General features: G+C 37.9%; 3 protein-coding genes across 5 annotated transcripts; 1 reads left to right on the forward strand and 2 right to left on the reverse strand.

Annotated features, from left to right (window-relative positions):
- Nucleotides 1-6,093: 6,093 nt before the first annotated feature.
- Nucleotides 6,094-26,411, forward strand: LOC117402825 (beta-soluble NSF attachment protein). The gene is made up of 11 exons (XM_034004329.3): nucleotides 6,094-6,319; nucleotides 15,368-15,447; nucleotides 15,997-16,113; nucleotides 18,641-18,687; nucleotides 18,816-18,893; nucleotides 19,388-19,443; nucleotides 19,867-19,951; nucleotides 20,191-20,295; nucleotides 20,497-20,565; nucleotides 21,733-21,783; nucleotides 24,406-26,411. The coding sequence occupies exons 1-11, from the start codon at nucleotides 6,222-6,224 to the stop codon at nucleotides 24,505-24,507; spliced, it is 888 nt and encodes a 295-aa protein (XP_033860220.1). The 5' UTR covers nucleotides 6,094-6,221; the 3' UTR covers nucleotides 24,508-26,411.
- A 1,508-nt stretch (nucleotides 26,412-27,919) lies between these two features.
- On the reverse strand, nucleotides 27,920-37,335 carry LOC117402824 (GDNF-inducible zinc finger protein 1-like). 3 transcript variants are annotated; one of them, XM_034004328.3, is made up of 6 exons: nucleotides 36,942-37,335; nucleotides 34,596-35,923; nucleotides 34,309-34,403; nucleotides 33,667-33,834; nucleotides 32,604-32,761; nucleotides 27,920-29,104 (listed from the first exon to the last, which is right to left on the reverse strand). In XM_034004328.3, the coding sequence occupies exons 2-6, from the start codon at nucleotides 35,912-35,914 to the stop codon at nucleotides 28,502-28,504; spliced, it is 2,343 nt and encodes a 780-aa protein (XP_033860219.3). In that variant the 5' UTR covers nucleotides 35,915-35,923; nucleotides 36,942-37,335; the 3' UTR covers nucleotides 27,920-28,501. The 3 variants fall into 3 exon arrangements, with proteins under 3 accessions (XP_033860219.3, XP_033860218.3, XP_058880256.1); XM_034004327.3 differs by having other exon boundaries at nucleotides 34,596-35,926; XM_059024273.1 differs by lacking the exon at nucleotides 36,942-37,335 and adding an exon at nucleotides 36,282-36,906 and having other exon boundaries at nucleotides 34,596-35,926.
- Nucleotides 37,336-47,139: 9,804 nt separating this feature from the next.
- Nucleotides 47,140-58,647, reverse strand: LOC117402640 (GDNF-inducible zinc finger protein 1-like). Its single transcript, XM_034003987.3, has 7 exons — nucleotides 58,483-58,647; nucleotides 53,902-55,201; nucleotides 51,082-52,056; nucleotides 50,629-50,723; nucleotides 50,126-50,293; nucleotides 48,421-48,578; nucleotides 47,140-48,246 (listed from the first exon to the last, which is right to left on the reverse strand). The coding sequence occupies exons 2-7, from the start codon at nucleotides 55,191-55,193 to the stop codon at nucleotides 48,034-48,036; spliced, it is 2,901 nt and encodes a 966-aa protein (XP_033859878.3). The 5' UTR covers nucleotides 55,194-55,201; nucleotides 58,483-58,647; the 3' UTR covers nucleotides 47,140-48,033.
- Nucleotides 58,648-72,089: the final 13,442 nt, after the last annotated feature.

The following is a 72,089-nucleotide window of genomic DNA, read 5'->3' on the forward strand; positions in this document are numbered from 1 at the left end:
GTGGTTCACAGTAATGCAATGAACTAATCTTCAGTTCTTACTTATAGGCTCTGTGCAGCTTGTTGGGATGCTGCTGTTTGGGTGTGGTTATCTGCAGGGACTGACATTCCTGTTCTTTATCACAGCCCATTGCCCTATATGGTCAGAATCTTGCTGGCTTCTCTCTAGCTTTCACTTTCCCTAAATGTAAATGTATAGGTTAGCACAGAGTGCTGCACCAAAACGGGTTATATAACTACTGTGGAAAAGTAACTGAAGGGAAGTATGTTAGTTTACAGCACACTAAAGCATGATTCTCCTATACAGGATTTGTATAAAACAAGTGGTTAAAATAGACTGCAGTACCAGTGTGCTGACCACTAGAGGTCATCGGTCTGCAGAATTCAAAGCATCACCTGGGTTTAGCCCTTTTACAAGGTATTCAGGTGACGGTAATAAAAGGCGGGGTATAAAAGGTGTCCGATGATGCAGCTCTTGTTGAAATCTACAGAGCGCTGATCAGACCTTTACTAGATTATGGATGTATGGTATAGAGGAAGCAGCTAGTAAGGAGCTGGGAAAATTGGATATGGTACAAGATAGGGTTCTGAGAATATGCAGTGGAGTGTTATGTTCATCGCCAGTTGCAGCATTGCAAGTAGTTGCTGGGGAAATGCCTCTGTTTTTAAGAAGGAAGATGATGAGAATAAGGTTTTGGGCTAAGATAATGAATGGAGGAGATGGAAATCATGTTCAAAGGATTTTTGAGCCCTGTTAGGAGTATGAGATATTGATGAATGAGCATGACAAAAGTTTAGGGGTGAGAATTAAGAAACATATTGAGGAGCCGGTAACATTGAAAGACTGTATAGGAAGGGTGAGGCTAAAAAAATATAAACTCTGTCATCAGTCCATGGTGTTTTAAAAATCCAGTGATTGATTTGTATTTATTAAACGTTAAAGAAAAGGAGGAAAGAGGGGTTTTCTGTGAACTGGCAGGGAAATGGGTAAACAGTGTATGGGAAAATTACTGTAAGATTTTTTGAGATGGGTCTAAAAATACAGATAATGGTAGGGTTGGAGCAGCTTATTACAGTCCAGAATTTGAGGTAGGAAGATGTGTACGTATTACAGATAACATGTTTTATTATGACGGCTGAACTAATAGGGATTATTTTGGCATTACAATGGATTATAGAGGTTAAGGTAGAGAGGGCAGTCATTTTTTCAGATTTGTTATCAGGGCTACAGGCAATTAAAAATGAAGGAAAATGGGACAGAAGGGATTTATCTAGTGTGAGAATGTGTGTGTTTAGGATTGCATGTGGTTTTTGTGTGGATTCCAGCGCATATAGGAATAGAGGGGAATGAGAAAAAATTATAGTGGATGAATGGCATAATATGTGGAATAGGGAAAATAAAAGGGTGTAAATTATATAAATCACAAAGTAAAGTCAATTTGCGGGAAGGGTGGTATGGAGGGAATAGACATGAGGAAGTTAACCTAATAAGGCTGTTTCTAGGACATTCAACTTTAAATAAACATTTCTATAGAATTGGAGCGCATGTGACTGGGTTATGTATGAGATGTGGGGTTATGGAAACTGTCGAACACCTGATGGTTGAATGTGCTAGATATAGGGAAGTGATTAGAGGTAGGGGAAAAATTGAGGTCTTTGAATATTCAGAATCATAGGAGATGGTAATAGAATAGATAGGGGTATGGTCAGGTATATAAGGAAATTCATTAAGAATTCATTAGGAAAACGGAGATTTAACCAGTCAAAAAAAAAAAAAAAGAAATCAGGAATCAAAGCATTGGGCTCACAATAACTATAATGAAAACAAACAGTAGGTGGCGACAGTAAGCTTCGGCAGAAGCTTGGTGGACATCAACAAAAAGAAAAAGCTCTTGTTGAAAGAGAGAGGATCCAACAGAGATTACAGACTACAAAGGAGGAATTGTAAAAGAGAGGAAGAAACCTTGAAGGTAAATGGTGTAGCTGTACAGAGTTAGTTAGGGATACAAATAAAAGTGTAGTAAGGTCAAAATGAAGACAGGATTTATTTTGTTTTCGTAAATAGTCTAAATAAAACAATTGAAACGTATTGAACGACTGTACAGAGTGTTTTGAGGAAACTGCATCAGCACACACAGCACAATACCACACTAGTATGCAAATTTAAATGTGTTTTCAACTGATACACACACATTATACAAAGTCGTATTCTAATACAAAAACACACATGTAGGTTATACAAAGTATCAGGGTTAAAATATAGAAAAGTAAGCTTGTTCCAATAGGTTCCCTTACTGCCATTTACCACCCTTGGTCACAACACTACCCTTTCACATACCTCTACATTTTTTACTCTACTCAATTGTACCACAGTTGCAATAAAATGTAGAATAATCTGATTAACAATTAATTTCCCCCTTGTTTAATTTATATAACATTTATGTCACAACAGTCTGGGACTGACAAAATGCTGGTTTAGGACAGACTACCAATGCACTGAATCAAAATCTCTTCACAAAAACACATGTATTTGCTTTATATTCGGCAAATGTATTCTAAATAATCCAAAATAGTCTGCACTGTAAATGTTTATCACGTTACCATTTCCTTCTTATCTCAGCATACTTGTGTGCCATTTAATGTTTACAACATAAAAAAACATTAACCTCAAGATAAAACTTGTGGATGGAATATTGGGTAAATGTTGTTACATTTTGTAAAATTAAGAGATTAAAGTTGTATAATTTAGTTATAAAATCTTTATAATTAGTACTTTTATAGGTACAATTACAAACTAAAAAGATGGGTTTTTTTTGCTTTTGAGTTATGGCACATGTGACAGGCCTCAGATTAGTTTCATAGGATTATAACAATAAAATAGTTTTAGAATCTTCATAGACTTTACCTTCTGATGACTTTGTTCTTACTTTATCACACAATGATGAAGATATTAGTATGATTTGAGATGTTTTTTTTCAAAGTGGGCTAAAGGGTACATGACCACCTCAGATCTGAGACACTGTACATTTTAATGTGAACTAACCCTACATTTTTAAAATTCAACCCTCATTAACCATAAATGTGTAAAATTGCATCTGAAATAAGATATGTGTTATTTATTTTTATTGATAGTTTAAGTAATTTATACCTTATTAGCAGTAAATGGTATTGTACCTATTAAGCCCAGTTAGCTGATAATCAATATCATAAAGCAGTTTTGTCACGTTTATTCAGGGTCAAGCAGTGTAACCAACCAATATTATCTGCAACGTTATTTTCATTTCAGATTTAGGATGATGTCATCTACATCAAGAAGTTTAGTGTTGATAGAAAGTCACTTAGACAGAGAGTCAACAAAAAGGTCAATGTTGAGGCACATGAGGGGCATGAGAATCATCTGACTGCAGTAGTAAAGAAGGAAATATCAAGCTATCTCCAGGTAGCATAACTTGCAAACTATAGCAAGACAATGAGTTTAACAAATAGTAATTCAGTCATAAAGTAGCTCAGCTGTGACAACATTATAGCCCATATGTCAGATTAGTCATAAACACTGCTGTTACATACCAGAGTGTAAGTTAAGAACTTGATACAATTTCTAATGTGTATGTCTGTTTATTTAAGTAAATAGAACTTTGTTTAAATTTTTTTCTATCTTGTAGGTGATGTTGGGGATTTACAAAAGATGATCTTTTAGATCTTGTTGAAGAATATGTAAGGACCAACAACATTCAAAGCCCATTTGCTAACCAGAGACCTGGAAGATAATGGTATGCAAGGTTCATGAGAGATCACCCTAAGCTCGCAGTCAGAAAATCTGAACAATTTTCACGTGCAAGAGTCCAGGCAACATGAGATCCCACCATCTTAGAACACTGATTTAATGTAGTCATTGCAAAGGCACTAAACAAAAGTAAGATACATGATAAACCAGAATATATATATATATATATATATATATATATATATATATATATATATATATATATACATACTGTATATAATGTGGATGAGACTGGGTCCATCACAGACCCTGCATCTGACCTCCCAGAGGGATATAGCACTGGGATATATCCTGTTAATCCAAACAAAGTGGACAGAGCAATATCAGAAGACTATACACATTTTACTGATGCACCAACTTATCCAACTGTTCAGCTGAACTAGGTCCAACTCAGTCACCTGCTCCTGCTCCTGCTCATTCACCACCACAATCTTTGTCACATCATCACAACCAGCAGTGGTCAATTTTTGTCTGTTGCACACATGAGATTGATGCTTTGTTATAGTCCAGTCAATGTTCTTGCAATACAACTTTATGTTTCAAGTTACCAGATGATTCTCAATGTAAATAGTACTTTTAATGATTTCTTATTATTCAATGCATATCATGTAGCCTATATGAAAATTGTGTATGTATATGAAATTCATTTGTATTCTATTTAAAAACTAGATTTGGTGGGCTTAAAGGGTATATTTACCCTACATACAGAAAAGTAGTTTAAAAGTCATTTTAATTATTACTTTAAAAAACTGTGATAAAAATAAGTAGTATAAAAACAACATTTTAAAAAAATAAGTGGTACAAATCTGTTTTTGACTGAGTCCTCCAAGGTATCTTTGCTAAACCGTGGTAAATACCAGTTTAATACCAACCAAGATAGCTATTGTAAGAAATAGAGATCATACAGTACATGTAGGCTAATGTATATCAGCATGACTTTAAAAATGGTAAATTCCTGTAGTGCACAACCATGTAAGACATATCGAGCAATCATATCTACCTAGGCATACGTTTTTAATTTCTGTATTTGTCCTATCTACAGAGGATTTGGCAGGGTCCTTTTTTTAACTTAATACAAATCTTATCCGTTAGTAATACAATATATTACTGCAAGGAATACAATTGTCACATTTACGAAGAATATGGTATTTATGTTAATGTATTGTGTGCAAACAACATGAGAGATTGTTTTTAATTCCCAACACAATTCCTTTCTAAAAAAAACATTTGTCTGGCTATTTGTGGTTAATTTTCTTCACCCTATCCTAATTTAAAAAACACAACCCTGGGAGCGAAGACATCGCCAAGCGTCCCTTCTAGACATCGCAGCCAAGGTAAGCAACTACCTTAGTAAACGATTGGAACCGCTCCTCCAATCCGTGGCTGCCACATTGTTTCCCTTCCGGGTTGATGAGTTAGTGCACCGGAACTCCGCCCCCTTTCTAGATGACCGACTTCCTTTTAACCCTGGGAATGAATTGTCAGGCCATCTGGTCCAGGGTACTCTGTTTCCTGTACTTGGTGCCCTCACAGGTTGGGAGGGATATTTATCACCAAGAATCATTCTATTTCTGTCACAGAACTACATACCACACTTCCCGGGACAATTGAGGTTATTACAGTTTTCAGCTTTCATTTTTTGTCCCGGGCCAGTTGGAAAATAGTAAAATTATTAATCGTCCTGGTTTTGCTATTGTATTTTTTTTTTTTTTTAAAGTACAAAACTGTATCGGCAAGTTAATAGCAAAGTAATGTATTAGGTTGTGTGTTAGCACCATTCAAAAAGAAAATATTACTATGACTAGTAATAATAACAGCAATGAGGTATTTTAATGCATTGGTCATTCACTGCATAAACAAACAAAGAAAAAACTTTTATTTTTTTAAACAAATATGGCCATGTACTGACATTTGTTGTTTATAATATATTGTATTCATTCTTAACCATGGTTATATTTACTAAAATGAGACTTTACAGCAATAATGCAGAGGTATTAAGGTCATACAGCACAACATTATAGCATTTTTGTTTTAGGCAACAGTTTCCATTGCTATTCAACCACATGTGGATGGATTATTAAATGTGTTATGGTGAAGGAATGCAGTGAGATCCTCAATGTACTTCACATACATCACTTACTCTGTCAAGTCAATCCACTAATTCTGAGAATCATAAAGTGGCGGAAACAGCTGTGCACAGGCGGGTTATACGCAGACGTACCCAGTTTTCTGGGAGATGTAGTTTAATTTTCAATACGTCATACTGAATGAAATTCCTCCCAACCAAAGTTGCCGTCAACTACATTTCCCGAAACGCCTTGCAGTGCACTGCCGTGAGTAGGTTGAAGAGACAGTAAATAACCTCTCTGCTTGCAAGCTCTACCAGATAGACGCATATTTTAATTGTGTACATTTGTATCTCTAAGAAAATATACAAAATGGACAACTCTGGAAAAGAGAAGGAAGCCATCCAACTTATGGCAGAAGCAGAGAAGAAAGTTAAATCCTCACATTCATTTTTGGGAGGTTTGTTTGGGTAAGAAGGAGCTTAGGGCCGATATTTATTTCATTGATTATTAAGCTGGGGGAGGGTGCATTTGTATAAACCTTTTATTTTGAATGGCTTTCAGAAGATCTGTCCACTTTGCTTAATGTATAAAAAAATGAAAAGTACTGGTGTTTGTTGTTTGCAAAATCACTGTTACAGATTGGTGTCTTAAAAAAAAAAAAGTCGTGTAGCGTAGCTCGTACAATAAATACCTGTCTGGCCTTTCACGGTTCTATACAGAAAGGCATATTCAGTTTTCTGACGTATTCTCAATAGTATTTTATAAATGAAATACATTGCAAATCTTCTTGCCATTTTCATTTTTAGAAAATATACCATCGAAATGTTTAAATGTAAATTATTGAATACATAATATGAATTGATGTTACCACATTATTTTGATTATCAACAGTGATTTGAACCGTCGTAATATTTAAATGAAGAAATAGTAACTTAAAAGTCCAATAAATTATACACTTCCCCTAATAGGAAACATGCAAAATTAAGTCCAGTAAGATTTTTTTTCCAGAAACAGTATTTTGTGGAACTCGTGGACATTCTTGGTGGAAATGTATCATGTGAATTCAGAGTACAAAATAAAACATTACAATTATATTTTAAAAAAGCGAACTGGATGGATGTCAGTAAATTTAAAGTACAGGCCTAAGTACGAATGACTACTTTTTAAATGCTACTTATGTTTTTAACGTCACTCAAGAAAATAATCTGAAATATTTGTATTTATTCTCTTCTGGTTTATGCTAGGATATTGATTTTTTTTTTTTTTTTTTTTTTTGGCAAATAAAAATAATCCGCCCTTTTCATTATTTTACTTATGGCAGACGTTACTAGCAGTATGGATTTGACTGGCACTAATGTAATGGGCAGCTGATTTCACTGCTGCCAGTATCTGCACAAAACAAATACACCTTTCACTGAAAATAAAAGTACAATAAAATATTCACATTGTTCAGCCCTGATGTTAAACTACTGTTTGCAGTATTTTTGGGATTTCATACTGTTGGCAGTAAGATTTGTACTGGTGGTAAGCAAACCATTTATTGTCAGTAGATGTTCGCCTGGCTCGTCCTATAAGTAAGCTATGTTATAGTGTATTATTAGCAGCGTCCACACCCGAGCGACCATTTGCACAACCGGGTTGCTCCCGAAATAGCGCAAATCGGTTGTGAGCAATTGCTGTGTCCACATCTGAGCAATTACTTGTGCAACAAGGTTCCCGCGTTTTCAAGTTTCATTTTTTTTATGATAACTGAGGTTACAGGTTTGTTTTACATTTGTATTCCATCTACAAGTTGGAGTAGTTTTTTTGATTTATTTATTTATTTATTTATTGACAACTGAGGTAGACAAGGGACAAAAGTGTCAAGTTTAGAATTGTATTTATTTAATTTATTTTTTGACAACTGAAGTGACACTTTTTTTGGTCAGGTCGTAATGTGTCCAGTAATTAGAGGAAGAGTTGGCTGTTATTTTTTTTCAACTGTTATTTTAAATGCAATATTCCCTAAAGAAAAAACAAAGCCACGTAAAAGCTGGACGAAACAGTTTAATTTTACCGTCGACATTTTTAAAATTAGAGCTTCTTTGACAGGATATACAAGCCACGTAGTCAGCATTATAAGAACCAATCAGAGTTTGCAAATTGCCACGTGATTGCCTATGTCTACAGAAGTCGCTCTACTTCAAGCAACTGGATGCATCTGGTTGCAGGGGCGTCCACATATAAGCGACTTGGTTGCATGCAACTGGTTGTAGGGACGTCCACATATAAGCGACTGGTTGCATGCAACTAAGTTGCACAACTGATCGTTCAGGTGTGGACCCAGCTACATCCTTTTTTTTTTTGTCCCTTTTATTTCTGGTTCTTAGGTTTGAGATAATGAGTCAGCTGCTACTGTAAACAAGTAAGGTATACAGTGATCACATAACTAAACAAATAATGCTTTATTTTGCAGTAATGTACAATAGTCTGTCCAGCTGAAATGTTGCCAGTGGAATAGAGCCTTGTAGTGCTCTTGTGATGACACTATGCCTGTAAAGGTCCTTTCACAATGAGCGTGTCGCGTCAAAGTCCGTCATAAATTCTTTTTTTTAGAATACAATACATCCTATGGAGGCATTCACACTGGACGTGTCGTGTAAAAACGACGGCGTCAAAAATACACCTTGTCCTATTTTTCTGTGCGCGTTTGGGCGTAAATTTGTCTCTAGCCAACCACGCTCTAGCTGTCGCCCCCTTGTTGGCATGACAACAAACATCAACAGTAGCCCCTGCTGTATTTCATTAACACAAACAGAGACTTGCCTAATGAAAATTAGTGATTTAAAATGGTAGATATTGCCGAAATGAAAAATTCTTAGATAATGGAAACAAAAAGAGCTACAGTAAAGAAAACAAGAAAACTCTTTCAAGGATCAGCAACACAAAATGAGACCCGACATGTTAAAAAAAAAAAACCAAAAAAAAAAACACCTCCATCTGAATTAAATGAATACATGTATAAATATAATGTATATAATCTTTGTTTATGTATATTTTACATTATTTAATTTTAGGACAGATCCGTAAATGTCCAGTCATCAAAGTGCTTACTACTGTATTTATTTGTGGAGAATGGCATGAGTATAGAGCCCTGTGTTTCAAACACACTATCTTTAAACTGAATAGTTGTAAAAAGTTTAGTTTAAGATTAAGAACTTCAACCGTAGCCTACATATTTCAAATATGCAACACATTAATGGTTCTGTTCTGGATAGTGCTTTAGCGAACCACAAGTAAAGTACTATACTGTTGCTTGTTTTACTTATTTTGCATGTCTTGTGACTCAGTTAAAAAATGATGGAAGAGTTTGCGGGACCAGGAGAAAAACAAAATGGGCGGGCAGTAAGAAATCTAAAACCATGGAAATACATGCTGCAAATGCAGTTTTTGGAGCAGCCTTTGGAAATGAAAAGGTAGAGAAACATAAACAGTCAGCAGTAGGGTAATTATTATTATTATTAACACTAATAATTTTGTTCTTATTTGTGCTGTGCTCTTATTTGTTTTAACTATGGCTGTTTAGGTTTTTATTTTAAGGGACAGTGTGCCATCATACACATGGACGAGTAGTAATGAATAAGTTTATTAATTAATAATACATCTCGACTTCTTGTGCATCACAGGTTTGCAGTTTTTTGCGTTCTAATTATTTGAACGCCTTTGATGTGAAATCAACTTGACGGCGTCAAAATACTCTAGATGCTGACGCTTTGACACGACGCACTCAGTGTGAAAAGACCTTAACTCGATAGAACAGTAGTAACCGGTTGTATAAACTTAAAGTAAACAGTTAAGGGAATGCCAGAATACATATCTCAAGCCGGATTTCTCTTTGTGCTATGATTCCTGATGCAGAGGAGGGCTGTGACAGATTAAAAAACGGAAACATTTTGACTGAGATTAAAAACGTAATCATGTCATTTCTGTAATCAGAGAGTGGAGTCTGCTGACAGACAGGATTGCTGGTAGTGTTGTAATAAGTAGACTCGATCTCTCAACAGATTGCTATGCCTTATAATATATATACACACAGTGCCTTGCAAAAGTATTCAGACCCCTGACCAATTCTCTCATATTACTGAATTACAAATGGTACATTGAAATTTTGTTCTGTTTGATATTTTATTTTAAAACACTGAAACTCAAAATCAATTATTGTAAGGTGACATTGGTTTTATGTTGGGAAATATTTTTAAGAAAAATAAAAAACTGAAATATCTTGCTTGCATAAGTATTCAACCCCTGTGCTGTGGAAGCTCCCAGTTTACACCGATGAAAGAAATTGCCCTAACGAGGACACATTTATCTTACCATTGGCCTCCACCTGTGAACCATTAAAGTTGCTGTCACATTTTCTGGATAAAAACCCCACTGTTGAAGGATCATTGGTCAGGCTGTGAATCTGAAGGAAAATGAAAACCAAAGAGCTTTCTACAGAAGTTAGAGATAAAGTAATACAAATGCATAGATTAGGGAAAGGGTACAAAATAATATCCAAGTGTTTGGATATCCCAGTGAGCACAGTTGGATCAATAATCAGGAAGCTGCATCACACCACCCAGGCACTGCCAAGAAAAGGCCGTCCCTCAAAACTCAGCGCTCAAACAAGGAGACTTGTGAGAGAAGCCACAGAGAGGCCAACAATCACTTTGAAGGAGCTACAGAGTTCAGTGGCTGGGAGTGGAGTAATGGTGAACCAGTCAACCATATCAAGAGCTCTGCATAACACTGGCAATTATGGGAGGGTGGCAAGAAAGAAGCCGTTACTCAAAAAGTACCATCTGAAAGCACATCTGGTTTGCCAGAAAGCATGAGAGTGACCCAGCTGTGATGTGGGAAAAGGTTTTGTGGTCAGATGAGACGAAGATAGAGCTTTTTGGCCAAAACTCAAAGCGCTATGTGTGGCGCAAACCTAACACTGCCCATGCCTCAAGACACACCATCCCTACAGTGAGGTATGGTGGTGGCAGCATCATGCTGTGGGGATGCTTCTCATCAGCAGGGACTGGGCATCTTGTTAAAATTGAAGGAAGAATGGATGGAGCAAAATACAGGGAAATACTGCAAGAGAACCTGCTTCAGTCCTCTAAAAAACTGAAGCTTGGGAGGAAATTCACCTTTCAGCAGGACAATGATCCCAAGCACAAGGCCAAAGTAACATTGGAGTGGCTCAAGAACAAAAAGGTGAATGTCCTACAGTGGCCCAGTCAAAGTCCTGATCTCAATCCCATTGAGAATCTGTGGCACTATTTGAAAATTGCGGTCCACAAGCGTCGTCCAACCAACCTGAACAACCTGGAGCAAATCTGCCAAGAAGGATGGGCCAAAATCACTCCGACACTGTGTGCAAAGCTGGTACATACTTACCCCAAAAGACTTAAAGCTGTTATTGCAGCGAAAGGTGGCTCTACCAAATATTAATGTGTGGGGGTTGAATACTTATGCAAGCTAGATATTTCAGTTTATTTTTCTTAAAAATATTTCCCAACATAAAACCAATGTCACCTTACAATAATTGATTTTGAGTTTCAGTGTTTTAAAATAAAATATCAAACAGAACGAAATTTCAATGTACCATTTGTAATTCAGTAATATGAGAGAATTGGTCAGGGGTCTGAATACTTTTGCAAGGCACTATGTATGTGTATATATATATATATATATATATATATATATATATACAGTACTGCTCTTGACTGGAATTGCTTTGTATGTGCTTATTCTGCCTGTTGCAATCTGCAATCTGCCAATTATTTTGATCAATGTACTGTTTAAATTAGGGTTCTTTGTGTGTAAAGGTCCTTAAACTAAAATGAATCAAGGATCTTATAGAATGTAAGTGACCTTTTAGTCTATTTGATATTTGTGAAAATATGTAAAATAACAGGTAGGGCCCAACTTAAATTCTTGCAGCAGTACCACAACACCACAGACTGTCAAAAATTTACCATGGTGTCTGTAATATTGGTTATAAATTGGACACATTTAAACCTGTCCTGGAACCACTAGCATAATTGTATGGCATCCCTTCAACTTGTTAAGAGTTCCACTTACAGATTTGTAGTTTTTGTGTCTTTTAAAAATAGTTTCTGGGTCCCTGAGTGGCTCACCTGGTAAAAGCACGTCCCAGTGTGAAGCATGAGTCAAACAGTCAGGGGAGCGCAGGCTCACATCCTGGCTGCTCTTTGTTGGGGATTCTGGAGGGAATGTTGCATTGGCTATGGTTCTCCTATGGGTTCTCCCAGGGACTTTCTCCTCATCGTGCTACAGCAGACCCTACTGGCCTAGATGCCTAGTGAGCTCAAGCAGACACCTGAAAGGCTTTGTCCTCCAGAGGCCGATAGCTTGCTGAGATCCACTCTTGAGTTCCTGTATATAAAACAGAAAACTGGCTTGGTCGTGGGATCAAAGGATGCCCGCTGAGCCTTCAGGTCTCCTGAGCTGTGTGGGGAGTTGCTGCACTGAGGGGAACAAAAATAATTGGACATTCTAAATTTGGGAGAAAATCAGGGGTAAAACTCTAAATGGGGGAAAGAAAAAAAAAAACTGAAGAGCTGGTGGAATTATTGATACAAAGGATTAAACACTTATGGCTGGTTTCACAGGCCTAGATTAGCACAAGTCTTGAAATACCTGAAATGGTCCAAGTTTAGTGCTAATTGGGGTATGTGAAATGACATTAAAGTACTGGAACTAGAAATGAGGACTGTCGTTTTAAACAGCAGAGAGTAAATGTCGTGCCAAGAGCATGCTGCAGTTCCCAGCTACTGCAGTGCCCCATTGCTTAAAAACATTACTTTTAAGCTAGGGCTGCAATGAAGGATACATTTTGACCTTCGAAGGTTCAGAACACATTACCGAAAGAAGGTTCCAACCGTCGATGGTACTTATTTGAGTAATTTTACTGGTGGTGTCACCATTGCAACTTGTTTATATTTGATTGAAAATCTTATTATTTTACAGGTAATTTTATATAAATGGAATAAAACATTCACACATAGTTAAATACGTTATATAGAGCAGTAAACCTGTTTTTATAATTTAAATAAAAATAGACTTTATGTACATGTAATTGATGATGCTTGCTATGTATACAGTAAGCTTGCATTGCAGCAGCACCTTTATTGAGGCCAGTTAAAAGAACTGCACCGGACTTTGGCAAAACAAAGCTTTATTTATCAGTCACCGTTCCAGGCAGGTTGTCCGTTACAGTCACATTTTACTACCACTAAAAATAAAAATAATAATATGAACTTGTCAACTGACCCCGGAGATTGGTTGTGCCTCGATGATATAAGAACAGTCACTTGCACAGTTTGCATTCAACGTTTCTTTTGGTCATCTGGGAATTTAACAAAAAAATCCCAAACAGCAGAGGGTTTTCTAGACATTTCTTTCAATACCAGCTTACGCTATGCAATGCTTTGCTGTTGAGATGGTGAATGAAGAAATTAAAGCCTCTGGTTAACACAAGCTGGAGGAGGGGAGGAGGAGAGGGATGGTGGTCAGTTTTCAAAATTAAAATTATTAGTGTTAGCATATATATGTTTCAAACATTCTATCATAGCACTTCTCTTACAATGTTGTACACTATTGTAGGTATTCGGTACATATTTTACTGAAGCACTACAACCACTATAGGTACCGCCCCACTACTTTGGCATACTATACCCTACTCCATTTACGGCAGCAGTGCCACATAGAGTTGCTACGTATAACGATTTGATAGTGGATTTTAATACAACAACTTTTGTTTAAGTAATATGCATTATACAAATCAAAAGATCGAGTTTTGCATGCAAGTGAAAAAAACAAACACCTGACCAACCTTCGAAGGTTTAGAACTCCTTTAGAATTCATGGCTAGCGAACAATCCTTCGAACCTTTGAACACAGCCCTACTTTAAGCCTAAGTGGAGGTAATCTTGCTCTGTAGGAGGTGTGGTGTGATTAGTAAGCCCTTTTACGGAACATGATAGTGTCCACATTTTGTTTTAATTTAAGCGATGACTGGCACTTGCTTACAGTCTGCCTAGCATTACTGAATACCTGCTTACTAGAGACTGACATTGCCGAGATGCTTAATGCTACAAAAGATACAACTTGTTACCGGAGTATCCCAAACATTACTTTCTTTACTTTCTTGCCGTCTTACTTTTAGAAACTAATTGCCAGTCATCGGAAGGCATTGTAGTTCGATACAGTATTTCTAGCACAACACTCTTAACCTGCACTTACTTTGAAGACTCCTGCACAGATCCAGTATCACCAGTAAACACTCGCAGGGGGCAGGGCAGGGGGGGAGAAGGTGAGCTCAAATCGCATGCAAATTCAGTGAGTCAGACCTGAGAGGAGCAGAGAAGCTCTGCGCTTAATGCAATCAATTGTTGCCGATTCCAAATCTAATAAAAAAATTAAAATTTTCAGTTGCTTAAACCCTTTACACAAAAACGATGTACAGACTATTGTTAGTTGTCAAACGATACGATGCATTGATAAATCGATACATCGCCTCGGCCTTAGTATTTATTTCAGCTTTGATTGTTCACATTTAACTGAACCGTGAAGCTTGCAGAAACAAAAGGATAAGACCTTGTGGCATTTTGCAGACCCACTTACTCCCCTCTTTACTTCATCGCCTGTGCTTTACTTTGGATCCGCATACAGTAGTACTTGAGGACACTAGTGAAAATACGCTGATGTTTTTAACTTATAGTAATGTTTGTATCGTTTAAGAGCCGGTGTAAGAATTGATACAAATATTTACAAATTGTAGCATTGTTTGGCTGCTGTTAAGTGTGGCGTAAGCGCCCTATTTTTTTTTATTTTTTTTTGTCCAACCTGTTTTATTCATTAGCAGTCGTCTAGGGCAGGGTTTCCCCAATGCTGGTCCTGGGGGATCCCTGTGTCTGCTGGTTTTCATTCCAACTGAGTTCTCAATTACTTAATTGAGCTATTAATTAGCTTAATTGGACCTTTTTAATTGTTTTCAGATTTAAAAAGTTGGAGGTAACTATACAATTTTATAAGTAACTTGAATTTGACAACTTTTTAGGTTCTCAGAACAATTAGAAAGGTCTAATTAAGCACATTATTAGTTCAATTAACGGTTTGATTAAGTAATTGACAACTCAGTTGGAATGAAAACCAGCAGACACAGGGGTCCCCCAGGACCAGAAACCCTGATCTAGCGTAGTCTTCATTTTACTTGTTCGTCAGAGCTAAATGTAAGTGAAATGTTCTAAGGATCAAAGAGATTCTATATCTTAAAATCTGGAGGAGTGCTACAGTATCGCTGTGAGTGGTCTGTGGGTGCCAAAACAGAGAGATAAAGTATATGATTTAGGCTTATTGTATGCCGTAGTGCTATCTCCCTCATTTTAATGTCTGATACAGGCTACTTCTGTTACATGCATAGAACCAATTTAATGTCTAATTGTTTTAATGCTGATGCTCTTTCTAAATCATTTTTAGGGGAAACTCAAAAGTGGAAGAAGCATGTGAGATGTACGCGAGGGCAGCAAATATGTTTAAGATGGCCAAGAATTGGAATGGTAAGTTATTTTTTGGTTGTTTTTGAAAATAATAATAAAATATGTAAAGGTTGTTTTTCATTTTTTTTAGTACCAGAAGTTTATTTTACAGCGCACAACACAAAGTATTAAACATTTTAAATGAAAAGTTCAATAGATAGCACCACAGAGCCCCTTTGCATCTATAAATGCGGCAGTCTGACTGACTCTTTCTGTAAAAACAGACACTTTACAACTGGTGCGTTTTCTGTTCACAAAACACAACCAGCACCAAAACTTTGCTGTTATGTGGCATTCAAATAATTAATTCAAAAAAAAAAATATCCAACCCCATGGAATTCAGCCTTTCACTTGAATGGTCCATCAAAACCCAGACATTTGCACAGCGTTGGACGGTATTTTTCCTCACTAGAATCGGTTTCTTATAAAATGTAATTAAAAAAAAAAAAAAAAAAAAATGTATACTTTTATTTCTGAAAAATAAGACTTTTTTTCAGCTGGAAAGTTTGTTTTTGAGCTGTATGTAGTTGCCACTATTGAAAGGACCACTGGATTATTTTTTTATTTCAGCTGCAGGAAGTGCCTTCTGCCAGGCTGCCAAGCTCCACATGCAGCTTCAGAGCAAGCATGATTCTGCCACCAGCTTTGTAGACGCGGGGAATGCTTACAAGAAGGCAGATCCACAGGGTGAGAAATTTAAGTGTTATTAAAGCAAAGATCCGATTCTCTAGTACAGTGGTCAGCAATTAAATCTGACGGTGAGCCAAATGACCCGCTGGCAGTGGCAGAGCGGGCCACCTGCAATACCCCCCACCCCACAAAGAATGTGTTGAAAACAAACCAAAAAGGAAAAAAGAAGCAACAGTGATAGTATGTCTTTGTAACCTCCAAATAAATATTAGTAAAATAATCTGGTGTCTGTGTTGTATCTATTAAGAGACAGATTAGTTTAGTTCTGATATGTTGTAAGTGAAACGTAACTCAAAATGACTCCTAACGTGACAGACTTTATCGTACAGCTGAAAGACAGTTTCAGTGCTCGCTTTGACAACTTCAGCATTCCCAGGTACGTAATCGTTTTTGTCCGCGATCTGTTTTCAATCAACCCCGATGGTGATTTCTCATTTCAGAGAATTAATTTTTTGTTATTCTGCGTTCCTTTCTATGTAGAAATGTGCCGTTTCTCATTGAATTTGTCATAACACAATGAAGCATTAAAAATAAAATGTATGCTACTTTTGAATTGTGTTATGTTATTCTGCGTTCCTGTCTATCATATAAAGATTAGAGTACCATAGTGTGGCATAAATGTATCATCACAATCAGCAAGTACTGTACTTTGGAATTGATATTACAAAACACTTAATTTTCTGCTTACTCACAATAGATATATGAAGGTCATACGGGGAATCCCCCATGACAGCCCTCTTGCGGTAATATTAAAATGAAGTTCTGCTCAGCCCTTGATACAGCCCTGTCAGGAGGCATCTGCGGGCCAGATGACACTTGTCCGCGGGCCGCTATTTGCTGACCACTGCTCTAATATATACAGCTGTGACGAAAAGTTTTACATTACCTTGAGTCTTAGGATTAAGACATAGTAAAATTATAAATGAACATAATTTTGATCTTTTATTTAACATCATGTAATCAAAGAAAGTCTACCGGAAGCCATAATAGTAGTACAACATTTCATATTAGATTTCAAAATGTCACATTTTTCAGTTTATGGAAAACCGCTACAAAGCGGTATGTAATTGAATATGTTAACGTAGCATTATTCAGCAAGTTTCATTTAACTTTATGAAGCAAAATTTGTTAAATCTATAGCGTGATGCAAAACTTTTGGCCGTAGCCGTACAGGATCGAGTCTTAGATATTAGTAAACATTGTGGAGGCTTTGTATGACAAGAATCCCATTTATTATCAACTTGAAAAGGCTGGATCAACAAACTGTCAAAGCTACAGTAGTGGACCTGGTATAAAAACCTTCACTCACACAAGTGGAAAAGCTGCTGCTTCATCAAATTTAGCAGCCTATATCGGTCGATATTTAGTGGACATGCATATCTTGGGCTGGATTTCCAAATAAATGCTGACATGGTTTTATGAGCTTGCATATGCTTAACAGTCTATAAAGTCTGACATGCCTTTTTCCTCAAAGCATTCAGGATCCTGATGCCATTTTGTTTATTTGACTGGTTGCACCAAAGTCTTTGATTTATCATGCTCTTATTTTAAACATACAAAATCCTGCAGAGCCCAGTCATGGCTTATTGTTTAATGGGATGTGGCGGAGTGTCCCGCCCCTATTTATTATTCTTTGTATTTTTGTTTGCGGCGCGGATAAAAGCGCAGCGTCTATTATATTTAAAAACCCCGTGAGGATGCATGGCTGATCAGCTACTGATTATTTAACTAGCTGACAGTCATGCATCCTTACCAAACGCGTGCAGACTCTGGCCGAGGGATAATAAGATAATTAACAACTAGTTAATCCCTCGGCCAGAGTATATAAACCTGCAGCTCTCTGCACTCGAGGTTGAGTGTAGAGAGGAGAGTACGGGGAGCGGAGAGAAAGAAGGACAGTTAAAAACAATTGCTAAAACGTGCTGGAGTATCCAGCACGACACTTACTTGTTTGTTTGTTTGTTTGTTTGTTTGTTTGTTTATTCGTTTGGCCCTCGTGCCCTTTTGTTTTGTGTTTTGTTTAAATCTTTTGTTTTGTTTATTAATAAATACGCTGAGTGCTATTGCACTCAGCTTCAACCGCCCATCCATTGTTTTGGTTTCTACTTCCTGGTCCGTGACGTCACCACTGCGAGCCAGACTGTCACATGGGATTATGGTGTTTTGTGTTAAACTCATTATATCAACACGCAATAATGTCTTTGTTGCTGGTATTCAAAGCAGTGCTACCAACAATGTAATGTGGGATAGTTTAAGTGAGGCTACTATGCGTCAATGCTGTCTTAATGATTCTGCCTTTCAATTTGATATGTGGAAGAAATGTAACTTTTTCATTCTGATTTATTCACTTAATGTTGTTAAAGAATGACCCTCATATTAGTATCTATTTAACTAACTGAATTAGGATTCAAGTATTTCTGCCAATGAACTAGAGGGTGTTTATGTTCTTGCGCTTGTTCATTTGATTGTGTTGTGATCACTGTATTGATCTTTTCATTCCTCTTTCCAAATGCACACCCAATAGAGGCTATCAACTGCTTAAATGCAGCCATCGATATATACACTGATATGGTAAGAAACCTGTGAACTTGTAAACCTGGAGTAAAAAATGTAAATAGCCTCTGTCATGTATTGGCATGTTTGTGCTGAGGTTTCTATGTCTGGAGATTATCGCCTAATTTGTGAATTCTGATTCACAGGGAAGGTTCACTATTGCGGCTAAACACCACATCACAATCGCAGAAATTTATGAATCTGAAATGGTAGATATCGAAAAGGTAATATTTGTTTATATATAACCAGCTAAATGGAAAGAAACCACAAAAATGAAAATTGAGATGTACACTATAAGCCATATTTTAAAGCAAAGAATTGCTAGTTTCTGCAACTGTCTTGTTTCATTATTCTTAAATATCAAAATTGTTTTATTACTCTGTGTGCTATTTTATATTAACAAAGGAATTGCCCAACATGTTTGTTTACTTGAATTGCTATTAAGGTTTACAACTGATTTAATAGTATTCAAAAGATTTTTTTTGGTTTTTTTAAGTTAAACGTCTATAACCACCTAATACACCTTTTGGTAGGCCAATAAGCAAAACCAAACCGATAGAGCAATCAATGTCACAGAACACTAAATGGTAATACAGTAGCACTTCAAGGGAATTTTAGCACCAAGTTATGCAATGGCATAGATGATGCTACGGAAGGCAACAAGCAGAAATTGTAGCTTCTAATCATTGTTTCATTTTTGTATTCTTTTTTGTTCCAGGCAATTGCACACTATGAGCAGGCAGCAGATTACTACAAAGGGGAAGAGTCTAACAGGTTAGTGAGCCTGATGGCAGTACTTTTCCTTTCAAGCACCACTATGAAATAATTGCAGTGCTCCTTTCAATATTTCACGACGTGATCTTTCACAAAAGTGGTTAATTCACTATTAGGCCATGTTGACAATACATTCTACAAGTACTATATTTAACTGTAAGAGCCCTTGGTTAATTACCTGTTTTCAAAATGTCACATGTTTGATATGTAGTCCGATAGAAAAAAAGAAAACCCTTTTTAATTTGTTTGACCAGAACCTTAACAGAGCTTTGTGATGTAATTTATAACTTTATTTGATGCACGTAGTACCTGGAGCATGCAGATTTCAAAATGTGGAGGGCTTATGCTGAATATACTTTTGAGAAATGTTAACATGATTGGAGAGTATAATTTTCAATTAACAAGCTCACGTCTGTGTTTTAGTTCGGCAAACAAATGTCTGCTGAAGGTGGCTTCATATGGTGCACAGCTAGAGCAATACCAGAAGGCTATTGAAATCTATGAGCAGGTCTGTGTTTTGAATGTGTATTAAAACAAGTATATCTTTTAACATGTTTAATTTAATAGTGTCATTGCTAGAATAAGTTTGCCTGTCTGAAACCATGCAATCTAGTATTTTAAGAAAAAACAAAATAGACCATTACTGTATTCCTACAGCTTAAAATAAATGAATGTAAAACAAACAAAAAAAGCAAACACATACAAATAAACACCTTTTATACATATTTTGTATCTTTCTACATCCAGGTTGGGACCAATACTATGGATAACCCCTTACTGAAATATAGTGCAAAAGAGTATTTCTTTAAGGCTGCACTGTGTCATTTTATTGTCGATGAGCTAAATGCCAAGGTGTGTACTGTTTGATCTTTATAAATTATTTTCATATAAAATTATTGCCAGTACCTTTTATGTTCTGCATTTTATGTTCTGTGAAAACTAAAATCTTGGGTACAATCATCAGTGTATACCTTTTGAATGCTATTTTGCTCTGTTGTACTATTTTTATGGTCTGATGTGGGTTTTTTGGGGTTTTTTTTGGTTGGTATTTAGCTTGCTGTTGAGAAGTATGAAGAAATGTTTCCTGCATTTTCCGATTCAAGAGAATGCAAGCTGTTGAAGGTACATTAGATAAAATTGCCAGCTATACTTGAATAAAGACATTGAATAAGAATATTTGCCACCAGACCCGGTGTGTATTTGAGACCGGCATTTATATTAGCATTATCATTAGCTTCACATGCTTCATGCGGTCATTGAGAAGCCACTAACATTCCAGCAACTTTAAGAGGTTGTGTGTCAGTGGGAACTAAGTAACAGTTTTGTTTTATAACAAAATTACATTGCATTGTACACCCTCAAGTATAAAGCGAAAGTACTATTACGGTCTTTTTATATACACTGGTTAACAAGGATACGGTATGCAAAACGCTGGAAAATGAACAAGAAGTAGTACGAATTTGTATTTAAAAATTGAATAGATTTACTAATAATAATAATTATTATTATTATTATTATTATTATTATTATTATTATTATTATTATTAACAGTTAAATCCACTGACAGCCATGTAGATATCAGAACACAGGCTTGTAGACTACGCTTACAGTACGATAATACAAACTTCTAAAATGGTTTTTAAAAATGAATAAAAGCAAGAAGTATTATAAAAAAAAAATAATGTGTTTAATCTCAAACTTGTACATTGTTATTACAACAAAACACTTTAAAATTCACCAAGAGGTTTGTATCTGGCCTACTTTCAGCACGCTTAAAATAAAATAAAATAAAAAATTAATGTAATAACTGCATTAAACAAATATGCATTACATGTAGGCCTACCTTAAATTATGTTTTCTATTATTATTATTATTATTATTATTATTATTATTATTATTATTTATTAATCCTGAGAGTCACTTTCATCGCTGTCACTTTTATTAGCAGTTCATTATGCTCAAGCTCCACCTCAGCTTCAAATGCAATGACAGAGACCCGCTGTTTAATAGAGACCCCATGTTTATTTACAATATTTGCCAGCAGACCCGGGGCATATTGGAGACAGGCGATTTATTTGAGACCCAGCAATTATTTGAAGTTTTATGGTACACATGACTCCCCAGTTCACAGGCCTTTACCTCCTGCATGTTATCACCCTCATCTGTGTCTGGGTGGTGAGGATATTTGATAGGTGAAGTAACCCATACTGTGCAAGCCATCTGGCATGAGCTGTGAATAATATGCTGTCATTGTAACTCTATTCATTGCTTTGTTTTGTGTTTTAATAGAAACTGCTTGATGCTCATGAAGAGCAGAACAGTGAAGCCTTTACTGAGGCGGTAAGTGCCATTCTGATTGATCTGCAGCATGACCTACCATGTGTTAAAAAAAGAAAACCTAACCACTATTGTAAGGTCCATGTGGTTTGTTTAACTATGTCTGTAAAATTTAGATTTATTTAAGAAATATATTGTCAATTTAATAGCAACTAATTTGCTTGGGAGGGCTTTGAGCATAATATATACACATTCTCTGTGTAAAAAAAAAAAAAAATTGTTCTGAATGCACCTTTTATCTAATCTCCATTTGTGACCCCTGGTCCTTTTTTGTTTCTTTTTTCAGGTTGAAAAAAAAAAAAAAAAACACAAACAAAATCGTGTGTGTGTGTGTGTGTGTGTGTGTGTGTGTGTATATATATATATATATATATATATATATATATATATATATATATATATGTACACATATACACAGTGCCTTGCAAAAGTATTCAGTCCCCTGACCAATTCTCTCATATTATTATTTTAAAACACTGAAACTCAAAATCAATTATTGTAAGGTGACATTGATTTTGTTGGGGAAATATTTTTAAGAAAAATAAAAAACTGCAATAACAGCTTTAAGTCTTTTGGGGTAAGTATGTACCAGCTTTGCACACAGTGTCGGAGTGATTTTGGCCCATCCTTCTTGGCAGATTTGCTCCAGGTTGTACAGGTTGGTTGGACGACGCTTGTGGACCGCAATTTTCAAATAGTGCCACAGATTCTCAATGGGATTGAGATCGGGACTTTGACTGGGCCGCTGTAGGACATTCATCTTTTTGTTCTTGTGCCACTCCAATGTTGCTTTAGCCTTGTGTTTGGGATCATTGTCCTGCTGAAAGGTGAATTTCCTCCCAGCTTCAGTTTTTTAGAGGACTGAAGCAGGTTCTCTTGCAGTATTTCCCTATATTTTGATCCATCCATTCTTCCTTCAATTTTAACAAGATGCCCAGTCCCTGCTGATAAGCATCCCCACAGCATGATGCTGCCACCACCATACTTCACTGTAGGGATGGTGTGTCTTGAGGCATGGGCAGTGTTAGGTTTGCGCCACACAACGCTTTGAGTTTTGGCCAAAAAGCTCTATCTTGGTCTCATCTGACCACAAAACCTTTTCCCACATCGCAGCTGGGTCACTCTCATGCTTTCTGATGGTACTTTTTGAGTAACGGCTTCTTTCTTGCCACCCTCCCATACAGCTCAGTGTTATGCAGAGCTCTTGATATGGTTGACTGGTTCACCATTACTCCACTCCCAGCCACTGAACTCTGTAGCTCCTTCAAAGTGATTGTTGGCTTCTCTGTGGCTTCTCTCACAAGTCTTCTTGTTTGAGCGCTGAGTTTTGAGGACGGCCTTTTCTTGGCAGTGCCTGGGTGGTGTGATGCAGCTTCCACTTCCTGATTATTGATCCAACTGTGCTCACTGGGATATCCAAACACTTGGATATTATTTTGTACCCTTTCCCTAATCTATGCATTTGTATTATTTTATCTCTAACTTCGGTAGAAAGCTCTTTGGTTTTCATTTTCCTTCAGATTCACAGCCTGACCAATGATCCTTCAACAGTGGGGTTTTTATCCAGAAAATGTGACAGCAACTTTAATGGTTCACAGGTGGAGGCCAATGGTAAGATAAATGTGTCCTCGTTAGGGCAATTTCTTTCATTGGTGTAAACTGGGAGCTTCCACAGCACAGGGGTTGAATACTTATGCAAGCAAGATAGTTCAGTTTTTTATTTTTCTTAAAAATATTTCCCAACATAAAACCAATGTCACCTTACAATAACTGATTTTGAGTTTCAGTGTTTTAAAATAAAATATCAAACGGAACAAAATTTCAGTGTACCATTTCTAATTCAGTAATATGAGAGAATTGGTCAGGGGCCTGAATACTTTTACAAGGCACTGTGTGTGTGTATTAATTTATTTATATATATATATATATATATATATATATATATATATATATATATAATATATATATATATATATATATATAAATTTTTTATACAGCCTGTCAAATACTGTGTCGCCGGGCTTTACTAAGTAACCACAGGATATAATTAATTTCCAACACAACTAACAACCAATAATCATCTCTCCTGATAAACTGACATTTTGTGCAGCCTGTCAAATGCTGCGTGGGCGGTCTTGACGGGATACAGTTAATTTACAAAACACCAACGCCACCAATTTTTTCTTATACAGTCTTATGCAAATGCACACAAGAAAGAAACCCCAAGTGCAACGCCTAATTGATAGCTGTCATCGTTCGACAATTCATGCCATTTTTTAGATAATGACACAAACTGTTTCTTTCCAGTTAATGATATAAAACGTATTTGTCCTGTAGTAAACTATATGCATTTGTTTAAATGTAAAGAACGACTAAATGTACAGTATTAAAACACTGCTCTTTAATTCACCGTTTGTTTTCTTTCTTTTTTTCTTGCACTTGTAATGTGCTGTCATAGGCAAAAGTGAAACTCAGTTTATATCAACCCACTTTATCATGAATTATGCCTGCATGGCAATCATGATATAAAGCGGGTTGATAGATATTCCTCATCTGTATTTTATATAATATTCATACTTTGACAAAAAAACATGTATTTATCAATCTTATCTATCTGTCTGTTAGGTCAAAGAATTTGATTCTGTATCTCGCTTGGACCAGTGGCTAACTACCATGCTGCTTCGTCTTAAAAAGACTATCCAGGGAGATGCAGGGGACCTCAAGTGAGAAACTAGAGGATATTGTGGCATGCTGCCTAATTTATTACATTTTTGTTTTGTGCAATGGCCCTGTGACCATTATTGGGTACATGATATGTTCAGTGCTAATAGCTGCATTTTTATTTCCTTTAAACCAAAACTCTTGTATTGTTGAACCAAGCAGTGATCCAGGAGCTGTTTACCCCTTTGTTTTCCCGAATTACACTTAAGAATAAGGAGTGAGATAAATGTAGTCTTCCCCTCAAGTGCTTCTAACTACAAATCATCACAGTTTATGAATATGTAGCCTTGACAGTATTGTACTGGCAACTAAGAAAAATCGCATTCCAGAGACAAACGTTCCAACTGGTTAAAATTCAGAGGCTTTCCCCTTTCTCATATAATTACATTTTTATATGGTACTGGTGCAAGTCTTGCGTGATGTACAGTTGTAATTATTTGATAGTTTGCAGTGGGATTAATCCGTATATTTATATATTAATATAATATAGATTTTAAAATGAACGTCCGTTTTTTTCCATTTTGTTGAACTATGCTGTGTAGAGAAGGACTGTTCATTTTTTACTTTGCTCATGTTATGAGTATTTATTGAGGCCTGTTTGCAGTTTTGATGGACTGTAGAAGCCTGTTTCAGTTTTTACTATTTTTATGATACGGTAAGCCTGGCTTTTTTCCCCCCTTTTAACAAAAACCTTACAGATGCAGATTTTGCTTACTGTGTGTTTCCATCAAAAGCAGTCCTGCTTTGGTGCTAAAATGGTCTTCGTTTGTCTAGTTATTCTAGGATGGAAGTAGGGGGCACAATTGTACAGGCCATAGTGATTACAAAATCTGTAACATAGTTTTGTGTCGTAAAAACTTTAAAGCAAAAAAGATGATATAAATTAACTTATGAAAGAGCAAAGTTTTAAAAACACTAAATATGCCACCTAAACATCACCAAATATATATAGTTTTTGCTCAACTTGGATTCAGCAGGCCTATGAAAGTAATACTAGTCTGTTTTAAATATATAAAGCTTCCCGTAACATATTTAAATGCATTGAGAAGCACAAAGACTGTTCATAACACAAGAAATGTTACCATGCAAGTAAGAAAATGGTAAATCCAAAATTAGATATGCATGGGATGGTGCCAGACCCATTTGATTTGTTATATTCATTTTCTTTAAGTACTGTACAACAGAGAAGGTTGTTGATGTCAGAATATGCATATCAAAGTATGCCCTAAATCCTACAGCAACACATCCTAAATCCTAGTGTAGCACTGGGTTATTCCATTTTAAATGTCTCTGCTCCCCAGACCATTCACTTTTCAAGCAAGTTTGTAAACTGCCTGTTCATAGAAACCTGTTTCATCAGTGTTGCCACCTTACATATTTTGTTTTAAGACTAAAAATGACTGCCAATAGTAAGAGAAATTTAAATGTGGCATAGACTTTATTCAGTTTCTTACTTGATTTACAGATGTTACTTTTAATAACTGATTACAGTTAATTTGCTTAAGCTTGTGATTTACAGTTTCTGTCAAATTAGAGTATTTTTGCACAGTTGTGAAAAAATGCATTCAAATCCTTTTGATGTCATCAGTGTAATGGAAATCACCTCAATGTACAACATGTTTATTGTATCAGTGTATTGTGAATTTGTGTACCTGTTACAAAATGCTATCTAGTGTGTATCACTTAGTATTGAGTGTGTAGCATGTTATCTCATAAAATGTAAAGTGGTGTTGACCGTATTGAAGCTGTTTCAAACAAAAGAACACAGATAATCCATCCGCTTAATCGTTTGCTGTTCCTCATCATGAAGTCTCTTCTAAATGTAATGAAATTGTCTTTCTCTACTGGCTGTAGCAGTGTCAATTTGTGTTAAACTGTACAGTAATAATAATAAAAAAATGATCCAAGAATAGTGGTGGTGTTGAATTTGCACTGACTGAAAAGTCCCCTATTAATAAGGACTGCATACATCCAATGAAATAATTAATAAACACATATAATTGTTCCTTTTAACATTATTAGTTTAAAAATAATTGAAATTTGTGTTTGAAGTCAGATAAACCTAACTGAACAGTAAGTATGTTGGTCTTTTGGTTGACATGAATACATCTGCAATTTTAAATAGTTATAAACAGAACAGTTTATTTTAATGTGTCTGAAAAGAGAACATGACACACATGTACATATACATTTTGTCACATGCAACACTTCGCAGTCATGTCAGTATTTATATTTAAGGATGGTATAACATGATATTAAAGCATGTGGAAGAGAATGGTGTAACTGGCATTGGGCATCTAAAGAGGCTCTATGTGACAATAGCTATGCTCAAAAGCATTCTCAGTGACTAGGGCCCAGAAAAATTCACAGCAAATTTTAGAGGAACTGAATTGGCAGCAATTCAGCCCTTCCTCTAGAATAATTCAGTTACGAACAATGACTAATGACCAATTATGAAATTATTTCTAAAAATGACTGACAATTGTTGCCATAAAAAAAAAGTATACAACACACGTTTTGCTGAATATAGCAAAAAATAAATAACTGGACCAAAAGCATTTGGTAAAAGAACTTTAAAAAATAACTGATTTGATGTAAAATAACAATTGCAGAATTAATAAATACATTCTATGCACAGTCAAAGTCCTGATTTAAAAACATTCAACTGAGTTGCTGGAACATGTACTATTGTACACACCTGGATTCAAACAGCTCATGGGTTTTTGAAAGCTGCAAGGGTTCCACTCCAGGGGTATTAGTTATTTTGGAAATAATTCATCTACTAAAATATAATGCAGCAGGGTGGATTGGGTTAAGGGTATTTTTTTTTATTAAGAAAAATGTTTTATTAATGTTGCTGTATTTTTGTAAATGGGATTATATTTTAGACCCTGCTCCACAATAATTGAAATAGGAAATTAGTATCAAATGATTTTGTATTGTAAGAAGCGACTGTTAAATTTGACCGGGACCATGTAGAACATTTGTAGTATCAGGAAATTAGTTATCTATGTATGTAAAATTAAGAAGTCACTGATAAACTCCACACTCACTATTTTTTTTTTATAAATTAGCTATTCCTATTTTAACAATTACTTGCAAATAAATTTTTTCATTGTTCTAAAGAAATGTATTTGAAAGCAAAATGTATCCAACATTATGATTATAATTAATACCATTTGATGCATAATATAACAAGTAATCTTAAAATGAAAGCTATGTATCACATGATACATATTTGCAATATGAAAAGTCCACTTCAAAACTGGGATCTAAAACAATTATTGTTGATCATAATATATTGAAATACTTTAATACCAAAGTTTGGTATTGACGAGACTCATCACCTGTTCTTGCAATACTGGTCAAGGGTTCAGAATTCTGCAGGGTTTGCTAATAAAAATCTTTGCCATTCAGCTTTTTTTTTTTTTTTTTTTTTAATTTAACTATCTAACCAAGTTAAGTTGCAAAACACAACAAACCAGGATTTTGAAACACACAAACATGCAATTTTAGTTTCTTTTAAAAATCAGGGCAATATATATTTTTCTGATCTGAAAAGTACAGTACTAACTCTTAATACGCAAGTTGGTCTGGCATATATTTTATTTTCTGACCTGCCTCTCCACGCAGGGCCATCTGTTCATTATTATATTTGTTTGCAGACTTAAAAGCTACACTGAGCCAATTGCTTAAAATCAGAGAGGATTAACTGCCCACTGTCTATAATAACGTGTATGACTACAAACCCAAACAAGAGCTTTCTGGTATGTTAACTAGTAACAGCACCATTTCATTGTGGTTAGTATTATCTATCCAATACTGCTAGTGAAAATTTAAGGCAGAAAGGAAATCTGTATCAACTGGTTTGACTCAACAATTTTGCATTGAATAACAAATCAGCTGAAATTGGTGCGACATGAGTCTTCCTGCTCATACCATTCATAGCTTTCAAAAAGAAATGCAACAAAGAGAGTTTTGGCCATGCACAATCCTTGTTTTACATTTCTGGTGGCACAATGCAGTTTACATTATTAGCTGTACCTTCCACGGCTTGAATACTGACATTATGCATCACAGTTAGCTGGGGCTCCTCTGATGGCATGGGGACAGCTGTACTGCTAGGATCCTGCACGGTTGCAGATGACCGGGTCAAAATATTGTTAATTTGACTCAAGACAGGTATGCAGACAGGAACAGTAATGCCGACTTGATTGTCCAGCGATACCACTTGAGTATTAGTTTCACCAATGTGCTCTATATTTACCATTGCTTGTAGGTGATGCTGAGCTGCATCTGTGTGAATCACAGTAAAGCCACTCAATGCAGTGGCTATAGAGGCTCCCTGATTAACCAAAGTGATGGCTGCTGGACCAGCTGAGTTCCACTCAGTGGCAGAAGGCACTTGTTCAGACTCTATTCTAGTTTCTTCTGGGGCTGCTTCAGTTTGATCCGCCATCGTTTCAGAACAAGACGACGACTCTTCATGAAGTTTCGAAAACTCTGTTTGGTCACCTTGTTTCATCCTTCGTTTGGGATCTTTTTTGGAATTGCTGTCGAGAATGACCAGGAAGTTTTTCCAATGTGTTTCTTTATCATGGATCTGTTAAATAAACAAACAATGCAAGTTAAAAACGTGTTCATATTCATATCAGATAAAGTCCTTCTCATAGTAATAAATCAGAAGAATCCAAGCTTTACAATACTCTGCTTTCTTTAGGTATCACATTGACCTAAGAAATAAATAATAATAATAATAATAATAATAATTACATTACTTATATTTTAACATTACATTCTTAAACTCAGTGAACAGTGTACAGATAAATAAAATAAGGAAAGGCATTAATAATAAGTTACTAAACAGTTTGTTTAATATTACAGGCACCTTTTTTTAGTGGTTGCCTCTGACAATGGTGCCAGTTTGATTTGCAAAGACAACAGGGCTGGCCAGAGATTGGATAATGTTTGTTGGGTTGTTTTTTCTTATGTACAGTTTCCTAGTAACTAAAGACATTGTATTCTGGGAGATACAGCGGGAGGGGAGGCAGCAAAATTGCTATGCATATTTTTACGCATTCAATTTAAATTTAGTGCGTATTTCGGATTTTGTTTTTTATGCGTAAAAACGACAGGTACGCAGCTTATCTGGACTAGTGGCGTGAAGTATAGATATTAACATAAACGGTGTAGTTTCTATAAAATGGGTCTTACTTGTTGCTATATTTTATTCTCGATATTCCACTTGTAGTTTGGAAACCTCGATTTACCTTGAACTTGTCATGATTCGTTGGGTACCCTTCTGCTGACAAATGTTTGATCAAAATAGACCCAAAAATGTTTATAAAGGATCTCATATATAAATTAAAGAAAATGGACAATGCCAGATTTTGAATGGTGCAATATTATTGAAGTGTCCTTGTCTTGGTTTGTTGTTGGTGAAAGATACTGAACTCCAGTCAAGCCGACAGGCTGTAATTGACTAATTTGGCAGTTGCGGGTACAGGACTCATTGCTTTCGTCTGTGCCAAGTATTGATTGGCTGTTTCTTATGGATAATAAAATTAATTTGGACCAATTGTGTCTTTGAGCTTTCATTACAGCAAGTCAAAATGAAAAAGTCAGCACTTGCGCAGATTGATTTTGAATTTGATTCACAGTTGATGCTGCGACGTTCCAACGGGCATCTACCGTCTGATAGAAGCCTGCTAGAACTGGAAGCTCATTGGCTAAAAGATGCTGAATAGTTTTCTAATGCGTATTAAAACACACAAAAGTAGTTGCAATACTGAAAGTAAGAATCCAAACAGCATTTACCAGACTTGGGGTCAATGTCATGTTCAGAATTCTCCCCAGGAATTCTGTATAGCTGGGTGGTAGAACATTATAGCTGGGATCACTTAAATTGCCTTACCTTAAATATATAAGACAAAGAAGTTGAATAATAATTCACCCTAATTCGTACACAGGCTACACTGCCCCATTTACCCCCGGATCCTTGGTGATCTTTTTTTATGTTTCTGGCAGCTAGCACATCATACTACCCAATTACTTGCTGTAAAAAAGCCATTTCCTTTTTTTTTTTTTTATATATATAAATTTAGTCGTTGCCAATTATTTTCTCCCAATTTGGAATCACCAATTATTTTATTATGGTCAGCTCACCGCTACCACCCCTGCACTGACTTGGCGGGCGAAGACGAACACACGCTGTTCTCTGAAGCGTGTGCCGTCAGCCGACCGCTTTTTTTTCACACTGTGGACTCACCATGCAGCCACCCAAGAGCTACAGCGTCGGAGGACAACGCAGCTCTCGGGCAGCTTACAGGCAAGCCCGCAGGTACCCGGCCAGACTACAGGGGTCGCTGGTGCGTGGTGAGCCAAAAGACACCCTGGCCGACCTAACCCTCCCTCCCCATGGATGACACCGCCCCCCCCCCCCCGCCCCGGGAGCTCCCGTCCACAGTCGGCTGTGGAATAGCCTGGACTCAAACCGGCGACATCCAGGCTATACAGCGCATCCTGCACTCCACGCAGAGCGCCTTTACCGGATGCGCCACTTGGGAGCCACTAAGACGCTCTAAAAGTATGATTACAACTTATATATATGTATGATGTATATGATTATTCATTTTTCATAAATTTTTGTTTTCAGTAAACTCTAACTTATTAAGGTGACTAATGTTCTATTGTTTTCAGTGCAAACAAATAAATTTTATTCCAGAGATTCAGGGAGCTCAGCAAAATCCAATTATGTATTTTTCAAGAATGCAGTTTTAAAAATATATTTCTACAGTGCTTAAACTTAGAACACGGTTTAAAGTAGAAAGGCTTGTTAAAAGCCAAATAAAATAAAAGCCCCCGTTTTCAAGTGTATTTATATGGAACAACGATATATACTGTAGTTGTACAAATATCGAACTGAAATACATGTGTTTTAAATGTTAGTGTTAAAAAAATGAACATGAAAAACACGAAATAACCAAACATAGTTTACTTCAGCGTGTGTAAAACAAACAAAAAAAGGAGTAGGCCTAAATAGTACTACACAACGATGTAATACAATTGTCCTTATAATGAGTAACGCAAACATAAAAATATGTGTTGTACTTACAATCAATTCTAAAGAATACAATTTTAAAATAAGAAATTGTCCAACGTTGTCTGCTTTTTACAATGTACCACCTCCTGCTGTAAATCCACCTCAATTTTGAGTGCAGCTTCGTAGCCATTAGTGGTGCAGCAATTAATCAAAGCATCGATTATTGAGCATCTGTCTTTAATTTCCCAAGCTTTGATTACATATTGGTGAATTGATGCATCAAATTAAAACCAAATTTGAAGTCTCCTGTTGCCCGTTTGCATTAAAACCTTGAGTGTTGCAAGGTCACGCACTTTAGGCCTCTACGTTTGCACTGGATATACCCGTGTAAAATGAGTTGCGTTGCTCCACCGGTGAGTCTATGCATTTTTTACTTTTTTTTTTGCACTAAAAAGTAACAAGAACACTGCATATACATTTTATGTTATGCATAATCATTGAAAAAGAATGCAGATTACCTTCTTTTGTTTTAAAGCATGTTGTTTGGATTGGCAATATTATATAAAAAAGAAGCTGAATTTAGTAGGAGTTACATTAGTCAGGATTTGTGAGACTCATTAAAATGTTTTGCTTTGGACATAAAATGTTAACAGTAATGAACAACCATAGTTCAGATAGAAATTATTATTATTACAATGTTAAAAGGGACATCTGAAGCAGATGCACGCATATTCTTTTCAGTTGTTAAAAACTCAAGTCCTTGGTGTTTCTTTTTTTATATAATCGGAAGTGTTTTAATTTGAATGGAAGTTGTGCCTTTTTGTTAAACTTTTGCACAACGGTGTTTTTAATTATTGGATCTTTTATTTTAAAAAAAAAAAACTTCTTTATTTAAAAAAAAAAAAAAAAAAGTCAATGCATCGATTACCGTTGATAAATGTCTATACAATAATCGAATAAGAAATCAGGTTGCAAATTGCAGCACTAATTATATACGGGAATTGTTTATGTTTTCCATTCAGTAAAGAATGAAAAATAAAGCAGTAGTACTGTTGCTTACCATAGTATGCCTTCTAACTGTGGATTTATCAGTGAACTTTCGACCACACAGCCTGCACATGTAGGGCTTCTCCCCAGTGTGAATGCGATGATGTCGCTGCAGAGCATTTAGCTGAGTGAACTGCTTCCCACACTGATCACAGCAGTACGGCCTCTCACCTACATTACAAAGGACAGAGTTCAGAGTTAATACTATGCAGAACAGCTCAACAACTTGCTTTACTTTTAAATAGCAAGCAAACCAGACCAAAAAGTGGTTAATTTAATTTACACTTTATAATATAATATTGCTACTTTATAAAATTAGGGCTTCTGATTTTCGGTTTTAACTAATAAACACCCCCGATACAAACAAAATTAAAATCGGTGTATATCTAATAAACACTGAAAATATTTACTCAATTCACATTGACTCCACCCCTTTCCCAGTGTTAGTTATGCAATGTCCGTCCTTCCTGTATCTAGCACCGATTCATTCAGAATATTTTAAACACCACCCCAACTACTAAGTGGCAGCAAATTCCTAAATTTCTATTGGAGGCTGTACATGCTTGCGAGATTTAAAACAAAATGGCAATTAGATATGGAGGATTGTTCTTGCTCGTGGGATTTAAAGCTATATTACAGTTAGATAGAGAGGATTACATGTGTGTGGAATTTAAAACAGAAATACACATTGTGACAACATTTTTAAAAATGCCTAGACACACAACAAACCCCATAAGAATGTTTGTGACCATAAGGATTTTGTTATGGAAGACAGCAAATGAAAGAAGATACTAGGTGCAAGTACTGTCAAGTTACTATACATATTGTACCAGGAAAAAAAACCCCAAAATGTTGGGAAGTAACTGTACACTATCATCATACAGTATATAAAAAACGAAAGACCTGAAAAACAAAAAACGATACAAAATAGATCAATAAACACTGAAAAATTAAATTAATAAAACACTGAAAAACAGAAGCCCTATTTATAACATACAATTAGGGTCCAGGTGCTTTTCATAATATTGACATTTCACATGTCAATTTCATTTCACACTTAATGTTGGCAGTCTTACCTGTATGCACTTTCAGGTGCTGGTGAAGCGAGTTTCTCTGTGCAAATGTTCTGGCACAGACATCACATTTAAACGGTTTTGATCCAGTGTGCATTCGGCTATGATGTTTTAAGTATTCCTTGGAGGCAAAACTCTTCCCGCAGGTCTCACACATAAAAGGTTTTTCCCCTGAAAAATAAATAAATAAAAAAAGGGTGAAGTGTTATTTGTTTACTGCACCAGTCTTTTGGGCAACTTCTTGAGAGCGAACATACCTGGACAATCTGATTTGTCAAAACTTTGTTTTCTGGAACAAGTTCCCCTTGTTCAACTGAACGGTTCAGTCTGCTTGATGAGGAATTCTAAAACCTTTTACTGTTCCACATCCAACAAGCAGAACCAAACTGTTTGCCTCAAAATGATACCTTATTAATGCTGTGCTTTGGTAAAAAGTGACACTCTTTCTCTATGTAAAACAGTCTAAGCATCTACTGTATTTCTATTAATTTACTAATCAATTATGCAGCAAGAATATACACCATAGTACAGCCTGACAAAATAATTAGTGTTAATGCATTTCAGTGTATATATGGTTTATAGTTGTAATAATTAGTAGTTTCTGGGGGAAAAAAAGATAAAACAGCACCTTTATGAGTAACTTACCTGTATGACATCTCTTGTGGTATATTAGCATATGATTTTGTGTGAACTTTGCACCACATTCATCACAGATAAATGGTTTCTCCCCTGTATGAATTCTGTGGGACAAACAGAAAAGAATGACGCAAGCAATCTTTGTTAGAATCACCAATTCAACAGTTCTCTATGCTTTATAAAATGCAAAGAATAACCCATTTTACTTGCTATATCTTCACATTAAACCCTATCTCCCCCTCAGCCAGTCCACCCTCCACATCTCATTTGTAGTGACCCAGTCTACTTCACCTTACCTCCTATGTGTCTTTAGCGCAGAGGGCTGGGAGAACTTGGTCTCACACTCTGGGCATTCATAAGGCTTATCTCCAGTGTGAGTTCTCTCATGGAGCTTGAGGGCAGTTTTGGAGCTCAAGCTTTTTCCACACTGTGGACACATGTGTCTCTCCCCACCCCCCTCGTGCACCTGGAGCACATGCCTCTTCACGTCTTTTTTTCTCTTGAACATCTTGGTGCAGATCTCGCAGGGGAAGTTGCGTTCGTTGCTGTGGACGTGTCTCTGGTGGCTTTTTAGGTTGCAGCGATTGGCGAAGGTCTGGTTGCAGGTGTCACAGCGATAGATAATTACCGGGATGATGCCATGACTTAACTGGATGTGCTTCAAGTAGCTCTTTTCATATTGAAAATCACGCTGGCAGGTATCGCATCTGAACATCTCACTTTTGCCCTTGTCACTTTCTTCCAAATCCTTTGGGTGGTCCTCCTCCATCTCAGATTTATGGTCATTGCAACCTTCCTCAGCAACATCCTGGTTATCATTATCAAGGAAATCTTTCTCCTGGGCACTTTCTGCCTGAACTCCTGTAACCTCCTCTTCCTCTTCCATTTCTGCATCAGGAGTGGATTGCCCTACTCCGGAGCTCCCCACATCTGAAGTTTCTTCTGTAGCTCTTTGCTCTTCCTTTAGCGTCCTGGTGTACTTCTTTTTTGGAATGTCCACAAATACCTTGCGCCCGGCTAATCTTGTGCTGGATCTTCTGCTCTTTGCTTGCACAGCTTTGCTTGCTTCCTTTTTCCTTTCTGCTTTGTCTGCCGGTTTTCCACTCTGCAGACCTGTTTTCATGCCACCCTTGCAGCTTCCATCCAAATGTATTAACAGTTCTGAGCACACAGGCTGTAAGCTGGCTTCTGCTTTGACTTGCATGTGATATGCCCTACCATCAATATTCTCTACTTGGCTACAGGTTTCCACCAGGTCACAACACTCCAGTGCTTTAGCCACCTCTAGTATCTTTTGAACTCTGTCTTTTTCAACCTCCACTCTTGCAGTATAAACAAACTCCAAAAAGGAAGCAAAATCTGCAGCCTGCATGTCCTGCAAGCAAACTAAGGCCACAGGGCCATTCTCAGCTTTCTCACCAAGAAATTGTTCTTTGAAGTACTTGCTGGCTGCTGCCAGTACTGGCCGGTGGGCACCAAACTCTTCGATGACCCCTTGGTGCTCCACCTGTATGGTCACGTCACAGAGATGTCCCAAGAGCCTCAGCTTGTGCAGCTCATTCAGTAAGGCTTCAGAGGAAGTCTCTGATATTAGCTCAATGACAGTGTTGTTCATATTCCTTCCCTTCTGGTAGAAACAAAAAAAAAAACACAACTGATTAAACAGTTTCAGTTTTGCTTCTCAAGTTGAATAGAGCATGAAGATGTCATTTATAACCACAAGCTATTTAGCTGGCAGAGGCTTTATTGACAAGCAACTTTCAGAGGGATAGAAGCTTGGGTTCCCACAGTTGACAAAGGTAAACAATAAGGTCCTCTTTGGCATGATCTGAAGAGCACAATAAAAACAATGCAGTAAACAGCATACACTAATTAGATTAACCATACTGTTTCAATATAAACTAAACATGACTATGAGACACTAACTTCAAGTCAAAATAACTTGAACTACACAAAATAATTGGGAGAAAAGTAAACCTTACCTGCCCTGCACATATATGCACAGTATTAAATATGAAGTTTATTTTGTTGTTTGGGAACAATTTGTAATCAGTGTTATTTGTCTGAATTATTTGGAAAGACGAACGACTCTAACCTACAGTACAACTTGGAAAGCATTGATATACCTTTAATTTGGCAGATCACTTTGTTGTTGTTTCAATAAATCTCACAATGCAACAAATGATATGCGGTCGTTTTATCTGTGCTATATTTAGAAAGAATATACAGTAACCGCACGCAAAACAGCAATATTTGCATCTGTACTAGCGAGGAAACATGGGAGATCCTGACAGGTATATTCCCTCAGACTTTCTATGTAGATTTATCTGTTGTCAGTTTCATACATTACAAATGATTTTCTTTATGATACAGATTATGTTGCAAATTGTGCTGCTATTTGCAACTTTTTAAACTCTGCAATCCTGGTTGAAAGAAAATATACGTTTATACCGAACAACGTTGTTTTGCAATGAAAAGTAAACACTGGTTTGCTTAAGAGATAGCACCCCGATGTAGCAAAATATTGTGATCTACTACCACAAACCAACAGAAAATGCGCGTCATAAATTGTGCGGTAATATACCGTTGCAAACGTTGTGCACTTTGAGAAAGCACACACGTATTGGTTTTCAGTTTCTTACCGTAAGCTCGGTAAAATGGCAGCCATCAGAATCTGTAGCAAGGCGATGCAGTGTATTTCCTGTAAAATGTGCACCCACTCACAGCGCTCAGTGATTATTTTAATACGGGGCGGCCATGTTGGACATAAAGAAACTGCTTCCGTAATGGCGGCTCTCGAGATAACACGGGGTGCAAATAAAGAAGACAGACAAAATGTGGTTAATAGGACATGTGTGTATAACCATAGCAACTGATTGTATGTGTCATTTAAAGGATATCTTAATAAATTATGTCAAGGCGTTTTTTTGTACAAAAAAAATGTAAATAAGGCATCGGGTTGAATTTAAATCTAGAACTTCCTTTAAATAAAAAAAAATCTGCCTTTTCTTTCGCTTATTGTTTTATGATCCTTAGTGGACCAATAATTTGTAAAAAAAAAAAAAAAAAAAAAAAAAAAAAAAATGTTTGAAGTTGTGGTGCCTGAGGAAGAAGGGTATATGTCCTAATGGGTTGCCACCTGTGGCAGGAATTAACAAACCCGGACGCCCTGATGTCCGGTTTTAAGTGAAACGCATAAGAAACACTAACCGTCCTTTAATATTTTCTTTGACATGCCGTATAACGGGATATTTTGGAGTTTAATTTATTTTGGCTTTATTGGTGGTTTGGATTGGATCGCCAATAATATTTCCACCAGTTAGAGTGTGGCATACAGTGTGCGATCCCGCCCTGAAAAGACTGGTGGTATGCAGCACAGGTTAAAGAAGGGCGCTCGCTCGCTGGGTAAGGGAAATAATGTTGTACAAGTGAATGTGAGAATGGCAGTGAGTGATGAAGCCAATTTGCTTGTAAGATTAAAAGCACACCGGACATTTCCATCAATTTAGGAAATCTGGAATTTATGATGCGATCAGAAACTCCGAGGCTGAGACTGGGGTACCTGCACTATTCTTTTTTAGGTTAAGCAGTTTTTTTTTAGTTTTTTTTTTAGAAGGGGTTTATTAAGTAGCAGCCAAACTTGTTTATGCAAGACAAAGTGGTGCAAATTTGCTTTGGATTCTTACTGTCGATACGTGTAGATACAGTAGCATGCCCCGGTAGCTAAAAGCTTAGTTACGGCTCTGGGCAAAACCAAAGCCCTTGGCCAGTATAGAATATTTTTCTCTATGCATTCTTTTCTGTTGAGCACTCCTGACACCGTTGAAACGGTGAGTCTCAGGTCGCCTGCGGATACATAAGTGCAATCATTGCGTCTGAACCTGGTGTGTAATCCCAAGGTAACTGCTCACTTTTAACACGATTTAAGACGTTAATTCACGTTTTAAGTAATACAGTGTCCCCTTCAAACATGTTAAAGGAGAGATTCGGAAATAACATTCAAACCTATGCGCGATTAAATACCATCCTAACTCCTAACGTCCAAAAAAAAAAGAAAAAAGAAAAAAAATAACAATAATATATATATATATATATATATATATATATATATATATATATATATATATATATATAATTGCATGCCCCGGTAGCTCCGATATGGAGTCTTGCATGCCCCGCTAGCTACGATATGGAGTCTTTCCATCCACCTCCGGTTGCTTCATTCCGGAGGTGCATGCAATATATATATATATATATATATATATATATATATATATATATATATATATATATATATATATATATATATATATATATATTTGCATGCCCCGGTAGCTAAAAGCTTAGTTACGGCTCTGGGCAAAACCAACGCCCTTGGCCAGTATACAATATTTTTCTCTATGCATTCTTTTTTGTTGAGCACTCCTGACACCGTTGAAACGGTGAGTCTCAGGTCGCCTGCGGATACATGTCCAATCATTGCGTCTGAACCTGGTGTGTAATCCAAAGGTAATTGCTCACTTTTAACACGATTTAAGACGTTAATTCACGTTTTAAGTAATACAGTGTCCCCTTCAAACATGTTAAAGGAGAGATTCGGAAATAACATTCAAAACTATGCGCGAGTAAATACCATCCTAACTCCTAACATCCCCCCCAAAAAAAGAAAAAAATAACAATAATATATATATATATATATATATATATATATATATATATATATATATATATATATATATATATATAATTGCATGCCCCGGTAGCTCCGATATGGAGTCTTGCATGCCCCGCTAGCTACGATATGGAGTCTTTCCATCCACCTCCGGTTGCTTCATTCCGGAGGTGCATGCAATATATATATATTTGCATGCCCCGGTAGCTAAAAGCTTAATTACGGCTCTGGGCAAAACCAACGCCCTTGGCCAGTATACAATATTTTTCTCTATGCATTCTTTTCTGTTGAGCACTCCTGACACCGTTGAAACGGTGAGTCTCAGGTCGCCTGCGGATACATAAGTCGAATCATTGCGTCTGAACCTGGTGTGCTATTCCAATGTAACTGCTCACTTTTAACACGATTTAAGACGTTAATTCACGTTTTAAGTAATACAGTGTCCCCTTCAAACATATTAAAGGAGAAATTTGGAAATAACATTCAAACCTATGCGCGAGTAAATACCATCCTAACTCCTAACGTCCAAAAAAAAAAAGAAAAAAGAAAAAAATAACAATAATATATATATATATATATATATATATATATATATATATATATATATATATATATATAATTGCATGCCCCGGTAGCTCCGATATGGAGTCTTGCATGCCCCGCTAGCTACGATATGGAGTCTTTCCATCCACCTCCGGTTGCTTCATTCCCGAGGTGCATGCAATATATATATATATATATATATATATATATATATATATATATATATATATATATATATATATATATATATATATGCATGCCCCGGTAGCTAAAAGCTTAGTTACGGCTCTGGGCAAAACCAACGCCCTTGGCCAGTATACAATATTTTTCTCTATGCATTCTTTTCTGTTGAGCACTCCTGACACCGTTGAAACGGTGAGTCTAAGGTCGCCTGCGGATACATAAATCCAATCATTGCGTCTGAACCTGGTGTGTAATCCCAAGGTAACTGCTCACTTTTAACACGATTTAAGACGTTAATTCACGTTTTAAGTAATACAGTGTCCCCTTCAAACATGTTAAAGGAGAGATTCGGAAATAACATTCAAAACTATGCGCGAGTAAATACCATCCTAACTCCTAACACCCCCCCCCCCCCCCCCCCCCCCCCCCAAAAAAAAGAAAAAAAAATAACAATAATATATATATATATATATATATATATATATTTTGCATGCCCCGGTAGCTAAAAGCTTGGGCAAAACCAACGCCCTTGGCCAGTATACAATATTTTTCTTTATGCATTCTTTTCTGTTGAGCACTCCTGACACCGTTGAAACGGTGAGTCTCAGGTCGCCTGCGGATACATAAGTCCAATCATTGCGTCTGAACCTGGTGCGTAATCCCAAGGTAACTGCTCACTTTTAACACGATTTATATATATTTGCAGTACTACTAAGACACCCACCGTGCAGATATCGCAAAGTCCATCAACAATATGTTAAAATAAATTAGTCTTGCACCGTATACAAAAAGCTGGTTTTGCCAGTACTTGCTAGTCTATTAACCAGTTTTAAATTTAAAGCGTTTTAGTTTTGGCTTTATTGTTAAAGTTTTCACATGGGCAATAATGCCCTACAATTACTACATAATAGTGTGATCATTCCATTGTGTTACTAAAGTTGACCATAGCTAAGTTTTTTTTTTTAAATTAAACGTAGAAATACAAAACTGTGTGGAATTCTTCTTTGTGAACGTGCTAAGAGGTAAATGCTAATTCAAAAACCGTCAATAAATGGCAATTAAACCATATGCGTGCGGATATTTATTGGATATTTAGCGGTAGCCATTACTAACATTGAAAAACCCTAACCAAATCTGAGTACATTGTGACTCATGTTGTCTCTTTGTACCGACAAACAACCGATAGTGCCGTAGATTTTAACGTCTATAACCTTTGTTAATATTTAGTATGGGGGCGGTGGCGAAATTACGACACATGACACAATGGCTGTGGATCAGAAATGCAGTGACTGTCTGGCAAAATTATTGTTTTAAAAAAAGCATATGTAAAAGGAAACAGTACTATAAACAAATTAGTCTTAGTGAACAGACGGTGCGCTATAAATACACGTTGTATCAAGTGCAATAAAGTTTAATATTTATTAAACTTTCCTGATCTGTTTTTGGCTAAGAAAAGCTTTATGAATACCAAACTTTTTTGGGGAAAAAAATGGAAATATTGGGCCCTATTGTATCAGTGTTTCTTAAAAAAAAAAAGTAATATGTTTGTCATGTAACTTGTTGCATAACTATTTCATATTGTATTTTAGTAGCATTATTTGCACTTACTGTAAACTATACTGTATTTAAGTATTAATCTTGCATTGTAACCCTGCACTGTTCTGTAACACATGTAAGTCACCTTGGATAAAGGCATCTCCAAAATAAATCATTATTAATAATAATAATAATAATAATAATAATAATAATAATAATAATAATAATAATGGTAAATCTGAGTCCATAATGGATTCTTCGCAGGAGCTGTCGCTGGAAGATTTCAAATTAATTCCTTTGTGTCTAGTTTTCTGAAACTAAAATTTGGTCCCTTACTTTTTTCTGACAACTACATTTTAATATTTATGAATCAGAGTAACAAAATGGCTGCATTCCTAATTCTATAACCTGACAAACCCTACTACCACTACAAGACAAAGAGAGAGGAGAGAGGAATATGTGCATACAAAAGAAAGATTTATCAAACATGTACAGTATTAAACTGTTAGAGTGAAGATATTTTGTAAGAGAAACTCTTTACATGTAAAGAAATATGTTCTTAATTCTGGTTCACTTTTATATATCCACTTGTGCCCACCCAGTACAGTACAGAGCAGTATATGCATCTGGGGTTGTGAGAGGATGTATTTAATTTGATACTACATAAAGCACATCATAGAATGCAACTGCAGAAAAGTCAAGGTGACCTCTGAAATCATTTTGATTCACTACAAAATTATAGAGTATCGAGGTTTTACTCACACGAGTAAGATTGTCTTACACTTGTCACAAAACAAAATGCTGTACCCCTACTTAGCCCTGTACTGAAGAAATGCACTGCAAATTCAGTATGGCAGTAAAACATGGTAAGGGCACATCTGTTATGATAAGTTTCGAGCATTCAGTAGAGTAGATCAGTTTTCAAATGCTACTTAAAATTAAAAGCGTTCCGAAAATATAGTGTTACACGGCCCCATGTGTTGCTACAACTGTTTAAATAATGTACCTGTAATTTTTCTTTTCATTGTTAACATCCTGACAACCTTTTACACTTAACTTTAAAGCTCTTTTCAAAATGGCTGCTCTAGTGCACTGATAGTGTAAGGATTATTGCCCACATTGTGGTTATTTCCACGTGAAGTGGCGATGCGCATGCACGTTTGGGAGAACAGCTTGAAAGGATCAGGTTTGTGGTCGAATATAACGTACAGAGAGGGACGGTAAATCTCGGAAACCCGTATTTCACATGAAAACGTCCACTGCTCCCAATCCAGACAGCCTTGAAGCAATCCTAGGTATACTGTCCGTTGTTAGCCATGATGATCTGCAATAGCTGGGTTGTATAGTTTTATTACATACCTCCAGGTTAATAATTTTTTTTTTTACTTTAATAAGTTGTGTGATAAATTAGTTGAAATATTATTCACTACCAACGACATGCCACCCCACCAATGGACATGTGAAAAACAATTTGGGCAAGAGCAGTAAAACATTATTAAAAACCAGGCACGAGGCATTTACAAATCACAGCTTTATTAAATGAGCTTAACACTGTGCTTTAGACAGTTTAACTCAAACAAGATGTCACCTGACAACCATGGATTTCCAGGTGAGATTCTCTCGTGTATCTGTTCTGTGCATGGAAACCACATTTTCCTGAGCGGTCTGCAAAAACAGCACAAGAACTACGCATGGCTAATTTGCATATCAACCTCCTCCTTTCCCCTTCACCTGAGTAACATAAACTGAGCCGAGGAAACCCGAAATGTATAGGGCCATTTTTAATTTGGCTCAAACACAATGTCTCAAGCAAAATTAGAACCTTCATGGAAACTTCCCCAATGTCAAACAGGTAACACAGCAATAACAATCCACGATGTGGTACGGAACAGAAAAGCCAGAGCACTTGTTACACTTTTTAAATTTATTTTATTGCTCTTCCTGCAGTGATTTAGAGGACAGATCTCAAACCCCAGTGCACTAGTGCGGCCATTTTGAAACAAGCTTTGAAACAGACTTTAAAGTTCTAAGTGTAAAAAAGCTGTCGGTGTTAACAATGAAAAGAAAAATTACAGGTACGTTATTTAAACAGTTGTAGCAACACAAGGGGACTTATAACGCTATATTTTTTGGAACCCCGCTAATTACTTTTTAAAGCAACTGCATGTAAAAAACAATATATTCAGTGCCTATAGAGGGTCTACACCCCATGAACTTATTTCATTTTGTTGTGTCAGGTGCCTGTTTCATGCATTTAAATGAGGATTTTTTTCCACTTGTTACACACCATACTCCACACTGTTAAGGGGAAAAAAGTTTTTATTGAGAAAAAAATTATATATTAAATACAAAACTGAAAGATCATAACTGGATAAGTCTCCACACCCCAGAGTTAATACTTGGTGGAAGCACCTTTGGCAGCAATTACAGCTGTGAGTCTTTTGGGATAGGTCTCTACCAACTCTGCACCCCTAGATTTGGCAATATTTGACCATTCTTCTTTACAAAACTGTTCAAGCTCTGTCAAGTTCCTTGGGCAGCGTTGATGGACAGCAATCTCCAAGTCATGCCACAAATTTTTAATTGGATTTAGGTCGGGGCTCTGACTGGGCCACTCAAGGACATTTACCTTTTTGTTCCTTAGTCACTCCAGTGTAGATTTGGCTGTATGCTTTGGGTCATTGTCATGCTGAAAGGTGAACTTCTGTCACAGTTTCAGCTTTCTTGCAGAGGGCAGCAGGTTTTCCTCAAGGACTTCTCTGTACTTTGCTCCATTCATTTTCCCTTCTATCCTGACAAGTGCCCCAGTCCCTGCTGATAAGAAACATCCCCATAACATGATGCTGCCCCCAGCATGCTTCACAGTAGGGATGGTGTTCTTTGGGTGATGCGCTGTGTTGGGTTTGCGCCAAACATAACGCTTTGCATATAGGCCAAAAAGTTCCATTTTAGTTTCGTCAGACCACAAAACTTTTTGCCACATGGCTACAGAATCTCCTGAGTGTTTTTTTGCATACTTCAAACAGGATTCAAGGTGGGCTTTCTTGAGTAATGGCTTCCTTCTTGCCACCCTACCATACAGGCCAGATTTGTGGAGTGCTTGGGATATTGTTGTCACATGCACACTTTGACCAGTCTTGGCCATAAAAGCCTGTAGCTCTTGCAAAGGTGCCATTGGCCTCTTGGTAGCCTCTTTGATCAGTCTCCTTCTTGCTCGGTCATCCAGTTTGGAGGGATGGCCTGATCTAGGCAGGATCTTGGTGGTGCCATACACCTTCCACTTCTTAATAACCGTCTTGACCGTGCTCCAAGGGATATTCAAGGGCTTTGATATTTTTTTTATACCCATCCCCTGATCTATGCCTTTCAACAACATTGTCCCGGAGTTCTTTTGAAAGTGCCTTGGTGCTCATGGTTGAGTCTTTGCTTTGAAATGTACTACCCAGCAGAGGGAACCTACAGGAACTGCTGAATTTATCCTGAAATCATGTGAATCACAATTTAACTTGGTGTGTGATTTTGAAGGCGATTGGTTACACCTGAGCTAATTTAGGATTGCTGTTACAAGGGGGGTGGACACTTATCCAACCAAGCTATTTCAGTTTTTATTTTTAATTAATTTTCTACAAATTTCTAGAATATTTTTTTCACTTGGAAGTTGTGGGGTAGGATGTGCAGATAAATGAAAAACAAAACTATTTCAATTTCAGGCTATAAGGCAGGGGTGGGCAAACTACGGCCCGCGGGCCAAATCCGGCCCGCGAGAGCTTTTCATCCGGCCCGCGAGCTTCCTTGTGTTTTAACAATAAAAGTACTAGATTACTATAAATAGTAGAAATATAAAAATCCATTAAATCGATCCATGTTATTGATTGATTTGGGTTAGAAATAACTAATTTTCTAATTTACTAGGCTAATTTCACGACCGACACAGACAGAGATTGCATTGCCAAAAACAAAGCGCTTTGCAACGTCTCACGTGGGGCGCAGTGTATGACGTTTATTCATCATTGCTACAGTGCATGCAAGCTTGCGAAACAGCCGTTTGAATTGCAGCAGCTAGGTTTTTGTTTTTATGCTTTCTGAAGAAAAATGAGCACTTCAAAGAGAAGAAAAGTGGACAGTGAGTGTCGAGTTTTCAAAAAAGAGTGGATTGAGAAATATTTTTTCACAAACGTCGACTCGAAGGCTGTATGCCTGATTTGTCAAGAGAGCATCGCTGTGTTCAAGGAGTACAATTTGAATCGCCATTTTACAACGAAACATCCTAATTATGGCAGCAACTTAACAACAGAAGAAAAGTCAAGAAAAGCTCAGAAACTCGCTTCTAATTTAAAATCTCAGCAAAACATTTTTGTGCGACAAGCTGCGGTTCAGGAAGCCACTACGAAGGCAAGTTATGTTTTGGCATTCAAGATAGCTAAACAAAATAAGCCGTTTGCTAAAGGGGAGTTTTTGAAACAATGCATGGTCGATGTTGCTGGAATGCTGTGTCCTGAATACAAAAATACGTTTGAGAATATTAGTTTGTCACGAAGAACTGTTGCTCGCCGTATTGAAGTAATTGATGAAGACTTGGCCTCTCAGTTGAACAGGAAAGCACAGTGCTTCACGCTGTTTTCGTTAGCTCTCGATGATAGTACTGACATAAAGGACACAGCGCAGCTCTTGATTTTTGTGAGAGGAATTAACAACAAATTTGAAATCACAGAGGAATTTTTATCTATGGAATCAATGAAAGGCACAACAAAAGGATTGGATTTGTATGAGAGGGTGTCTGGTTGCCTTGAACGTCTGAAGCTCCCCTGGAGTAAACTCGCAAATGTGACCACAGATGGATCGCCAAATTTAACTGGGAAAAAAGTAGGACTTTTAAAAAGAATTGAGGACAAAGTAAAAGATGTAGATTCTGAGAAAGAAATCATTTTTCTGCACTGCATCATACATCAGGAGGCACTCTGCAAAAATGTTCTGGACATAGATCATGTTGTTCGCACAGCAGTGAAAATAGTGAACTACATTAGAGCAAGGGGGCTTAATCATCGGCAATTCATTTCCCTTCTTGAGGACACTGATGCTGAACACCAGGACTTACTTTATCATACGAATGTCCCCTGGCTCAGTTTAGGAAAGGTGTTGCAGCGAGTGTGGGAGCTTAGAGATGAAATTAACATTTTCTTGGAAATGCAAGGGAAAGAAAACGATTTCCCGGAATTAAGGAATTCAAACTGGGTGTGTGACCTCGCTTTTGGTGTGGATATCATGGCACATTTAAATGAACTTAATGTGAAGCTGCAGGGCAAGGATGTGTTTGTTCACGAATTGTATTCCAATGTGAAAGCTTTCAAAGTCAAGCTCATTTTGTTTTCAAAACAAATGAAGAGCAAACTGTTCGCTCACTTTCCAACACTTAAATGTTTGGAAGTGTCGTCGGAGCGGGCAGACAGGTACAGCAACATTCTGAGTGACCTGCATGGAGAATTTTCTCGTCGATTCTCTGACTTTGAGAAGATCGAGAAGACACTGGAGCTGGTGTCATGTCCACTTTCATTTGACTACGAGAAAGCACCAGAAGAATTACAACTGGAGCTCATCGAACTCCAGTGCGACTCCACTGTGAAGGAAAAGTACCATTCACAAACACTGGACAAGTTTTATGCCTCTTTGAATGAAACAAAGTTCCCAAATATCCGCAACGTAGCCCAGAAAATTCTTGTGTTGTTCGCCTCCACCTATGTGTGCGAACAAACATTTTCACTACTGAATTTCAACAAATCTCGCTACAGATCCCAGTTAACTGACCAGCATCTCAGCTCTGTTTTGCGGATTTCAACAACAAGGACAGCACCAGACTTTGATGCTATCGTAAAGAAGGGCGACCAACTGCATTGTTCACATTAACAGCAAAGAGAGCGGAAAAAAGGGGGTATGTTTTGTTTCCTTTTTTCTTGTAATGCATTTTTATGATGATATATCTATAATAATAATAAGGTCGTATGTTTCCCCCAATATCTATCTTTATTTTAATACCTGTTCTTCAGAGTTAAATCAATTAACAACAACATTGCTCATTATAGCAATAAACAGGAAAACTACCAAACGTATGTAGTGCAGTACACTGAGAATTGTGAGCGATGCACATAATTTGTGTTGAGACAGGGGCAACATAACTGAGCACGTAAAATCAAAAGACAACTCAATGATGCTATTTTATGATGATTTTACCACAAAATTGTTTTGTGTCTGTTTGAACATGATTGGTTTGTTTGTTAAGTATACATTTATATGGCTCGCCATACAATTTCCATACCCTGATGTGGCCCTCAGTCCTAAAACTTTGCCCACCCCTGCTATAAGGCAACAAAAGGTGAAAATTTTGAAAGGGGGTGTAGACTTTCTATAGGCACTGTATATATGTAAATGTAAATTTACATGAATTGAAAAAAAAAGCATACTGTTATACCACGCTCTTGTTCTGTAATGTCTTGATATGCCAGCACAAAAAAAATGTTTCTACAGTACCGCCACACTTATTCTTTTTTTTAGTGTTCTGATTTAAAGCTGCATGACTGCATTCTCATAGAAGGCAATGATTGGGAATTGTAAAAATGTATACCATTATGGCACCTTATCCTCTATATCCTTTACGTAAACATTCATATAGTGGCAGCACTTATTTTGCCAATGTTTGTTTCTACGGGCACATAAATCGGGCAGAAAAAAATGTGCCATTAAAACACTTTTACTAAACTAAATACTAAACACGCAAATATTACAAATCCCTTTCTTCGTTATGCATTTTAAGAACTAACATGGGGAATCGCACTCCCTTTTCTCACTTTGTGTTTTTCCAGTTCTTGATGCGCTTGCTCAAGCATATCAGTAAAATCGTGATTCACTGGGCTATCATCAATACATGCCCCTCCTAATGTTTCTATCTTGGACCAATTGTGATCTTTCTTGGTAGTGAGATCAATTGCATAGCTCCTCCAATCTGCCTTCCGATCATGAACCTAAAACATAAAAATATATATATTATTAACATAAAAAAGTGGTTTTCAATAGTATACCTTGTTCATATTTTGTTACATTATTTCCAGTGAAACCTAAAACCTCAAGTTAGCACATCACTTTATATCCAAGTCTCATCTACATTCATTCACATACTTATGCCCAATGCCACTTACCGCAACGTGTCTTCTCAAAGTGGACATGTCAGTGAAAGTCCGGTCACAGGCTTTGCATTTGTAAGGCTTCTCCCCAGTGTGAATTCTCTGGTGACGGCGCAGAGCCCCCTGCTGGGTGAATGTCTTCCCACACTGGTCACAGAAATATGGACGGGTTTCTGAGAACAAAAATCAAAGTACATTTAATGCTATTTTCTGCATGTTTCCCCTAACTCTCATTTGAAGTCAAGCTCACCAAGGCAGCAGTATTTGAAACCCCAGTTAAATTCAAAACCGTTCAAATTGGGGCTTGGTCTGCTACAACTGAAAGGGACCTGGTTGGCATAGCAGTAGCAGCCATCACTGATTGACAAAATAAATGTGCCAAGTTATGAATTCATTATTAGAAAAAATACAGTAAATGCAAAGTGCAAATTTAACACCAGAGTGCCACTTTGTGCCGCCTGATTAAACAGAAAATGTGTACGCAACTTTGCTCTCATTAAGCATCTTATGTTAATTTTGTTGGATCTCAGTGCAGCTTTTTATACAGTTGACCACATTATTTTACTTAAAAGGTTATAGGAAACTGTTGGTATTTCTGGAATCGCCTTGGACTGGTTTAGATCATATCTTTTAAACAGATGTCACTCAGTTTCACTTTGTACTTTTGTTTCTGATCCTGAGGTCATTGTTTCAGGTGTTCCACAGGGTTCTGTTCTGGGCCCCTTACTTTTTAACATTTATATGCTTCCTTTAGGCCAGGTCATGCAACACCATGGTGTCAAATATCATTTTTATGCAGATGACACACAAATTTATATTTCTTTTAAAACAAACTCTGATACAGCAGTTTCTGTCTTGTCACATTGTATTGCTGATATAAAATGTTGGATGCATGGCAACTTCTTACAGTTATACTCTGATAAAACAGAAGCTTTGTTGTTAGGATCTGGGAAACAATTGAGTAAAGTCTCCACACAGTTTTTAGATGGAATTACTATTAAAGCTAGTTTTACTATTAGAAATTTGGGTGTTGTTTTGGACCCTTCTCTAACCTTTGAGGCTCATGTGCTCAGTGTTACTAAGACTGCTTTTTTCTACGTCCTTTTTTGCCACTAGTTGATGCCGAAAGGCTAGTTCATGCATTTATTACATCTAGATTAGATTAGAGTAACACATTGTTATGTGGCCTTCCAAATAGTACTCTAAGGCAGCTCCAATATGTTCAAAATGCTGCTGCTCGTGTTCTAACTAGATCAAAATCCCACAACCACATGACACCTGTTCTCTCTAAACTCCATTGGCTGCCTATAAAGTTTAGAATTGATTTTAAAATTGCTCTTTTAACTTATAAAGCTTTACATGGCATGGCACCTGCATACGCTGCTGACATGATTGTCTCCTAAGCCCCCTCCTGAAATTTACGTTCTTCAGAGGCTAGTTTGTTGGTTGTTCCAAAATCTAGGGCTTTCAGTGTCTATGCTCCCAAACTTTGGAATTCCCTCCCAAATATTCTAAGAAATTCAGACACTTTAGTGATTTTTAAAACTCGTCTTAAGACATACTTATTTGATTTGGCTTTTTTATAACTCTCTTTTTTTTCCTCTGTGAAGTGCCCTGGGATACTTGTTATGAAGGGCGCTATATAAATTAAATGTTGTTGTTGTTGTTAACGAACCTACTTCTTTTGCATTCGTTTTCTTAAGGAAACTGTTCAACATACCTGCATGCACCTTACTGTGCTGAGCTAAAGATGCTCGAAGGCCAAATGTTTTCCCACAGACTTCGCACTTGAAAGGCTTGGCTCCCAGGTGACATCGCTTGTGGCACTTCAGGTATTGCTTAGTAGAAAAGTTCTTTTCACACATATCACATTTGTACAGCCGCTCGCCTAGAAAATTGATAAAATGCATTCCTTCAGGGAAGGTTACCTGAACAGTTTACATATTTCTTATTACCCAACAAGCTAGTTTAGACAAAAACTCCATTCAAATCTACTGTCAAATCTTTCTAGTAAAAGCTCCACTAAATTTACCTAAGTATGGAATCTTCTTTATTTGGATATTTGCTGAATGTTTTATACACCTGTCTACGCAATTGTAAAACAAAGAATTGAATAGACTGGACAATTAATGTTTTTTTCCCTTTTATGTATCTAAGTTTTGGGGGTTGCATCTTACTAATATAATTGCTTACAAAAGTTGGGAATATGAAAACGGTGTGTACCTGTGTGTGTCCTTCGGTGAATGTCTAATTTGCCTTTGCCAGAAAAACAACAGCCACACACTTCACAGATATAAGGCTTCTCTCCAGTGTGGGACCTGCATTGAGTTTGAAAAGATTGTAAAAATACTGTTTAATTACATTAATCAGTTTAAGAAAATACAGACAATGCTGTTAATGTATTACAGAAACTGAGAATAAATGTATAGATTTATTTTTGCACATTTGTCATATTTAAAAAAATATATATATATATAGGTACTATATCCCCGTCATAGACTTTAACAACATGGACAACATTACATTTAATTCCAGCACATGATCACCACCTGCAGCAAGTCTGACCAGTTCTTAGCTGATTTAGGAGGAGCGTGATTGCTCAGACTGCTGACCCTTGATCTTTAGCACACCTTAACACGTTTCTGTAGTTAAACAAGTTGGTTTAGGAAAACTAACCTTACGTGAAGCTTGAGCTGTGATGGCTGGGCGAACCTTCCGTTGCACACAGAGCACTGGTAGGGTTTCTCTCCAGTGTGGGTCCTCATGTGGAACACCAGGGCGGTCCTGGAGCTCAGGATCTTGCCACAGACGGAGCACAGAGGACGCTTGTACCGACCCTCATGTCTGCGTAGGTAGTGCGCACGGACGTCCCGCTTTCGCTTGAAGGTGGCATTGCAGAGGGTGCAGGCAAACTGTCTCTCATCGGAGTGCACACAGGCCCGGTGCTCCTTCCAGCAGCTGTAGTTGGCAAACGCCTTGCCACAGGTGTCGCACTTGTAGAACTTTTCTGGATGGGATTGATGTGCCTCTTCGTAGTGGGCCACAAACTTCTTCCGAAAGGTGAACTGCTTGTCACACTTATCGCACCTGATAACATAACGCTCCCCTTTGGGTTTGAGGACCGTGCCAGCTCCTAGTTTCGTGCCCCTGCCTTTTCTTTTCACTTGACTGCCTTTCACATCCTTCAATTCCTCCTCGTGTTCAGAATCGCCACCGGAGGCTTCGTCTGCTTCATATTCATCTTCCTCATCTGTTTCTTCAACTTCTACTTGGCTGCTTCCTCCATCGCTCTTTACACCATTTTCATTCAGCTCTCCTGAATCATCTCCTACCCTGTCCTTTTCATCATCTTCATTTTCCAGTTTTTCTGTACTGGGTGAGCTTACTAGCTTTTTATCATTTGATTCTTTATTAAAAGGCAAGCTGCTCTTCTCCCCAACATTATTTTGTTCTACATTGTTCAGCAAGCATTTCTGCTCTTCAACATTTTTCCTTTCTTTATTGCAGTTTGCTTTTAAGTTTCCATCCACTGGGTTACAGGTGGGGCCGTTACTACTGAGTTCCTTGTCGAAAAAAGAGTCCTCATTTGGTGGAACAAGCTTCCAGTATACAGGTCTAGGCTTCCTCTCTATACCAGACAAGTGCATGTTTCTGTAAGAACATAAACAGCAATTAGTAATTATAAATCACTGATTTTTTGTTTAGCCACAGAACAGCAAAATAATGCTGCATATCTTGGTATTCGCCAAGTTAATAAAATAACAAGTATATCTAGCTTTCTTAAGCCCTGTTCACACTTGTATCGGTACGATAATGGTACAGTTTGTTTCGGTATAGAATATAATCGGTACGAAACCACTTTCTGTCCTAACTGACTTTTCAATACCAGTACAGTTCCGATACAGTTGCGATATACCTGTCCACATTCATATATGTTTAAATCGACAGTGTGCGGGTCTGAACTTGTTTCCATGACGACAGCTGTCACATCTGTTAAAAATTGATCCGTTATGTAATACTACGTTTTGCCGTCCTGTCCTTGTACAGTATTTTGTTTTGGTATTCAATCATTATTTAGAGATGAGCAAGACGCGAAAGGATGAGACGACGAAGAAAAAGGCGAAAACAATTACCCGTCTTATAAAGGCATGAGGTTTGCTTTTTGATATTGATATTTTGATAGGAATTTTATTTTAGAGCGGCACTGTACGCTTTACCTCATAGTCATCATCACTAATTTTGTGGAGAATATTTTGTTACTTATATTGGCATTTTTTGGTGTCTCCATGATAAAGGTATTTAAACTGTAAAGCAAGATAAAAGTATTTAAACTGTAAAGCAAGACGTGCGCGTGCTTCAGAACACTGACTTAACTGAGTCGATACTGCATCGGTTTACCTGTCCACACTTAACTGTATCGATACTGTGTCGGTTTACCTGTCCACACTTAACTGTATCGATACTGTGTCGGTTTACCTGTCCACACTTAACTGTATCGATACTGTGTCGGTTTACCTGTCCACACTTAACTGTATCGATACTGTGTCGGTTTACCTGTCCACACTTAACTGTATCGATACTGTGTCGGTTTACCTGTCCACACTTAACTGTATCGATACTGTGTCGGTTTACCTGTCCACACTTAACTGTATCGATACTGTGTCGGTTTACCTGTCCACACTTAACTGTATCGATACTGCGTCGGTTTACCTGTCCAAACTTAACTGTATCGATACTGTGTCGGTTTACCTGTCCACACTTACTTTAACTGTGTCGATGCCGTGTCGGTTTACCTGTCCACACTTAAGCTGTTCCGAGTCGTATCAAAACAGTACTGGTACGAAACCTGCTCTTTTTTGAGTTTCATACAGATACAGTTATATCGGTACGACACCGATAAGAACTCCAGTCTGGACAGATGTTTCGATACGGTTCCGCAACGCTACCGGTATAAAAATGCTAGTGTGAACAGGGCATTAGGCCATCCAAGGGACAAAGACCCAAATGAGAAACGATCATAATCACAATGTTGTTATAATGCAGGACATTATTCTGTCATTTGACACCTCAAGGTCTAAACATTAACCACCATAATTGCAAATATTGTGACAAAACTCCCATTGCAAAGCAGTATATTTCAGATTAACACCGGAGACCTGTATATAACTTGTGAACTGGAAACTTTACAAGACACTGAAACGATATCATTAGTTATCCTCTTGCAGTCTTTATGTAAAGTTATTTAGTGTTGTAAGAGTTATACATTATACAGCTGTACATTATAAGCCTGTAGCCATTTTTAAATCCCTCTTAAGTGTGGCAAAAAAATTGCTTCAATTGCTTACACTAAAAAAAAAAAAGCAACATTTCCTAGACCTGTAGATAGGCCTACAGTGTTAAAAACAATTAGGAAAAGCCAACATCCATTTTGTGAACATGCCTATTGTACAAACACCTGAATACAGTTGTGCTATAAGCAATGCTAAAGCATATTACCTCACATGGGTGTTGAAAGAGGACTTCTGGGCAAAGCTTGCTGGACAGTCCGGACATTTGTACGGCTTTTCTCCTGTGTGTATTCGGATATGTACAGTAAGGCCACCTTTAGAACTGATAATCTTATCACAATAGGGGCAAGCCTGCGGAGACCGCTTCTTCTCGTGCACGTTTCTGATGTGGTCGTTAATGTCCTTTTGGCGTTTGAACCTCTTGTCACACAACTTGCAAGAATAGCGTCGCTCATCGTTGTGGACAGTTAGTCTGTGCTGCCTGAGGTTTTGATGGTTAGTAAAGAGCTGGGTGCACAAGTCACAGCTGTACTTGACCACAACATTAACACCATGCTCTTTGCCCATGTGTGCCTGATACTTGTTCACTGTCTTAAATGTCTCATTGCATTTGTCACAGGTATAAGTCTCCTTCAGCCAACTTGAGGCATTCCTAAGGGACCTTCGTAGACTGGTGTTCCCTTCACAGTCCTCTTCTTTTACCTCAGGGACCTTCCTTATAACTATACGGGTGTTCAAGTCCAAGGGGGTCATCCATTTTATGCAGCCCATTTTATTTTGATCAGATTCACCAGCATCCCCACCATCGTTATCCACATCCTCATCATCCTTAGATTCTTCTGTCTTTGATTGATTCTGGTCAGATGACTTTGTCACAGAAGTCATAGTATTGCTAGAGGCACCATCCTCACCTATCTCTTTTGTAGGTGCTTCTTTCCTGAGTTTGGGTTTTGGTTTAATCTGCTGCATACTCTTTTTTGGGGTTTGGTCACATAGTATAGATTTTATAGCTGAGGACTTTATTTTTGAAGTCTGATCTAAGCAAGGGCTTTTACTCCTCAATGTCATTGCTCTAGACGAGGATGCTAGCTTTGAATCCTGTCTCTCACTGACTGTGAAACCATTGCAAACCTCCAACAGATCTTTGCAGTCCAGTTTCTCAGCCACTTCTTTCAACCTCTGTAGCTTTTCTTGCTGGATCTCCACTCTTGCAGTGTAGACAAATTCAAGGAAGCTAGTGAAGTCTTCTGTATAGATGTCCTGCAGGGTTACTGTGGGCGATTTAGCGACTGACAGCTCCTCACTGACAAAAAGTTCCCGGAAATAATTGCTGGAAGCAGCTAGGACAGCTTTGTGGGCGGAAAACTCTTCATGGACCCCCTGTTGTATTGTCTGGACAGTCACGTCACAGAGGTAACCAAACTGGTACAGAGAATGGAGAGCATTTAGCATGTTGGAAGCAGCTGCCTTGGATTCCATGGTGATTCTGCTGGATTCCATCCTGCAGACTGAAGACAACAGAAAGGTTCTTACAATAGGTTGACTAGACAAGTCTCACTCACTCAAAGTAACATTTTAGCAAAAATATTATTTTCCAAAACAGTTTAACACACCTTAACAAGCTTCTGTAGTTATATGACAGACAAAGAACAGGTTAGTTGGTTAACTCTGTAGCTGTCCTTATAGACATAACATGGTGGGCACCGGTCTATGAAGCCTGGTAGTATAGGGCTACATGCATGGACAAGAATTCAGCTGTCTGATCACCAGAGCCCTGCTGTGGACATTCACAAACTGGCTTGCTTAAGCTTTGCTTCCACGTGGGTTTGGAAACAAGATACAGCACTTCAGATTTTAATTTGTCATTTGCAAAATCTTTAGATTTCATCCTCCATCCCATACACAAATAGAGTGCTAACCAAGGCTCTAAATTCTATTTTCTACACCATTTATTAACACGAGCAAATTAATTCTGATGAAACCCCTCGACACTTTCCTTGTTTATTTCAAATTAGCTTTTTTATGTAAAATGCTAGGCTGCAATTCTGCTGGTTCCTGGCGCTTAATCAGTTCTTGTCCTGTAGATCACAGTCTGATTGCAGGTATATCATTGGAATGAAATTATTATTATTATTATTTATTTCTTAGCAGACGCCCTTATCCAGGGCGACTCACAAGATATCACATTATCTTTACATACAATTACCTATTTATATAGTTGGGTTTTTACTGGAGCAATTTAGGTAAAGTACCTTGCTCAAGGGTACAGCAGCAGTGTCCCCGACCAGGGATTGAACCCACAACCCTCCGGTCAAGAGTCCAGAGCCCTAACCACTACTCCACACTGCTGCCCTAAAATGAACATGAAATGAACATACAGCCCAGAAAGAAGCAGCAACATTTTATTATATGACTTTATTAAAATCCCAAGGTAAATTTAAAAAAAGCAAAGAACTAAAAGACATTCACAAGAAAATAGGGGCCACAGATAACGTTTATAGTCAGGGGTCGGCAACTTGTCCGTACACAGACACGTGTGTCTGTGGCAAGAGTTATCAATGTCCGTGGCTGGCATGTTTACTTTTACTTGTTGGCACTATTGTTTTTTTCTTCTAATACAGGGAACTATGTTGCGTCTTCTTTTACTTGTAATGTAATGTGTAATTTCTACTGCTTTTTCTATAGAACCTGATTGGTTAACTGGAATCTCGTGAGAGCATTCTCAACGAGAACACTCCAGTCCTTGAAGTGTAGTCACTGGTCATGTTGATCAAAGAAGAGCAGCAGGTAAATTAATTTTCAGAAATAAAAAAATGGAAGGTAGCCGTGGCAAAAGAGCATTTAACCCGCATGGGAAAAAGAGTACTTTGTATTTCAGAGAGAGGACGGAGCAATGGAATGTATGTGCTCTGGACAAATAATGAAGCAGCTAAAATCAACACTAAATAGCACAAAATAACGACAGAGTTTTAGAGCCTACTTGAAATAACCGAGAGATGCTCTGCTGAAAATATATCGAAAGCAACTGCTTTTTCTGACCGTGAGCACTACACAGTAGAAAAGTTCACTTCAGATGGCGCAACTGTAATGACTGGCTGCAATCAGTAGGGAGAAGGTAATGTTTCTGCAAAGCTAAAAGGTCAGTTTGGTGAACTGTTTATTATTATTATTTGTTTATTTAGCAGACACCTTTATCCAAGGCGACTTACAGAGACTAGGGTGTGTGAACTATACATCAGCTGCAGAGTCACTTACAACTACGTCTCACCCGAAAGACGGAGCACAAGGAGGTTAAGTGACTTGCTCAGGGTCACACTGAGTCAGTGGCTGAGGTGGGATTTGAACCGGGGACCTCCTGGTTACAAGCCCTTTTCTTAAACCACTGGACCACCCAGCCTCCTATTCAACACTGTATGACACATCGGCAGGTTTTAATGGCATGAGATGCAGAAAAGTTAATCCCTGATTTTGTAGAGGATACAATTAAAGCCGCAATGTCTCATTTTAGTGGTCTGGCAAGAAAGAAAGGGTTTCCTCAGATTTGTGAGTCAAATGATGAAGAATACACCCACCTAGTTACCACCAAAAACATTCGCCTTGCACAGTACTTTGAAAAAGAACTTTAAAAACAGCGAGGAATACAAGGAGTTAGCCAGGTTTGCCATTCTCTTGTTAACGCTAAGTTCGCAAAACAAAGAGTGTAGGGAGGGCCTAATCACAAGACACAGATACAAGTTACAGTTCTTTTTTAGGTATTTAATTTTAAAGTTCAGATTGTTGTGAATGTTATTATTTATTCCTTTAGAAAAATTGGTGCAAATTGTGAATTGATATAAATCACTATATATACATCTACACACACACACACACACGACTGTCTATAGCTTCCGTTTTGTTTGTCCGCAGTTTTAAAAATCTGGGTTATCAGGTAAGTTATCAGTTTATAATAAAGATCAGGGGTTCTTGGAGAGTTCTCTATAAAAATATAATTATAGATTAGAATAGCCTTCCTTTTTTTTCAATTCTCACCCCTTGCCTTGCTTTGCACGTTCCATTTCCTGGTCATCCCCTGCCCTAAACTTTCGGAAACTCAATTTTGTGATCCATTGTCACCCCCTGCCCTCCTCTTTATCTTTATTCAACCATTTCTCTGTGGTCTAGCAGGTCAAACTTTTTTTTTGTGCTGTTTTTCCTGTATTCTCTAAATCTGACCAAACACATGTAACACATACAAACAAACAAATATAAAAGAGCATTTTTTGAGGGTTTCCATATTGCATGTTGGTGTTATTTTGTCACGTGACTTGTTTATCATTTGCAGGGCTTTGGGTAATGATTAATTAACTACTTCATCAGCTACCTCTGTTGTGCAGCATATGTAATGCTTAAAGGCGGCATGATATAATGTGGTAAAATGTGCTTTAAAGTTGTCTTGGTAAAAAAAAAAAAAAAAAAAAAGTGCCATTCCTAATCCACATGTCGCATTTACTGCATGAAGTTACATGTATTAATACATCAAAAACGTAAAAGCAATATTAATACGGGTTCGGTACAGTACACTTTTTTTTATCTGATACATGAAAAAAATATATTAAACTATTTTTCAGAAACGTTCAGAAACATCGCGAAAACTTGAAGCACATTTGTACTTCAAGACCCTACACCAAAGACTGTATACACCGCCTTAGAAGAATCCCTTGTACTTTAAGAAACTAAAGACTAAAATACCGTATACACCGTTATTGACCACTAAACACTGAACGTCATCGATACTATGAATCAAACATACCAGTATTTTATGCAGGCGAGGCTCCCTTTGTTTTCTGTTGATAAATATGCAGGCAAAGACAACGCGATGTCTGCTACTTAATACTTAGCATGCACGCACGCCTGTGCAGGGATTGCGCTACCGCACTGCACTGCTGGAACGTAAACAACGAAAGTGTAGGAATTCTGTATATGTGGGCGTGTGTAAAAAACAGTTCCGTGGCGCACACATCACCATATTGAACATTTCCGGGGCACTCGTTGCTCCCAAGTCCATGCTCACTTTATATAAACAAACAACAAAATAATTTAAAAAACAGTTTCACTGTCCACAGTTACGACATAACAAATATCGTAATTATAACAGCATCTATAGAACACATTTAGTTGAATTTAAAAAATGACATCAAAAGTCTTTGTTTTTGTGTATCTCCCGCCAGTCCAGTCGGTGTGGAGGAGTGGTTTAGCACCGCTTTTGTATTTAGTAATGGTTTTAAGTATTGTCAAAATAGATATCGTTATGCGTAATTCTCGTTGATTTTATCATGTTAACTACAAAACCCCCGGTACATACTGCACTACCTACGTCATGCATGATTCACAAGTAACTTAATACTCGGTAGGTTATAAATAAACAAAAGAATGCAGGAAGCTTTCAAACTCCCCACCTTGGTTGGAGTTTTTTGGTCATGTCTTGAAAAACACGAACAGTTTTGCCAAGAGCTTATATATATATAACATATCGAAACGTTGGGCAGCTGGCTCTTTGAGCTAATATATATATATATATATATATATATATATATATATATATATATATATATATATATATATATATATATATATATATATTCGATTTAGCCTTTTGAAGTTGCACACATTGCCACCATACTGAATTCCATGTCAAATCAACCATTGCACTATTTTTTTTTCAATTAGAAAAATATTATTTGAGCACACAAACATAACAAGAAGTGCTCTGGCTTTTCTTTTCCTTACCACATCATGGATTGTTATTGCTGTGCACTAGAGCGGCCATTTTGAAAAGAGCTTTGAAACAGCAATTTCAAGTTCAGACTTTAATTGAGTCATTCCTAGCACATTTCTGATAATAAATTGTTTGAGAATTTAAAGTCTACTGCCATTATTCGAATAAATTGCACCAAAAAGGCTTTGATGCAAAAGACTGCCCCTGAGTCAGATGACTATACCACACTGTAAGAGTTTAAGTAAAATGTATTTTTTTAAAACACAAAAAAAGAACAGAGGAATTTCTTTTTCTATTCCTGCTTCAATATTATAGTCATTTATAATTGTTGTAGCTGAAGCAAAGGTAAATCTACTAATGTGCATGTTATTTGGCATTGTGCAGGAATTGGAACAAATAGGCCTCAAATTTTGTACCATTTTATATTGTAGGAAATGTTTGGAATGTAGAGAGAAAAAAAATTAATGGTGTAAATTAAGCAAATTAGCTACTTTTTAGTAAAATTATGGTCTAGACTTTTCAAAACAATTTCAAAATGTTTTTGTTACTCAAATCAGTATACTTAAACTTTCTGTGAGAGATAGCAATTACAAATGTATGCCTCTAGATGGCATAGTGCACTAAGTTAACATGAAAAAATATACAAAACTGTTTTGGCCTTTTTTAAGATCTACTGTATGGTGTTACAGTAAATAGGTAGAAAAACAAAATCTCAGTGATTAGGGAGAGCTAAAAAGATAACAATTTAAAATTTAAATAGATACATTGTTATTGATAGTGACTGTATTATTTACATAGTATGAGATAAATTAATTCCCAAACATATCTACAGCTATCTATGTATTTTTTTTTTATGTAAGTTATGTTTTTTTCTTATTTTGTTCTGCAAAATGAATAGTCAATTTGAGGGTTAAAAAATTCACCCTTTCACTAAAAGTCAGGGCAGTAGTACAACTGTGTAATTAGAAGATTTAGTATATGAAATGCACAGCACACATACAGTATTATTAAAAATAATTAACAAAAGCCAATTCCATATTTTTTATAGATATCCGTTTAGCTAAGAAGTCTTTGAATTTTACAAACACATGCCTATTAATCATTGATGGAAACTACCTAATGTTAGGTGCATTATAAAAGCTGGTTTTTACTGAAGGAATAATGATTCAGCATATATAATAAAGTTTACAAATGAGAGGAGGCCATTCAGCCCATCTTGCTCGTTTGGTTGTTAGTAGCTTATTGATCCCAGAATCTCATCAAGCAGCTTCTTGAAGGATCCCAGGGTGTCAGCTTCAACAACATTACTGGGGAGTTGCTGAGTATGCGGAGATCCGTGTGACTAGCTGTTCATAACAACTCTGAAATTACTTTAGATAGTTTAGATGATTGTTTTATAATACTTATAAAATCACCTCTTTAACATACAGTATGCAGTTGTATACACTGAGAAAATTACTATTTCAAAAGGCCCTACAATACAGTAAAACATTTAAAAAATGTAATATACTATACGTGATCTTAAATTAAATGGGACATCATGATTACAGGACGTGTGTTATCATTCTAGACAAAGGATCTGCTCACCCATATGGAAAGACTAAATTATACCAACGTCTGGAAATAATTTATGCCATACATTGTGTTCTGTATTAGCAAAGGGTGAAGAAAAAAAAAGAAAACACTTGGATATTTATTACATTAATGTTAAATACATCTTTGTTAAAAAATAAAAATAAAGAATATATATATATATATATATATATATATATATATAAATATATATATAGGCTTTGTCAAATGGCAATTTACTTTGTATTTTTAAGGACATAAAATCAAAACTTTGTAGCTTTTCTTTTGGGGAGTAAGTGCATAATAGGCTTTGTAAATCTAGCCCTTTAGATCTGACTAATCACAGTACAGCACAGTAATATGTCTTACAGATAATATTGCAATGATTATATGTAATATGGCACAACAGGATGTGTGGTTGCATTGAGATAATTGCACATCGGGGGGTGTTCTAGTAAGTGTTATTAAACTGGTTTCGAATGCAAAATAGCCCATCAGCACCCAGTATGTCCAAACAGTTTAAGGCATGTCCGTACTCTCAATATATCTCTGCCAAAAGTGTGACAATTAAATAGGACAGTATCCAATTACAAAGGTGTTTCCATACATGTTTTTTTTTTTTTTTTAGCTTGAGACATTTGCTCGAGAAAAATGTCTCTTGTAAAATACTTTTTTGGGTTTCCGTTCACTCAGCTTATTTTACTCGAGTAAACCGGCTTTTCACCCAACGTCATGCAAATGATTGGGAAAGGTGGGGGTTGATATGTAAATTAGTTATGTGTAAAGTACTCGCACTGTTTTTGAAGATTACTAGTGAAATTTTGTGAAAATGTGGTTTCCATGCGCAGAGAACTGGTACACGAGTGAATCTAAGCTGCTGTAATAAAGCAAAATACCTTGTGACTGGTTGGTTAATAATGTGTTTTACTGCTCATTAGTGGGGTGTCATGTCATTAGTAGTGAATACTGTTTCAACTAATTTATCTTACGACTCATTAATTAAAAATGAACTCAGATGTATAAAATGTAACTGACCAACGTCAGTATTGCAGATCACCATGGCTGAAAACATTAGGTTACTTACCGTAACACTGGTTCCCTGAAAGAGAAGACGACCACCAACGAACATTATGTATGGGATATGTCTGCCCATTGGGTAGGTATCGCTGAGCTCTCTATACCAGAGCTGCCGATAGGCCCCTTCCTGGGATTATGCACTCGGTCCCGCCCACCGAGGGATTAAAGTCATCCTGAGGAAGCCATTTTCCTTTTTCCATCGAACCCGTGAAGGCGACCGATGCAACCTCGCTGGTTGGTGGTCGTCTTCTCTTTCAGGGAACCAGGGTTACGGTAAGTAATAATGTATACCAGAGCCGTCGCAAGGGAGAAGGAATGGCAGCACATGAGGGACGCATCAGAACCGCATAACCCAAGGGTTAGCAGTGTGAGCTTACACCCTCAAGGACCCTCGTGCCTAATGAAGGCAGGGCAGGATCTACCACATTAAGGCGGTATAACCTGAAGAAGGTATGTGGCGTAGCCCAGCTAGCCGCAGTACAAATACAAATATCAATAATTTGAGAAATGTGTAATTTTGGTTTTCCATTGAATCATTAATAAAGTCAAATAAATATATTCCACATGTTGGAAAATTACAATATAGCTCAGTACTGGTATTATTTATTTTATACATAGTCTTTTTTGCTCATCTTTATCAAGGGTGCCAATAATATTCAAATAAAGAGAGCATTGTGGGGACCACAACTGTGGACCAATATGAAGGAAGATGCTACTTTATTTGCAATACAGGAAGTCCTAGCTTTTGGCTCCATGGTCACAGACGGCACTGCAGTTTATTATGACTAGTAAGGTGTTTTGCTCCGTTGGCAGCCAGTAAATAAAATTATTTTATCAACAAGTGTGTATGTGTTTTGAGAGTTAGAGTATTACACTTATTTTCTTTTAACAGGGCCTCCTATTATAAGTATGAAGAAACATTTTGAATCTGCACTTGATATTTATGCTAACCACCTGCAAAACTCACATGGCAAGCAAATAGCTTTGCATTTCAGGACCCTGCCTTGCTGTGTGTCTTTACCAATAAAACATATACAATTCCATTAAACTTGAGGGCATTGCAGCTTTATAAAATAAGCTTAAAGCGAGCTTCTTGAACTCTTTGAAATTTGTAACAGCAAGGTTTATGTTACTACATAATTATCCATCCATCCATTATCATTAACCGCTTACTCCTTTACAGGGTCGCGGACTACATAATTATCTTAGAGAAAAACAAGCACATCATTGGTGGTAAATTAATAATAATTTGGTGTAATTCTGCATTTGTGGAAAAGATAGCTCTTTAAGCCAAGATATATGATGAGCTAAGGTCTTAGTAAAATAAAGTGAGTAATAAATTCAGCACCAATCACTTGGCATTCTTTGATATTTTGGGGTACATGGCAGGGCTGAGACCCAGTACATGTGTGTGTGTATATAGTTTAATTTGTGTTTTGTTTATTTTTCTTTTTGTTTTTTGTGTTTTGGTGTTCATTTTTGTTATTTAGTCAGATGCTGTGTCTGGAACATGCTACCTGCTGTGTTTGTAGGGAAAAGCAGCTGGGCATTGGCCAGCTGCGGATCCCTTACCAGCAGGTGTGCGTGTCCCAGCGGAGCGTCTCACTATAAAAAGGAGCTACAGAGCACACCTCTCTGCTCCTAGCCAGGACCAGGGAGTCTGTACGAACAGTGAGAAGAACATGCCTTACTGTGTGGTGAGTAGCCAAGACATTCTAGTTCTAAATCAAGTACACTGTTTGTCGAACCGGGGTCAGAGTTTTTTCAATTATTGTGTCTAGAAAAGGACTGATTAGTTTTGGGATTTTTAGTCCCACTCAGCAGTATAGGTGTGGAAGCAGGACACCCTGTTGTAGAAGGAGCAGCATATAGCCGTGTTCATGGCAAACTTTTATTTATTAATTATTTGCGTTCATGGTTTTCTGTTTTCTTTTTGTGTACGCTACCTTTAATAAATAAATCTGTATGTCAGCGGATAACCTACACTCCCTATCACACTCCCTACTACAAAGTACAATTGTACTTGTGAGATGGCTTGCTCGTTTGGATATATTTAATTGAGGTTGAATAGCTACTGGTGTTCAGTGATACCCAAGTATTTAGAAAGGAAGGTTATGAGTTTTGAAAATGGCAGACAAATGTCCCACTCCCAGTCATTCAGCAATTATTAATCTGCCTTAAAGAGTATTCAGTATAGTATCGATAATTGCTTTTAGTTTTATAGTTGTCTTAAACCTTTTCACCTCACTAATGCAGTACAATCTGGAGGACTAAGGATCAACTGGTGAACTCCATTCCTGCTGTCAAGTCAATTTTCTGTTTTCACCCACAGAACAAAATCAACAAATGTTATCAAGCAAGGGCCTGAATAGTAGTGGTGGTCGATGAAGCACGCTAAGGCATACCAGCTCCAGCTGGCTTTCTTCCCAGAACCCATGGAGCGCAAGGCCAATGCAACGCTCCTCGTTAATCTCCAGGCAATATTGTCAGCATGCTGCGAGAGGTATTTTACATTGACTCAGGATTCAAATGTCTCACAACAGCAGGGCTCAGCCATTGGAGACCTCATAAAGACTGTTTGTCTAAATTCAGGCCAAGGTTTCAAAGCTGACAGTTTTTCTCCAGAAAAACACATTTGGGTTTTGTGAAAAAGAAAAAAAAATATTGAGGTCCCTTTTTTGTATATCAAAGTTCTTTTAAATCTCTCATTTTAAGAACATTTTCTATTTGCAAAAAACGTTAGTTTACTTACCGTAACCCTGGTTCCCTGAAAGAGAAGATGACCACCAACATTATATATGGGATATTCCTGCCCTTGAGGTAGGTATTGCTGAGCACTCTATACCAGAGCTGCCGAAGGCCCCTTCCTGGTCCCACATACACAGGGTATAAAACCGTCACTCACAGGAAGATCTCCCTCTTTTTCCATCGAACCTGTGAGGGCGACTGAAGCAACCTTGTGGTTGGTGGTCATCTTCTCTTTCAGGGAACCAGGGTTACGGTAAGTAACCTAACGTTCCCTTTCAATTCGAAGACAACCACCAACATTATGTATGGGATAATGTATACCAGAGCCGTCGTGAAGGAGAAGGAACGGCAGCATATGAGGGACTGTGGCAATGTGCCCCGCCCCTGTGTGTATTTTTGTGTTTTTTGTTGTATGTTGTGTGTTCGGTGAGTGGAGAATGGGTGTGGAGAAGGAGTAAATAAAAAAGTAAAGTAAATATAAGAGCTGCCTCTGCCTCCACCACCTTTGCCACCAGGAGGAGAGCAGCAGGAGCTGCCTCTGCCTCCTCCACCTCCACCGGCAGGAGCAGAGCAACAGGAGCTGCCTCTACCTCCACCGCCAGGAGCAGAGCAGTAGGAGCTGCCTCTGTCTCCACCACCTCCACTGGCAGGAGCACAGCAGCAGGTGCTACCTCTGCCTCCACCACCTTCAACAGCAGGAGCAAAGCAGCAGGAGCTGCCTCTGCCTCCGCCACCTCCACCAGCAGAGGTTGAATACCTGCTGGTTCCACCTTCCCCAACGTGGGAGGACTGCTTGCCGCTCCCACCACCACCAGAGGAGCTGAGCCACACTTAGATTGGGCGCTTGTGGAGTAACCCTAGTTGGGTGGGTGATGAAGCCGCGGCTGTCAGACCCAATAGTTTTTAACACAACACTAATTGTACTGTGAACCCTTGTTGAACAGGGTCAGACAGTTGCAAATGGCAGCTACTCTGTCGTCCGACATGTAGGCTTGCACTGTGTGGGCAACTGCTCCTTCCTGAGATTGAGCAGATCAACCAGTCGTTCAGGTAATTCATCACCCTGATCACTTGCAGAGGTTGAATCACAGCACAGAAAACTCGGGACGCTCCCTTGTAAGGCCAAGCGGAGATATATCCTGTGCGCTGGCAAATAGGAACGTGGAATTCGTGTTATTTCGGTCCAGTTTGATAAACCATTCACCCGGCCGGACAGCCTGGCGAGTATGGCAGACGCCAGCATCTAATTCTCTACCTGCCGAGATGCCTTGCGTTCTCGGTGGGAGCGCTGCAGCAATTCCTCAACTGCTGGTCCAAGAAATGGTCAGGGGGAGGTAGGGGTTGCTTTTGAAGGAAGGAGCCACCTTCCCATGAGACCGTGACATAATTGCATCATGGTCCTTCTCCTGCAGTCACACAACGTGGTAGCGCATAGCGTATGCCAGGGTTGAGCACAGGCTTAAGGAGCTGCGGCACATTATTTCTTTTTAACTGCAAAGGTAGTAATTAGAAAACATAGAGGCTTATACACACAGCCATTCAGCTATGGGAGAAACACATTCACCACGCCAGACGGGTGACCAAGAAGGCCGAGTAAGCAGGCTGAAACAAGCCGGCGAATTCAACTCAACAGCGGGACACAGCAGAGCTGGGTTCCCGTGGGAGAATCACGCTTAATATTTATTTCTAACTGCAGGGCAGTAAAGAAACAAATGCACACACACACCACAGCAAGCTGTGTGGGTAAAAATATCAGTCACCACAGCAACGCGGGTAACTTATTTTGTTTTGTTTTTCCAGCCCACCGAGTATGCATGCTGAACAAGCCGGCGTATGCAACTCAACAGCTGGGCACAGCAGAGCTGGGTCCCGGTGGATATCATACTACATTTTCTTTTTAAACTGCAAGGCAGTAAAGAAAAAACACATTTACACACACACACAACAGCAAGGTTGTGAGGGTAAAATAGCAGTCACCACGGTAGCGCGTGTAACTGCTTTTAAACAGCGCACCGAGCAGGCAGGCTGCAACAAGCTGGCGGAAGCCACTCAACAGCGGGGCGCAGCAGAGCTGGGTCCCGGTGGAAGTCACGCTTGTATTATTTTTTATTTCTAAACTGCAAGGCAGTAAAGAAACAAATACATACACACACCACAGCATGCTGTGCGGGTAAAAATAATAGTTACCACGGCAACGCGGGTAACTGATTTTGTTTTATTTTTACCAAGCCAGCATAGCTGGGTCCCGATGGAGGAATCGCGCTTGTATTATTTTTTTATTTCTAAACTGCAAGGCAGTTAAATAAAGCCACACATACACGCACACAACAGCAAGCTGTGAGGTAATACAACAGACACCACGGCAACGCGGGTGAACTGAATTTTTAAGCGCACCGAGAGTGTGGGCTGAGGCAGTCCAGCAGAGTCAACTCCACAGCGGGGCACGGCAGAGCCAGGGTCTGGTGAAGGATGACGCGTCTCTTTTTCTTTCTAAACTGCAATAGCAGAGGAAAAACACAAAACAGCAACCGCTGTAAGGTTTTAAGCAGACTGCAATCTCAAAGCGATGTAGGCTGTTACACAGAAAAAAGAGTAAACACAGCATACTGGACAGGGGTGTCTAGCCTGGACTAGGTGCAGTCACACGACCGGGGCAACGCGTAGTCTACAGCGTTGTGGAGCACCGTCTACAGGCAGAGGGCAACGAGGCACCTCGTGCACCATGTACTGTGCAGCACCGTGCGCTCTTGCGCTAGCTTTTTACCAAGCACCGCATGCAGAGGGTACCCTGTGGGATGATGGCGTTGCAGGCCATACAGGTATGGGACCCCGATATGGGCCTGACTTTGTGCATTAGCACTGAGGCACTGCTCACACTACGTTGAACACTGGTAAGTGTTAACGTAGTGTGTCCATTCACTAGCGTTACAATAAGGTATTAACACTGCGCACTGAGTACCGTGGGCACGTAGTATGAGCACTAGTGTAGAACCAGTTTATGTATGCACCGTGCATTATGTACACAGTGTGCAACGTGTATGCTGAGCCCCGTGCGCACCGAGTATCCTGTTTCACAGGTACCGTGCAGCACTGTGAGCTATGCGCTAGGTTGAGCTGTGCTTACGCAACGAGCGCAACGTGCACTGCTTGACCCGTGCGTCCCAAACGCCGTGCACACTGCTTACCGTACACTAGGTGTACTGCATCCCGTGCGGCACCGTGCGTAACCGCACTAGAGTGGTAGAGGTACCAGCACTTACGCACCACATGCACTGTGCGTACCGAGCACTGCGTGCACCGAGTACTGGGGCACTACGCACACCGCGTACCGTGCGATGCTATCGCCGCTGAGGCGCTGGAATATACATCACTTGCGTTGCGCACTTGCAGACCGAGATCAGAATATCACAGGCTAGACGTGCGCCACGGTACAGCAGCACCGGGGAGGCCGCTATGCAAAGTGCGTACCCTGACTGCGTAGTCAACACACACACCTGGTCAGCCAGAAGCGTGTACCAGGGGGGACGCAGGGCCGAAGCCGCGGTGGGTGATGTTTAAGCAGACAATAAAATATCACAATCTAAATCAGAAAGATAGTGAAAGAGAGAGTACACCGAAGATACACGAACCGACTCACCGCAGTGGTCGGGTTCGGCCGGTGGCTTCACTCGACAGCGGGGATAAGGCCAGGCCTGGCCCTGAGGAGGACACGTGTACTCTCAAGAAGAAAAGACAACCATTCGCGGATGTCTGCACAGACAGTCGCTCACATAAGACAGACAGATATAAAGAGCGGTCTACCACGCAAGTGGGGAGGCCGCTGAATGACAGAAAGATAAAGAACTCGGTCTTTTCAAAAGTCGTTGATTCCAACACGCTCAGCTAAACACAGAGGTCTTACCTTACCGTCTTGAGAGAGAAAAAAGAGGGAGATCTTCCTGTGAGTAACGGTTTTATACCCTTGGTGGGTGGGACCGAGTGCAGCTCTGGAATAGAGAGCTCAGCAATACCTACCTCAAGGGCAGGAGTATCCCATACATAATGTTGGTGGTCGTCTTCGAATTGAAAGGGAACTACACACAACTCCATTGCGGGCTGTTTGATGTTTTTTTTAAATCTTTAAACACCATCTTAAATTGTGAAAAAGAAATGGCAGAGCATTTTCAATGATTTCAGCACAAAAAAACACACATTATTATTACAGCTGAGGATTTGTAACACTTTCCCTGTTTAAAGTTTGATTGCAGTTCTACAAGCTAATTGCTAATGGCTTGAAAGACATGAAGCAAAAGATTCAGTATAATTAGCAGCAGAGGCTTTATGTGCCTGAGAAAATGTAGTAAAAGAACAAAGAGGAAATAAGGCCTGCCAACTCTTTAATTATTCTGGATTTTCACGACGTTTAGACAGAAGGGTCTGTTTTGAAAAAGTATGATACTGTTAAGTCAGCACGAAAATAGTAATGTAAAACAAACTTTGAACAAGGAGAATGTTTTCTTTATTTTACGGGCTAGAGAATTAGATCTAGCCTACAATGCTTTTAACCTACTGTAACTATACATAGTGTATTGGAAGTCTTTATTAAGCTAATGACAATGTGTGTAAAATACAAGTTTTCTATTTGCAGAACTTATTTTCTGTGTGGATTTTATCTAATTGTTTTATTAGTTTAATGTGTGCAACATGCCTTTATTGTATTTATTGTATTTCTGTAATGAATATTATAGAGAAGGAGAAGATGTAACACCCTTTATTGGACTAAGTAAACAAAAAATGAATCATAAGCTTTCAAGACCTCAAAGGTCTCTTCCTACTTTCACCTGAAGAAGTGACCTTTGAGGTCTTAAAAGCTTGTGATGAATTTTTGTTTAGTTAGTCCAATAAAAGGTATCACATCTCCTTCTCCTTGTCTATCATCTCTGGACTAATGCGGTTACCATTTCATCTATCAATGACTATAATGAATATTAAAGCTGTGGGGTTCCGGAAAAAAATATAGTGTGTCACGTCCCCATGTGTTGCTACAACTGTTTCAATAATGTCCTGACAACTTTTTACATTTATAACTTTAAAGTCTGTTTCAAAGCCCTTTTCAAAATGTCCGCTGTAGTGCACTGATAGCGTAAGGATTATTGCCCACATTGTCAAACAGATCACACAGCAATAACGATCTATGATGTGGTACGGAACAGAAAAGCCAGAGCACTTGTTATGTTTTTTTTTTGTTGTTTTTTAATTGCTCTTCCTTCAGTGATTTAGAGGACAGATCTCAAACCCCAGTGTACTAGAGCAGACATTTTGAAAAGAGCTTTGAAACAGACTTTATAGTTATACGTGTAAAACGTTGTAAGGATGTTAACAATGAAAAGAAAAATTACAGGTACGTTATTAAACAGTTGTAGCAACACATGGGGATGTATAACAGCCAGAGTATTTTCAAGGGACTGTCCCCCAAGTACCATACTGATAATTACAATATAATTACAATATAATTACAATATAATTTAATGCCATGGGATACCTAGTTGTTATGAAAACAGTTAGCTTTGTTGGCAAATATTACACACAATCACAGTCAGTCATCTCTTTCGCCAGTATTGCACAATGAGGCGAACTAAAATCTGCTATCTTTCCCTGCAGGAGCACCAAGGCCAATGCTGTGCTTGCTATGAGTCTTGTTATCCAAAATGCTGACATTGCATCTGCAGAGTTTGCGTATGGTGTCAATTTTAATATACACAGTAGCTATATGTTTGTATTTATAAGCAGAGTATTGGCTATCTGCTGTGAATTTTTGCCACAGCATTAGGTTAAAAAAGAATATTTCTGAGGTTCTATCAAAGTATACAGCACACTAATTCCCTTTTGTATGGCAGCATTGAATAACTTTTATAGAGGGGTTTACACAAAAGTTTTAATAATACAATAGTTTGCTTGTGCCCCCTACGTCTGGAATTTATTTTGAGAAACCCATTGCGCCAGGAAATTGAAGTCATAAAGGGGTGCAATAAACATTGGAAAAATTAGGTTGGCACTACACACACAATAATACAACTCAATTATTAGGAACAATTAGCAGATGTCATTGGGGTAGTATATTCTGACTCCAGTAAAATTTCATAGAATGAATCATGTTTTTTAAGAATATAACAGTGCACTACAGCAATGACTTGTAAATAAAAATAAAAAAATAAAAAAATACAGAATTTTGGCTTCCCCTCAACTAAACTAAACATTTCTCACACATGATGCACACTATTATCTAATGGTGACTGTGACACAAAGAGAAGGGATCGGAGCTATAAATCTCCCTCCCAACCAGAAAGGGCGCTCTGTAAGGTTGGTGGTATGCTTCCCCAATAGACGGGCTGACTTGAAGGTAGGCGGAAACCGAAGGTCGGCCATCTTGAGGGAAGCACATAGCTGCAAGTGCTCTGAATGACTCCATTGTGATCAGCTGCTGGGCAGACAGCGATTGGCTACACCAGGGCGCCAGGCTGATCACAGGGGAGTTTGGTAGTACAAAGGGGACTCAGCTACGTGAGTACATCTCTTTATGCTGACAAGTGATCAGGAAGCTGGAGCTTGTGTTTGTTATTGTTTTGTGTTTGTGCCATAGTTGTGGAGGATGGAGGAGCCAGGGAGCTGTAGCCAGACAGCCAGCATCACCACCCGGAGCACTACTCACCACTGCACTGACACACACAACCTAGCACAGCACCAGCCAGTTTGAGGGACACCGAACACTTGCATGCACCAGTGGAGTACAACGTTGTATTGTTGTTGTTTATTTCTGGGACTGTAACCTGCCGTATACCCCCCCAATACCATAGTTGGTAGAGGGGCGGATTTATTGTTTGAAAGTTTAATAAATACAGACTGTTTTTGGGAGCTCTAAGTCTGGACATTGGCTTTATTCAACACACCACTTGCCACCCCACTACAGTGACTAAAATGCTTGACTTGCATAGTTCTATTGCTTCAAGGGGATTAACACAATATTCCAAGTGCCTGAGATTCTAATGAAAGTTTTTATTAAAGAATGTCAATAAGTATCTAGCTTCAAACAGTATGTTTCACATTTGAGGCAAAAATTCTTAAAGACAGACATCATGTCTGAAAAATGTGTATTCCATACGAAATATGGCCCTGGGGTGGAGGATGGGGATGGTTCAGTTTGGAATTAAATTACCATTGCTTTCAATGGAAAACTATGTTAACTGTTATAAAAACAATATTCTTAT

This window comes from Acipenser ruthenus, chromosome 5, assembly GCF_902713425.1.
Source record: "Acipenser ruthenus chromosome 5, fAciRut3.2 maternal haplotype, whole genome shotgun sequence".
Classification (NCBI taxonomy): domain Eukaryota; kingdom Metazoa; phylum Chordata; class Actinopteri; order Acipenseriformes; family Acipenseridae; genus Acipenser; species Acipenser ruthenus.

Bases quoted from the DNA above. Each gene is read 5' to 3' on its own strand.
- LOC117402825 (XM_034004329.3), top strand. From the start codon at position 6,222: ATGGACAACTCTGGAAAAGAGAAGGAAGCCATCCAACTTATGGCAGAA. The intron at 19,444-19,866 runs GTTAGTGAGCCT...TCTGTGTTTTAG, and splicing joins AAAGGGGAAGAGTCTAACAG to TTCGGCAAACAAATGTCTGC. The intron at 21,784-24,405 runs GTAAGTGCCATT...TCTGTCTGTTAG, and splicing joins GTGAAGCCTTTACTGAGGCG to GTCAAAGAATTTGATTCTGT.
- LOC117402824 (XM_034004328.3), bottom strand. From the start codon at position 35,914: ATGAACAACACTGTCATTGAGCTAATATCAGAGACTTCCTCTGAAGCC. The intron at 33,835-34,308 runs GTAAGTTACTCA...TTTATTTTTCAG, and splicing joins CCACAAGAGATGTCATACAG to GGGAAAAACCTTTTATGTGT. The intron at 32,762-33,666 runs GTAAGACTGCCA...TTTGTAATGTAG, and splicing joins GCACCTGAAAGTGCATACAG to GTGAGAGGCCGTACTGCTGT.
- LOC117402640 (XM_034003987.3), bottom strand. From the start codon at position 55,193: ATGGAATCCAGCAGAATCACCATGGAATCCAAGGCAGCTGCTTCCAAC. The intron at 50,724-51,081 runs GTTAGTTTTCCT...AACTCAATGCAG, and splicing joins CAGCTCAAGCTTCACGTAAG to GTCCCACACTGGAGAGAAGC. The intron at 50,294-50,628 runs GTACACACCGTT...TCAATTTTCTAG, and splicing joins TCACCGAAGGACACACACAG to GCGAGCGGCTGTACAAATGT.